This window comes from Xiphophorus maculatus, chromosome 5 (assembly GCF_002775205.1).
Source record: "Xiphophorus maculatus strain JP 163 A chromosome 5, X_maculatus-5.0-male, whole genome shotgun sequence".
NCBI lineage: Eukaryota > Metazoa > Chordata > Actinopteri > Cyprinodontiformes > Poeciliidae > Xiphophorus > Xiphophorus maculatus.
Window position 1 is genome coordinate 2,353,639 of NC_036447.1, and position 69,699 is coordinate 2,423,337.

The following is a 69,699-nucleotide window of genomic DNA, read 5'->3' on the forward strand; positions in this document are numbered from 1 at the left end:
GGTTTTAGTTAAAGAGACAGTATTATGTATTTTCCAGGCACATTGTGCCATTTTATAGCACAATCAAGTAACTATGGTAACTGCAGTTGTTATAAAAAAGGCCATACATATTAAATATGACTTAAAATAAATTTGGCTTTGTAATTGAACACCTTGAAATTAGGCCTCTGTCTCTTTAAGAAACTCCTCCTCTTTCTGAAGCTCCACATTTTATAATAATTTTACAAAATGATTTAAAGATGAAAAAAGTACATTTTGCACATTACTGCCCCTTTAAGGTTATGGGTAAGAATATGCTAGTTTGGGTTAAAAGCAGGTAATAAAATGAATGGAAATCAATACAAAATCCTAATATGGGTAGAAATATAAACGTGTGTGTGTGTGTGTGTGTGTGTGTGTGTGTGTGTGTGTGTGTGTGTGTGTGTGTGTGTGTGTGTGTGGTGTGTGTGTGTGTGTGTGTGTGTGTGTGTGTGTGTGTGTGTGTGTGTGTGTGTGTGTGTGTGTGTGTGTGTGTGTGTGTGTGTGTGTGTGTGTGGGTGTGTGTGTGTGTGTGTGGCCTGGGCAGCCTGAGGCTCCACCTGGACGTAGAACAAGTAGGAAACCATCAGGGGACACGGACGCCGCTCAGCCCACTACAAAGGGCTGGCGAGGTGAGGCGCACGGACGCCATAACACAGCCAAAGTCCTATTGTTCTGCCCCCGTTTCATCTCTCCTCCTTCTCTCCAAATATTTGGAGGAACGCTCTGAATAACATGCTGGTACTGAGAATATTGTGCTGTGTATATTGTTGAAAGGAACTCAGCCAGTCTGAGTTTTTCGCTCTTCAAAGACTCTTGCTTTGTTTTGTTTGGGTTTTGTTTGCTCCCGCATTTGAATTGTGCGCCGTGATTTCGTGGATATCTCATTGTTCCAGGATTTGAGATTGTTGGACGGAGAAGCGCCCACTGGCTCATTTATTTTCGTTGCGTCACGTGACTCATTGTAACTGGAACGCAGTGGGAGAAGCAGACTGCTAAAAGGTGCAAAAACACAGAAAACCAACAAGTAGCTCCTGTTTCCCACTGCTGCAGCTGCTGTTTGTGAGAGAAAGTTTGATTCTCCCTCATCATTAGACGCCCGTATGGGTTCCAGCGGCTCATTTCCATACCGAGCCAATGGGAAGTTGCTGATTAAAAATACAAGACCGCAGCTTTTGCTTCAGAGTTCAAAAACACAAAGCTGGAAGTGAGGAACTGAAGCATTAATCATGTGATCAGTGGGGGATGAGCGTGAATCTCAACGATGCGGGGTTACAGCGTTGCCGTTTGATGGCCCTTTCTGGGGACCCCGGAGCTGATTGGGCCCTCAGGGCGCCCTGCAGCGCTGCCCCGTCGCAGGGGCCTGACTGACAGTGCTAATGAAGTCTGCCATCGCCGGGCAAGGGACCACTCAGGAGCAGGCGCCGAACTTCAATCGTCCGCAGAGTTTGTATCTCTCAGCGGCGAGGGGGTGAAGAGAGGGGCCCCCTGGGGAGCCGGCGGCCCCCAGCCTCCCTTTGAATGTTCCTCCGATTACCGCGTGTCTGCGTTTGTTTTGGGTGGCACAGTAAGGCTACGTTTACTCTGCAGCCTTTCTGCCAACTGAAACCGATCATGATAGTCTGAGCAACAAAGATTGTTTTTTTTTTTGTTTTTTTTTTACAAATGGGACCCAAACAGGCTTTAAGGATACATTTTTTCCTTTTTGTTTTTTTTTTTTGCGTGGCTGTTTACATTTCCAAATATATGCAACAAACAATATAAACTCACCAACGAGAAACCAGAAACAAACAAATCAGAATTGAGCTTTAAGGCCTGCAGTGTGAACGTAGCTTACAATCGTAATTCCATCTAAATGCTTTGCTTAGATCACAATGAGCAGCAAATCAAAACCTGAATAACAGATTAATTTACTTACCAAAACTGAACATACAGATCTGTTTATCTAGTAAAAATACTCACAGGATCATTTTTATACTCTTACAATTAGGCTGCACCAAATTAAACAGAGTAACTGTACACAACCCTATTTTTAGATTGATTGATCGATTGATTGATTCCACTGATTGATTCCAAATAAAGTCAACTTTATTTATATAGCACCTTTTACAAGTCAGAAACCACAAAGTGCTTTACAAAATACAAAACTCAGAAACCGAGATGAACAGCATGCTTCTGACATAAAACAAAATGACTTAAAAGCTGATCTGGATAAATGTGTCTTCGGTTGGTTTCATTCAGTTTTAGGGAATCCAGGAAAACCAAGCGCTTAATTAAACACTCAGCCGTTTTCTGGCAATAATTCAATGTTTTTTGGTGTCTGGAAAATGAGTCGTTTCAAAAACTTTATGATTGTTATGTCACAAATCAGCAGGCACTGTGCTGTTACCTAGCAACCCGAGTTGAGTTCCGTCTGTTACCTAGCAACCCGAGTTGAGCTCCAGCACTTTTGGTCGGCTGGTTTTACAGTGTTATGCACTGTACAATGGCTGCTGGAAAATCCAAGTGTTCTACAGTCCTTCCACTGGCTCCCTGAGCTCAGAGAATAAACTTTAAAATACTGATGTTAGTTTATAAATCACTGAACTGCTTAGCACCAACATTTATTAAGGATCTGCTGCTGTTGTATCAACCTTCCAGACCTCTCAGGTCTTCTGGTTCTGGTTTTCTTCTGCATCCCAAGACCCAAACACGGAGAAGCAGCATTCAGCTTCTATGCACCACAAATCTGTAACAAATGTCCAGAAAACTGCAGAGCAGCAGAAACACTGAGTTCCTTTAAACAAGGTTAAAATCCACCTGTTTAGTTGCTTTTGAACCAAAAGAACTGGAACGCTGATCAACCTTTTGATGATCAAAATGTAACGTTTGTTCGGCTGTGTGGTGTTTTGTTTATAACTTTGTATTTTTGTGTTTTTATTACATAAAGCATTTTGATTGATGGATTAAACGAGGCCTGAAACCTGCCGGATGTGGCGGTTTTATTATCGAAGTGAAGGAGGCTCAGAGTCCTGAGAGGATCTTTCCGGAAGCTGTCCTCTGATCGCTCTCCTTGACGTCACAGTTACAGCTGTTTTCTGAACAAAGCCCCTCTGATGTGTTCCCAACAAACCCAAAGAAAGACACCAACTCAGGTAACTTCAGCTTCGTCTTTGTAGTTTGCAGGAAAAAGTTGCAGCTCTCCGGCTTCTCTTCTTCCCCACGCAAACAAATCCCGTCTCTGCACGACGGAGGGCTGGTGAAGAGCAGCGCGGCCTCGGCGGACCCTTCCCCACTTTGTTCTATTATTCACCATCTCTGGCTTCAGAGCTCCCCGGGATCTCCATGGGGTTACGCGCTCCGTCCTGACGGAAACACTCCTGCGCCACTGAGAGCCTGTTTACTCTCTGGCCCGGCGCGTACCAGCAGACGCTGTGCTTTCAAACGCAAATCAAAAACAGAAACCATTTGTAAATCTCATGTTCGCATGGCGCCTTTTGAATCATCTCCAAAAAGTAAAAAAATGCCAGCTCGTTTTTAATTATGACATTTGGACAAATGTCAACCAGCTTACTGTATTGTTGTCTATTTTCAACCATCTCTCTTCTCACAATGCTCATTTGTTCCCACATAAACAGTTATTTGAAAGATAAAAGCAAACATGTTTACTTTTTATTTGTCTACTTACTTCTCCGTTAGGTCCCCAAAGGCTTTTATGAGCTCTTTGGTAATAAGCAGCAGAGAAGGATTTTGCTTGTGCTTTGATGTACTCTTAGATTAAGTGAAGTCTGGAGCGATGTCTACAAAAATACACGACGCTCTTCCTCTCCGCTGGCCCTTCCTCTGCGCTCCCAAACCACCATGAAAAGACACTCTGGATGTTTTGTAGTTGCAGGAGACTCGTACGGACTCCGACGAGAACCTCAGATGAAGCGTTCCCCAAAGAAACACAAACTGGGGAGATTTTTTTTGTGTGTTTTTAGCCTTTCATAAACTTATGTTTCTCCCAGCACCCCTCCTCTCCTTGGAAAATGTCTGTTTTCAGAGCTGCTTTGATACTTTTGGATGTTGCTCGGCTTAGAAGAGACTCAGCAACAAGTCAAAACTCAAAGGAAAGAAGTTTGAGTCACAAAAGTCATAAAAGACAGAAAACTTTCTCATTTAGGAATATTAAAATCAAATGTGCTGTGATAACGAGAGGCAACAAATGAAAATCAGATGTTTTAAAAGGGATTTATGACCAAACCCTTTTAAAATTCTGCTGGTTTTACAAATCAGGACGCAGTTCAGTTCAGTTTGGGTTTTAGGTGGCATGAATAATTCAGCATGAATTCAGATTAACTGCAGCTTTGAAAGAACCTGAACTGCTGCTGATTTGAGGAGTGATATGATGCTGACCTCTGCTGGCCGCATCAGGATTATTAAGCTGCAACATCATGAACTATTACAGAGAAACTGAAGGCTGACAAAATATCTGGCTGCATTTCTGTAAACATCTAGAAACTAAGACAGTGGTGTCTGAAGTCTGCATGTTTTAGGCTGTCAGCTGTGTATTTGGGACCAAAACTGCAACATTTGTTTCATTTTCAGCTGCTGAATCACAGAGTCGCTGCGCCAAGAACCACTGAAAGCAAAAAGACCTCCGGAGAAAAAACTAATGCAACTTCCCTCTTCACAAATTGTAAAGAAAAATTGAGTTCTGTCAAATTTTAGTGGTTGTTGGATTCCTCTTTTGTCTTTGAATAAAGACCACGAGCCATTTCTCCTGCTAGCGCTAGGCTAGCTCGTTTGTTTTGGTTACATTTACCCAGAATGCCCTGTGCTGTAGTCCACTTGGTGTGCACATTTGCATTAAAACAGCAGAGCTCACTTCAACCGAACCCAGACTGAGGTTTGTAGGTTCTCCAGAGTTTCATTGCTCCTTCACAAATGAACTGGATGTTCTAGACAAATGAACTATGACTGGAGTTTGATTGAGTTCAATCTCCAGTCGTCTTAAATCAAACTCCAGTCCGGTTGCCTAGAAAGTCCAGTTTGTTTGGGGAGGTGTGAACGCCTGCTCGAACTCTGGTCCACTTACAAACCAAGGTTCGGTTTAAGTTCGAATGCATATGTGAACACAAAGCAGAACGGCGACCGCTGCAGGAAGTAGAATGTGGCGCAGGGCATTCTGGGTAAATACAACCAAAACAAACGAGCTAGCCTAGCCTAGCGGGAGAAATGGCTCTTGGTCTTTTGCCAAAAACAAAAGAGAAATCCTCCAAGACCTAAAATCTGACACCACTACATTTTTCTTCACATTTTGTTAATAAATGTTTCTAAGAATTTTGACTTTTTTCTCAAAATTCTTTTTTTCTCAGAATTCTTACTTCAATCTCAAAATTCTGACTCATTTTCCCAGATTAACGTCAAAATTGTTTGTTTTTTCCAATGGCCCTAATCCTCTTCCATACAACAACAATAGAGTGTGACATTCTGGTCAAAGACTGACAAATCCCAAACACACACACACACACACACACACACACACACACACACACACACACACACACACACACACACACCGATACAGACACACACACACACACACACACACCGATACAGACACAAATCCACCACCACTGCCTCCCCGTCCAGCTCAATTAACACAGCGCAGTTCCAGGGGTGTGAATTATTTATCTCTGAATGATTAATAAATAATAACAACGGGGCCCAGGAGACGCAGTCTGGTCAATTAGGGGAGAAGTGAGAAGTGAAGGCGGGCGGCGGGGGGTTGGAAGTGGCGATGTGCTGCTGATCTGATCTGTGTCTCATCCGGCCGTCGCACCGGGTCAACCTCAGCTCCGCGGCCTGCGGCCCGGACACACCGCCTCCATCAGCACCACCGCTCAAACAGCAGACAGCAGGTTTAACTTGAAAGTGTTCATTTCCTGCGAAAATGCCAACGTGAATGGTGAATGCTTTTGGTTAAAATGGAGAAGCGTTTGAAGCCAACTGCTGAAGACTTGGAGAAAGGTCAGAAATAGTCCACGCAGTGTGAAAAACACATGTAAAACCCAAAATTAGCTAAAACTAGCTAAAATACTAATGGTAGCATCTAGGCTACCACTAGCATGTTGAATTACAGCAGTGTTTCTCAATTCCGGTCCTCAGGCCTCCCTGCTCTGCATGTTTTAGGTGTTTCCCTTCTGCTACACACCTGGATTGAATCTATGGGTGATCAACAGGTTTCTGCAGCACTTGATGGTCATGCAATCATTAGAATCAGCTGCTCTGGAATAGAGTCACATCTAAAACATGCAGAGCAGGGAGCCTGAGGACTGGAAATGAGAAGCACTGAATTACAGTAACATAATCTGTGAAGAGGGGAGAAAAACCCATGTAAAAGCTAAAGTTAGCTAAAAAGCTAACGCTAGCTAAAAAAAGTAATGTTAGCACCTACAGCTGATCCTGTTGTGCATATGGTAGATTAACTCCCACTGTTCCCTTAAAATGCAGAATAGTGGCACTTTTGTATGGAGAGCCATTTCAGCCAAAATTAAATAAATAAATATTTAGGGAAAATGGTTCTCCATCTTTTGCTCGCACCTGCGGAACAATGCCTGCAAACAAACGTTGATATCTCAGGAACCATAAAAGGTATGGATTTCATTCAACCACAGGTTTTAATCAGAAGGAATAGGGGAATGTTCCTGTCTTTTTTTCCCTCAAAATATAATATTAAAGGCACAAAATTGTGTTAAACATGGTGGTAAATTTGTGGTGGTAAATCACTGACATTCATAAAGAATCATTCATGTTTATGACAGATGTTATATCATGTTTATGACAGATGTTATATCATGTTTATGACAGATGTTATAGCATGTTTATGACAGATGTTATAGCATGTTTATGACAGTGTCATGTCAGTCTTATGCACACCCTGTCAAATGAAGTGTTACCAAAGACGGTAAGACCTGTTGCAATGATAGTCATAGTCCTATAAGGGAAACATTCGTGGCTTTGATGCAAAAATTATTTCTGTACAGTTAAATATATATGAACGGCATCATTTTGTGTGTCAAGAAGAATGAAAAGTTAAAAAAATGTCAGTTACTAGAGTCAGACTGTAACAACTGACAACAGTTAGAGGATTCCTCCATAGGATTACATTGTAAAGCCGAAAACCATCAAAAATCTGCATAAAGCTTAAATCGCAATCGTGGATAAACCATAAGAGATATCAAATAGCCAAGACATATGAAGGAAGTTTAAAGTCTTGTGACTTGTTTAAAAGTTGAATGGAGTTTCTACGTTAAAGTAGGCAGAAGGTGTAAGCTGTGAAAAAGCAGAAGATTTTAGCAGAATCTTGTGGAATTTTGAAGAATTTCAATGTATTTCAATGTGGATGAAATTTGCACAAAATCGTAAATTTTTCAAAAAGTACAATAGTAAAATTTAGCAAAAGATATAGCGGAAATCTACAGAAGAAGCAGAACATTTTGATATTGAATTAGTAAAATTGGTTAAAGTTAGCAGAAGTGGGTAAAGACCGAAAAATGTAAACAGGATCTTAATCGGTGAGAATGCATGACTGCATTCTCAGCAGTACAGCAGTAATGCTCAGTGCAGAAATGCAGAAATGCACCTGATGCAGGTGAGCCATCTCCTGCATCTCCAACCCTCACCTGCGTTCAGGAGATTTTGATTCATTACATCTGGAGGATGTTCAGGTTTGCTGGAAATGAATATGTCTTACTGCATGGACAGCCATTCAATTTGATTTGAATACCAAAAATTAGTAAAAGTAAAAATACTTCAACATAAATTTACTCAAGAAGAAGTAAAAAGTAACCATCCAAGAAATTACTCAAGAGTAAAAAAAGTATTTACTATAAAAAGTCTACTCAAACTGATCAAATGATCAATCATTTAATATTAAAAAAAATACATAAGCACCTGGACCAAAATATAGTTAAGTGGAAATTTATGTATTTAAGGACCAAAATGACAATAATTCATATAATTAACAAAACATATCAAAATTAGACAAAATATTTTTTTCCAAACCAGCTTCTTTCAATAAAAACTTATGAAGTGTTAATAGAAACTTCAGGTGTGTTTGGTGAATCTTTGGTTAAAACGTGTTTGTTTTTCATTCAGTGGGTTGAAAATCCAGAAGTTTTACTCAGGAAAGAGTAACAATACGGGGAGAAGTTTTTATCATTTTGAGAAATTAAATTGATTAAAAAAATAACATTTGAACGCACTACTAGTTGTTCACCACTAGATGGGGCTAGTCAGCTTTTATTGATTGTTTCTTTCATTCGGAGAAAATACTTTTTCTAAAAACCTCAGCAATGTTTAGATGTGACCAACCTGAAAGACATTATTACTTTATATAAATGATTAAAACCCTCCTGTGATTTAGTGAACATAATGTTTTAACTTTTTCTATTTATTTGGCTTTTTTTTGTTGTTTAAATGTTTTTCTAATCTGGGTAAAATTTCTCAGCTCTTTTGACTACATCAGCTAAAATGTGTCTTGTCTTTTTCTTAAATGAGTTTGCTTTTATTCTGCAGCGAAATAAAAACCACACAGATGTCAGAAAAATCCAGCAACAATGGGAAACGAGCTGCTGCATCCATGTGCATCAACTGAAATAGCTGCGCTTATTAATGGCTAGCATCAGTTTTAATTGATATACTTGACCTGGAATCTGTCTGTATATGTGGTTTGATCTTGACTGTTTTGTAAAGTCCTTTGACATGACATGTAGGGTACGATCTAATCTCCAAAACACAAAAACACGCACACAAAAAACAAATGAAACAGAAAAACTCTGGAAAATGGAAGCAAAAACCTTCAATCAACAAAGCAAATGATAAATAAAATCCCACAACCTTAGGAAATATAAGAAAAATGGAACATGTTGCAAAAACTGTATAAAACTCTGGTCCACAAAACCGAAGCCCTCCAGGCCACTAGGGGGAGTCTGGAGTAGCTAATATTACCTCCATAAATATGGTGCTGTTTTATAATGTTGTAAAAAAAACTGCCTGTTTGAAAAAAACATAAAATATGACACTGCTTTTCTTTCTTCTGGACTTTAATGATGTGCGGATCAATACTGAAATATTGATACTTCCAGATGGCTGCCATGTGGCTCTTCCATTTTGCCAAAAGTTTGCAGAGTTTTATTCATCTTGTTATTTTTGCTATTTTCCATTTTCTTCTATCTTCTGCGATTGCAGTATTTTTTATTTGCAGCATTTTTCTGCAGAAATTGATTTTTATTGTGTTTGTTTGCGGAGCACTTTGACATTTTCTGCATGTTTCCACCTGTACATATGTTGTTAATTAGCCCAACTTAAATGGAAACCATAAAAGTTTTTTTTTTTAAATTAAAAAACTGTAACATGTCGATTAATCTCAACTGATCTGCTTGATTATTATGCCTCTTGTGATGTCATCAACCGAAACACTGAGAACAGGATTAGGTTATTTTAGGTCATTTTTGGGTAAAAACTCTGCATCATAGTGAAAAATCCACATTTCCTTAACCAGTTATGTTTTTATTATGGGTGTAATTTGTGTGAAAATCTTGGTTTCATCTTACAGTCTTTCCTTTAGATATTTGTGCTTCAGTTTGATGCCGATGCAAGCAGACTTGTTTTATACTAAAGTGCTACTTTCCTAATTAGCTAAAGCACATCTGCCAAGTCATTGCTGAAAAATACTTCCTATAAATCACCTCAATCAGCAGGACTTTAATCTTTCTCCTTCAGCAAGAAAACTAGAAGATAAATCACCTGGAAAGGAGCAAGAAAACGGAGGAAGAAAATGATTTATTAACAGTAAATTTTCTCTTCCTGCCACCAGACGACTTCAGTGCATCCACTGAATTTTCCCACCATTGATTCTCGGGGAAAAGTTGAACAAATGTAATTTTAAACCAGCCATGTTGGTCAGTCTGAGGAGACGGAATCGTTTTGCTACAGGCGGAGTATTGATCACATCCCACTGCAGCTCTGGGGACTGCTGCTAAAAACGAACAGCAAATAATTAAATCCACAATGTAACAGAAAGTAAAACCTGGATGATCAAATTAATCCAGAGTATTTCTGACTCTTTGTGCAGAAGAATGTGTCTATTAAATTGATTCAGGCTTGTTGCACAGTGCAGATCTGATTAACCAGGCTTCATTTCTCATTAAATGATTAAATATTGATGTATGGATTAGATTAGATTTCTCCAGGTTTACATTTTGTTCAGAGTTGGGAGTTATTCCTGATTGTTCATTTAAAAGTGGGTTTACACTGGTGTGTTTTAAACAAACAATACAGCAAGTTCATCCTAAATACTTCAGAATATCTTTCAGAAATTAATCTGTTTACCTCATACAACCCAAACAAAATATGAAACTGTTTCAATCCAGTTACAGTTGGTGGCTTTACATCATGTTATAATGTTTTCCCTCATCACAAACATTCCTGCTTTGATTCTTTCATGCATGTTTCATAAATCCTTAATCTCCATGGCAACCATTCAAGCTGTTCAAAACGCCTGGGTGGACCTAGCCCCGCCTTTGAGAAGGGCTAGGTCCATCAGCTCCTTCAGACTAGCCAGCAGCAATTAGCAAACACCTGGTGGAGCTGAGCTCATGATAGGAGCTTCTTCTCAGAGCAACGCTGGTAAAAAGGTTATGGAAGGGTTAATAGAGGAGCCGTGTAGTGATGACTTCCTGAAGGCGGAGTTTCAGAAAGAGCAGGAGTTTTTAAAGAGACAGTGACCCAATTTCAAAGCGTTAAATAGGAAGTCAAATTTCTATATATAATCCATATATATAGTATTTTTATAATTCAAGGTAACATAGTTACTTGACTATGGGCCTGGAAAATACATAAAACTACACCTTTAATATTTTTCAGTACACAAAAAATGACTGAACAATCCCAAAATATACATGTGATCATATTAATGTTTTTTATTGATCTTAATTTATCAGACTCAATGGGGGGTCTTTACGCGTTTCTGCCCTGGGTCGCGTTATTTTCTTATCCCCCCCTGCTGTAGTGCTGCTTCGTCAAACAATGCTGAGTTTTCAACCCACGGGACGGGACGTGACGTGAATGCGCTCGGATCGCCCCGGGCTGGGCTGGGCCTGGCTACTCCACCCGGACACACTCCGAACCCCGCAGAAAGGAAGCGGAGTTCGGCTGCGGAGCCGCGGATGTTGACGGGAGGAAATGCTGCGGAGCTCCGACCTCACCAGGGATCCACACCAGCAGCTGGCGGCTTAAAGTGAACCGGTGGCGGGCTTGTTGTTGACCATCCGTCGGAATGTTCCGGAGCTGAGGCGGCTGATGAAGATGGCTTCGGTTCGGATGGCCGCTGAAGTTGGGACGGGACTTTGGAGAAGTCTTCAGCGTTTTCGGGGCGGTTTCGCAGCTTTGCGTCCGGTTTCAGTTCTTCACGAGGTAAAAACAAAACATGGATGTTCGTTTCCAGCGCAGGTTTCATGTGTTCTGAAGTAACGTGGAGCGGGTTTGTTGTTCGGATGTTTCCTGGTTTCCTGCTCTAAACTCGGATGTTATGAGATAAACTATTCATACTCCTTTAATGTTTTTATTTTATTTTAGATTTTGTCCCGTTACAACAAACATCGATGTGTTTTAATTACCTTGGATGCAATCAACACAAACGGGATAAGTCAGAAGTAGTAGGGAAAACACAGGGTTTAAAAACAAACAAAGACGATCTGAAAAGTGTGGTGTGCACCTTTTCCAACCCCAAGAGCATTCTTAGAAAATAGTAGCTGCTTATAAATTACAAACATGTTCAAAACTTTGTTAATGTTTCACAAATGTCAAAGAAACACAATTTTGCGTTTGTGGCGTTTCATTAAATAAGAAACAATAAAATCACAAGTGAATAAGTTTGTTCAACGGATAAGAACTAGTTCCTGGGATGACTTCCTGTCTTCTTCTTCTTCTTTGTAGTTTCTGTCAGTAGTAACATCCGGTTGTTGATCATGAGACTCTTGTGATGCAAAAGAAAACAAACCAAAAGAAGCTGCAGTGTGGCAGACCTTTCACTACCTGTTTTCTCGTAAGATTTTCCGATATTTTGCTCAAAGTATTTTTGCTACATTAAACAGTTAAAGAAAAGCATCCACACAGCATGATGCTGCCTCCACCATGTTCCACTATCAGAATGGTGTGGTCAGGGTGACGTGGAGAATCGATTTACCTAAACTCAGCCAACTATATATAAGCTAAAAAGTTCACTTTTGGTGAACTTTTACTTACACAAAGAAGGTCTTTGTTAGATATTGACTCCTGAAGACAAAAAGTTTCTGCCTTTTTCACTTTACTTGTTTTTATCCATCCATTTTCTTACACCCTTGTCCCTAGTGGCGTCGGGAGGTGCTGGTTACTTGTTTTTAATTTGACAATATTATATATATTTTTTGTTCCACTTCACATTTACGCTCTAATTTGTGTTTTGGTATATTTAATCAAATCTCAATAAGAGACGTTGAAGTTTGTGGTTGTAACGTGACAACGTATGGAAAATACAAACTTAGCCCTGTTGCGTTAAACAATTAATCACTCAATAAATTAAAACAAGCTCAATAATTTCCATTTGCATGATTTATTGTTTCTCTCTTTCTTCCACCAGCTGGATGATAAAACCTTCAGTGCTTTGATCTCAGCTGGCGTCTTATTTTGAAGGACCGTTTTGTTTACAGAGACTGTATAATTCATTTTATTTGTTGTTTCTGTTGTTTTGTTTATTTATTTTGGATATTTAAAATGTCTTCCAGTTCCAGTGTTAAATGTTCATTAGAGTTTAAAGTTTATCGATCTTTGAGAAAGTGTTTTTGCATTATTATGCCATGAAAATGGACTCAAATTAACAACATTATATTTTACCGCAGTTACTTCTGGGATAATTTATCATCCAGCTAAATTTGTTATAACAACATTTCTCTCTGTACTTCAGGTTTAGGTGTCACTGAATCTTTATTTTTATCATATTTTCTGTCTGTGTCGCATCATTAAGTAAACGGTATCATTCATCACGTCCATCTCCAGCTCTCGCTGAAGTGTAGCGAATGACTTTCTGCAGCGAACCCTTCAGAGCCGGAGAGTAATGCTGCTGCAGATATTACCGTCTCAGCACCAAACCGTATGTAGATTATTTCACCGCTGTTCAGTTTTAATATGTTTTTCTGGGAACTGCAGCAGTCAGCTGAGCTGCAGGATCCTGAAAGCTGCACCACTGAGATAAATGCAATATAGTTTGTCTATTGAGGGATATTTATATCAGGTCTGCAGGACTGACAGTCATTATGACTCACTGCCTTGTGCAACAATGACTAAGATGAGCTCTGCGCTCAGATTGGTTCTTACACAAAACTAGAAATGCTCTGAACCTGGGAGGCTGGATATGAATTTATCTGCTGAAGCCTGCAGATCTTCCTGATCCAAATGGACTGAATTATTATTCTAATGAGAAGGGAAGCTACATTAAACAGCAGGTTGCTGGAAAAACCTTTTACTAGACCAGGAGTCGTGCTGAGCGATCAGATTTCAGAGTCCACAGAACACAAAACCAAGTTTTACGACATGATTAAAGGCGAGCTGCGCAGATCTGACATCAGCCGACCTGGGAGCTGATCACTGAGAGATAGAGGAAAGGTCAGGGGTCACTGGAGGGATGGAGACTTTATGAATCCCTGCTTCAAGCTAGAAGAGACTATTATTTATTATTTCAAAGCAGAGATGCAACGATCTCTCCTGAAGTTTGGTCGATTCAGATTATTTTTCTGGAGACGATGAAGCAAAAAGAAGAGACAAAATGTGAAGGCATAACGTAATTCTGCCAATAAATGCACCAACGTTCACATTCTGAAACATTTGTCAGATCTTATTAAACTACAAAGAAGTATTAAAAACTAGATTTTTCAGTATTTGATGTGCCAAATTATAATATCATCCCAGTTCTGATCTCTGACTGCTAGATTGGTGCATTTCTAGTTTAAAGGTGTGCGAACTTGCAACCAGGTCCTGCTCCCTTTGTAATTGGCATAGTTTTCCACAAACAGACTAGTTTGTTTTGTTGTTAAATTATAAATGTCACATTAAAGATTTATCACAGTTAAAACATTTTCTTCATGCTTTAAAAGTTAAGCTTTTAAAGCTTAACTTTAAAAGCTTAACTTTTAACTGTTAAGCTTAAAAGCATAAAGAAAATTTTTCACTGTTTGTAATTTTACACCTTTGCCCTTTCATGTTTCTGAACTCCTGATTGCACATCATAAAAAATCAACTGGCATAAAAAATCTTCACATGTTTTAGCACAATGACGTTAAATTTGTGACTTTTGAGCATTCTTATTATTTGTCTCCATATTTCAACAAATTTATGCATAATATTAAGAAAACATAAAAAGCATTTCAGCGTTTCCGTTACAATTGTGTGCAAAACGTTGTTGATATTCCGCTAATCTTTCTAATGTTTCACAGTTGCACCGTTTCCATTAAGTAAAAATGCAAATAAATTCACACATGAATAAGTTTGTTTATGCCAAAAGTAATTTAAAAAAATGCTGTGACGTTTTCCTCCTACCACTTCCTGTCGTCTTCTTCTTTGTGGTTTTCGCCAGTAGTAACATCCTGTTCTTGATCATGTGACTCGTATGATGTGAAAAAGTGTTTCCACTGTAGTTTTATGAAATATACTAATTTTGATGCAAATTGTCATGTTTGCATTAAGCAAATTTATTTTCGTAATTCCTGTTTGCGTAGTTTTATGGTGAATCGAAGCACAAATTTCTGCATCCATGGTGCAAAATGTAGCGTTGTAGCAGATCCTTCCCCCAGCACCTGTTAGATAACCTTCACTACTCCCAACAAACTCAATAATTATTTACATCCCTGCTGATATTTTTAGTCTTTTCACTTCCAGTCTGTTGTTTTTTATGCACATGTTCACACGCACATCTTGTTTTATATTTTTCCTTTTAAATTGCCTTACTTGCACATTTCTTTTAATCTGAGTTGTAACAGTTGTAAATTTCCTCTTACTATATCATCTCTTGTTCTTATTTTTCAGTTTTTATGTTTTGTCTTTTTGCTGGAAAGCCCGAATTTCCCTTGCTTAAGGACATTTCTGTTTATTTAAGAGCAGAAAATGGAAGAGATGGAACGGAGGGAGAAATTTGTGAGGAGGCTTTTACTGGCTGCTGACAAAAAATGTCACAGTTGGCGATTTTAAAAAATACATTTTTTTGCCAGTTGACCTTCAGCCATAGGAGACGCTCTGTGTCAGCGGATTTCTGTTCGTTCACCAGAGAAATGTTCAGCTCTGAATCGCTGAGGCTGCTGGTGAGGAGAAAGAAGTTATTTGGTAATTTGTTGAAATGATGATGTTAACTTTTGACTTCCATCTCTGCAGCCAGACTTTGTTCTCCAGGCTTTCTGAGGAAGTCCTAATGCTGTTTAACCGATGGATTATAGATTGGTGAATATAAAGTTTTAAAGTTTGACTCGAGCTGTTGATGTTTGTGTCACACCCAGAGTTTCCTGTTTGAGTGGCTGTGTGATAATAACTGCCAGTTAAAGCCTGCTTGGATGAAGTCAGAACCAGGATTATGATGGGATGTTTCACTGACACTGACTGCTTTCATAATTTCATAAATATAATTTTCAGCCGTTGTTTAGATCTGGATTTACGGCGTCTGGCTTCTTGTGGTGCAGAATTATGATGCGTGCCTGACATAAAAGTCAGATAAAATGCAACATAATCATTCGGACTGCAGACGCTTTGAAAATGATCAGATATGATTTAGTTCCACATGTAGAAGAGACACAAACCTCAACATGTGTGGGGTGAGAAGATCGGATTTGGATTCCTGTGAACACAGCTTTACGATGTTTACACACCTCATACTCTGGCAGCTCGGCTTGATTTTGGTCCAAAGTTGCAGCATTTGTTACATTTTCAGCTGCTATGATTCTCTTTCACAATTTGAGAGTCCTGTTCCCCTCCTCACCTGTGGGGGCGCTGCACAAAGAACCACTGAAGAAAATAACATAAAAACCTCTGAAGAAGACACTGAGCTCAACTTCCTTCTTTACAAAATGTAAACAAAAATGAAGTGGCATCAAATTTTAGCGATTGTGAGATTTCTTTCTTGTGTTGGTAAAATATTTCTCCGGCTAGCGCCTTTGTTTATGTTGTATTTACCCAGAATGCCCTGAGCTACAATCCACTACCTGCTTTTGGCGCAGTCTGTCTGACGTTCACATATGCATTCAAACCGAACCAGAGTTCACTTCAACTGAACTGAAATATACTGTAGGTCCGTAGGCGAACCAGAGTTCAATTAGCATTTACACCTCCACAACAAACCGGATTTTCTAGTCAAACAGACTGGAGTTGGAATAACGTGAACTGGAGTTGGACTGAAGCAGATTGGAGTTGGATTGAAGTGGACTGGAGTTGGATTGAAGCGGACTGGAGTTGGATCAAAGCGGACTGAACGGGGCTGGTGTGATTGATGCAGCTTTAGTTCTTGGTTCTCCTGCCTTGTGACTGTATCGCTCTCCATCCTGCAGCCACATTCTGCACGCTGCATCCTGCTCTGATCGTTTTTATAACTGAATTGGGTCATTAAATTGGAAAGAGAAGAAGAAAAAAATGACCAAGAGCAAATAACTTTCATTATGGGGCTATAATGGCTGTTCTCAATCACATCGCTGACAGGAGCTAAGTTGGTTTCTCCTGATGACAGATTTATGCTTCGCTCCAGTCTTCAGTCTGTCTCTGCTTGTGTGAGTTAGCAGGCTGTTATTAGGCTCCAGTCGAGCTGCTCTGCCCTCGCTGTGACGGTACGAAGCCTGTGGCTCCAAGTGGGAGCAGATTCCTTCAGGACGTCTCCAAGCAGCCGACCACAACTCAGCTGTGACACTGCAAAAAAAGTATTTATGTTCTAGTTTCTAATGCAAATATCTTGGTTCACTTGAAATACAAGAAGATTAACTCAATGTAATTGATTAGTTTTTTGTTTTAAATATCTGAAATACAGCTAAACTGGTGTTGTGACCTTTCCTGTTCTATTTACAGTTTCCTCTCCACACCATTGTTTTTTATTTGTAAGCAGTTATGAGGCACAGCGGTGAAACGTTAAACTGCTGCTGCGCCATAATAATCTCAAAACAACAATATTATTGTTTATTGCAATAATTTCTGGGACAATTTATCGTCGAGCTAAATTTGTTTTCCTGACAGTAGGTCTCTGCCTACAACCCCCAGAATGCTGTGCAGTTCTGGATCAGAGTTCAGTGAAATTATTCAATATTCTATCAGACGTATTGTCTGCATATATTGTTATTGATTTTGTTGAATCAATCAGGAATTATTGACTTAAAACAAGCCCTTATTTCTTTCTGAAATAGGATTAAGTTAGTTTAGTCTTATTTAAGTGTATTAAGATATTTTCACTAGAAACTATCAAAGATTCTTGGTGAGATTTTGTGTTTTTGCAGTGCACTGTGGTAGGAAGTCGTGTCCTGCCTGTGGAGGGAGATTATCTCTGTGCTCCCCCTCTCTCCTCTTTTCCTGGTGGTGTTGCATACAGATGACTGGCTGTTGGGGTAAACATGCCATCAGCGGAGTGCTGCGTTAAGCAGCAGCTGGGAGAAATCATTTTATAATGAGGGGCAGATGTTGCTCCGCCATGTTTGTGGAAGTCCGTCACCTCACGTTCGGCTGTTTGCATGTTTCTGATGACTGGGCTCTGCAGTCAGGAAGCCGGAGTGTGTTTGAATTTGGAGTGTCATGCAGTGCAGGGGTGTGTGTCTCTGTTGTGTGTGGAAAGAAACACAGAAAGTGGCTCCGCCCACCGAGCGCCTCGCAGGTGGAGGAATGTAAAGCAGCAGCTGAGCAATTAATATTTAAAAATAAAGAGCATCTCACCAAACAGGCTTAATATGACGTATCTGTAACAGTTTTTAGTTAAGATGAACAATATAGAGGCATCATTTTTAACACATTGGAAAATTTGGACTGACATCAATATCTGATATGAATATTGTAGGACTGCAGCTACTCAATTATGCTATCATTTAATCAGTTAATCGGATAAAAGATAGCAAGGTAGATAGATAGGTAAATAAATAAGCAATTAGCTAGTTAGTTATCTGACTAGTTATGTATCTAACTAGATAGGTAGCTATATAACTAGCTTGCTATCTACCAAGCTAGCAAGATAACTAGCACATCTAATTAACTAGTCAAATAACTAACTAGCTTTCTAGCCAGTTTAAAAGCTTGTTAGAAAGCTATGTAGCTTATCTAGCTTCATAGATAAGCTACATCCTTATCTAGATAGACAAGCAAATATATTTGCTTGTCTATATTGAAAAATGCAAGTAAAAAACTCTGTGCATTACTCTCTATGTGTTTCACTGGCTGTCTAGTACATGGTCTGCTACCTAAATCAATGTTATCTGTCATTCTGGTACCCATTATTAGAGACAAAGCGGGTAAGATTAGCTCCTTGGAGAATTATCGACCCATAGCTTTAGCTAGTAGTTTGTCGAAAGTTTTTGAAAGAGTCCTTCTAAATAAGCTGGAAGAGTTTCTTTTGACCTCTGATAATCAATTCGGTTTTAAACCCAAACATGGTACAGACATGTGTATTTTTGTGCTACAGGAGATTTTAGATTTGTAGAATTTGCGCAACACCACAGTATTTATGTGTTTTATTGATGCTTCTAAAGCATTTGATCGCGTGAATCATCAAAAATTGTTCTGCAAGTTAGAAAGCAGAGGTGTACCCAAATATCTAATTAGAATAATGGTCTATTGGTATGGTCATCAACTACTGTATGTCAAATGGGGTAACTCATTGTCTGACTCGTTTAATGTTGGTAACGGAGTAAGGCAGGGAAGTATATTGTCCCCTTACCTTTTTAACATCTATATGGATGAACTATCAAAGCGCCTGAATTGTTGTAAAACAGGCTGTGTAGTTGGTGACCGCACAATCAGTCACATAATGTATGTGGATGATTTGGTAATCTTATGCCCATATAGTGCTGGCCTTCAACAATTACTAAGGGTCTGCTCCCAATATGGATGTGATTTTGATGTCAAATATAACGCTAAGAAAAGCAATGTCATGATTGTTAGAAGTAGAGCAGATAAGCATCTGATAACCCCTGACTTCTCTTTATCTGGCATTGTCCTCAATATATGCAATGAAATTAAATATCTGGGACATTACATAACTGATGACCTATCTGATGATCGTGACATTTGTAGGCAGTATTGCATGATGTATGCACAGGCTAATATTTTGATTAGAAAGTTTGGTATGTGTTCATCCTCTGTGAAGGTAGCTCTTTTTAAAGTTTTTTGTACTTCATTTTACACAGCCCATCTATGGCAAAGATATAAAAAAAGTAGCCTGCACAAACTTTATGTGGCATACAATGATGGCCTGAGGCTCCTACTCAAAGTGCCTAGATGGAGCAGTGCCAGCCACATGTTTGCACATAACGCTGTTCCCACATGTGCAGCTGCGCTCAGGAATCTCATGTATAAATGTATGTGTAGATTACCCGTGTCATACAATAATATAATAGCAATTTTAGTAAACCCTGTTTTTAGTACAGCGAGATTTTTCTCAAGATTGTGGAAACATTGGCGTCATCATTTATTTGTGGCTCAGTGACTGTCATGTTTCTTTTTGTTTTTTTTTCTTTTCTTTTTGTTTTACTATGGACCTCTTTTGTGTCTGAAATAAAGATTAATTGATTGATTGATATAGTTAGATATCATGCTAGTTATCTAGATAGCTAGCTAAGTAAATAGATAACTGTCTAGCTAGTTATCTAACAATGTGGATATACTGTATATATATATATATATATATATATATATATATATATATATATATATATATATATATATATATTTCCATTTACTTCAAGTGCAGCAGAGCCATCTTGTTTCCAAACTTAATGACAAATGTTTCAGATAATTTGGGATTCCTCCATAGAACAAGACATTTTCTTCTTTCATAAATCAGCCCACACACAGACCAATCTTTAGCTGTTCACACTTTTGCCTCAGCAGATTTATTAACCTGAAGAAATGGATTTCCCCAGCTTGTGTTTTCATTTCCATATCTGACCCTAGCTGGCCTCCGTAGTTATTGGCCCAGCAAATGGGACCAAACAAATCACCAGGGCTGGAACACCAGTAAGCTTTAGCATTCGGAAATCCAATTCCTCTTAAAGGAGCGATACCACTAACATTTTTAAACGTCCTGCTCCATAAGGTCTTCTGTTGTTGCTACATTTCGGTGGCAACCCAGAAGAACCTGTGATTAGAGCGCAGTGCGTCGGAACCGCCGGTAATGGTAGAAAACCAGAAGCATAGTCGTGGAAGTGTGCTGCTATTCATCACCCGGCTCTCAGGATTATCCGTCACAACAGCCACCGTCTGTAGATTTACAATGGGCACACAGCATATGCACAGAGCCTGGAGGCAGAATTGACTGAATTGACTCTGAATTGTGATAAATCACAAACACAAAGTGCTTCACATTAAAGAAGTCAAAGAGCCTCACAGACCTTTGATGATTAGTTTCAGATCTGCCGTTTTCTTGTTAACAGGAAACCAGGAATCTCAGACAGAAATGTTTCCTAGTGTTTCTACAACCTTTGATTGCATGAAATCTGCACACTGGGGTGGGAGGATAAGGGTTTGTTATTCTGGGAGACAAATTGTAATGTCTAATATCTCTTGTCTGCATTAATGGACAGCAGGGTCATTTATTTCTACAGCACTCTCTTTCTCTGTCCTTTCTCACTGCACTGACTCAAACAATCCAAAGCCTTTCAGCAACCTGTTCCCCTCCTCGTCTGTGGGGGCGCTGCACCAAGAGCCACTGAAGGAAACAACAAAAAAAACAATGAATAAGAAACAGAGCACAACTTCCTTCTTCACCAAATGTAAACAAAGATGGAGTAGCATCAAATTTGACCAGTTGTAGGATTTAACTTTTATCTTTGGTAAAAGATTATGAGCCATTTCTCTCGCTAGTACTAAGCTAGCATGTTTGCTTTGGTTGTATTTACCCAGAATGCCTTGCGCTATACTCTACTTCCTGCTTTTACAGCGGTCTGCGGTCTGCTCGGTGTTCACATATGCATTCAAATCACACCAGAGTTCATTTCAACCGAACCCAGACCGAAGTTTGTAGGCGGACCAGTTTGCTTCTTTGGTCCGCATTTAGGAAATCGACATATGAAATTAACAACAACCATATTTATCATTTTTAATCTGTTATTCAAGTTATTCAGCTATCAGATTGGAGCAAAGTGCTTTTATTGTTTCAGGTAACCCTGACTGTGGATGCTAGCATTAGCACTGTGGGCACCTGTGCTATTGTGATTTCAGGCTAGAGTAGCTTTGCTAACAGGCTAACTCCTTTAGCATAACTTGAACACATCTGACTTTTCCAGCGTCACGGATCACTTTTTGAAGCAGAAATTAACGTCCTGTGGGCCAAGAGCAGCAGCTTCGTCATCCAAAGCGGTTAGCACACCTGTGCATCATATTTACAGTCGCACTAGAAACGCAGAAATAGAAAGGTTCCTGTTCAAGATCTTTGTGTGTAAAAAAAGAAAAAAGATTGATTAATTGTGTTTCAAATTTACATAATTAATTAATCAAAATTTTAAAAACATAAATTTTAACTCCTGACTGCTGTTTTCTGGTTCCAGCAACAGATGTTCTTAAACCAAAGCTTCTCTCTCTCTCTCACACACACACACACACACACACACACACACACACACGCACACACACACACACACACACACACACTCGTCCGTCTCCTCACCAGCAGAGTGGAAAGGGCAGCATACCCTGCCTCTGCTCAGTCCCTTTGCTTCACAGACGGCTCCGTTGGTCGACTTTAACGATGTATCGATTGAGCAGAGAGAGAGCCAGGCTATCAGGTGAAGAACAAGATGCAGAGGAACTATATTAGTGTTGAATTCATGTAGATTTTAAAATAATTTAAGGCGCAATATCATGATTATTATCAAAAAATGATGGCAGTTTAACAGTGTTTAAGTATTGTGCTAGTTTGCTGACATAAATTCATGCGTTTTGGGTAGATCCAGATGTTTGAGTCGGGTCAAACGGAGAGCAGAAGTGGATGGATCTGAACTGACAGGGCAACGCTGAGTGAATACCAAGCGCAGGATGAAGAGGCTACAATCTCTGTCTGCCTGCTCCTTATCGATGCTCTGATCATTATCAGCGGCGTAGGAAACTCCTGAGGGTCCGCTCTCACTGAGCCACAGCCTGGCATCCATCAGAACCCACAGAGGACCTGAAATTAATTAACAGGAAGGCGATGAGTCAGTCAGATAGACTGCACCAACACCTGGTCCGATTCCTGCAGCAGGAGAACCAGAATCCGGAGCTGAATATCAGAGTTTCCAGGACGGAAAAGCTGAGGGAAAACTGGCAGAAGCAGCTTGTTGGCGCTGACCTTCTGTTTACTCTTCATCGGTTTAGCAAAGGACGACTGTTTGGTTACACCGAGAACAAACTCCTGCCTTCATTCAAGGGGCAGCGTCACTAATCTACTTTAATGAGCTTTACATCATGCTATAGAAAACACTCCTGGAGAGTTGCCTTGTTCTCCTTTAATCTCCATGGCAACCACTCAGCCGAGCAAAACTCCCGGGTGGACTTGGCCCCGCCTTCGACTCGCAGCTCCTCCCCACTCAGCTCCTTCAGACTAGCCAGCAGCGATTAGCCAACACCTGGTGGAACTGCACATCTCAGAGCAACGCTGGTAAAAATGTGTTAAAGGGTTAATAGAGGAGCCATGTTGGGATGACTTCCTGAAGGCGGAGTTTCAGAAAGAGCAGGAGCTTTAAAGAGACAGAGACCCAATTTAATTGTGTTAAATTAGGAAGTAAAGTTTCTTTTAAGATGATACATATAATATTTTTATAACAACTGAAGGTAACATAGTTACTTGATTGTGCTATAAAATTAAACCATGTGCCTGGAAAACATCCAATACTGTCCCTTTAACATTCCCATTTCTTTCTGTTTAGGCTCATCCCAGACATCCGTCACTGAGAAACTGTCCGGCTTTCTTCTCCAGTACTCCCTCTAGTGGTAAATATCTCTCACTGCATTCACATGATTACTATTACAGTGGCTTGCTAGCTGCCATGATGCAACCACAAACTGCAGAGTGTTTTATTGGGATCTGCATGAAGCAGCTAAAGACATCGTTATACCGACAGGCTTTAACTAGGCTGCTACTTTTCATCTCAGTTTTTATATTCATGGATGAAGAGCAGAGAGAGAAGAAGGAAGTTCAAACATCTCTTCCATCCATCATGATGGGCAAGGATCATGCAGTTTCACACCGCTTTGTCTTAATATTTAACATAAATTAACAGAAAAATACACTGAAGGCGAAACATGAGACGGTTCGCTGCAGTTTGTGGATTTCTATTTTTTCCTTTTCTAGCTCCTGATGTGAATTTAAGCATAATTTCCTCTCTCTCTGCTGCAGACGTGTCTCTGAAGCACAAACATGGCCGCCTGGTTCTGGAGGTGCCGTTGCCGTCCAGGAAGGAGAAGTGTCTGTTCTTCCTGCGGCCCATGCTGATGACAGTGGGAGACCTGATCGGCGATCTGCAGAGAGAGGACTCCGGAGCCGCGGCCTCCCTTCTCTCTGCAGGTGAGACGAGGTCCGAGGCCCGCCCGGCGTCGGCCCGGACCGTCACACCAGGTTTAGAGCAGTAGCAGCACAGACCAGTTGGACAGGAAGAGTTTTGGATTTAAGGAGAAATTCCTCGGATGTCAGAAGAACAGGAAGTTTAACGTTCTGGATGTTTCAGCGCTTCACCCTACAAAACAACACAAAATCTTACCAAGTATTTTTAGTCTAGTTTTTGGCAGGGCAATAAATCAACATTTATTGACGTATTATCCTTCACAAAAAATAATTTCACTGAACTGTGATCCAGAATCGCACAGCATTCTGGGAGATGTAGGCAGAGGAAAAGCTGTTGCCGCTCAACCTCTCACTGCTAGCTAAGCTACGTTGGTGGAATCAACTAACTCACTCACTCTTTGGTTACCTAGCAACTCACTCACTCTTCGGTTGCCTAGCAACAACCTGCTGGGTAACAGGAGCACCAGCAGTTTTACGTTTCATTAATGTTAAACTGCTTAAAAATACAAACCAATGTTGATAAAACTGTGGATAAAACAGGAAATATCAGCATCAATTTGGCTGTATTTCAGACATTATCAACAAAAACTAATCAATAATTATTGATATTCATTGATATGAAGTGTTTATGTCCTGATATGTTCTTCAGCCATAATGTCCAAACCCTGGTGCAAATATCTTAGTTCACTTGAAAGACAAACCTAATTTAACTCTTAAGCAACATATTGACTAGTTCAATGTCAATAAATCCTTTAATATTTATCAAAACTACAAGTTTATTTCATTTATAGCAAGATATTTTCCCATGCTACTAACGAACCTACCAGTGGAATAAAACCTTTTTATTAATATTAAGGAATTATTAAGTTAAAACAAGCTCATGTGTTTTGCTGAAAAGCTTCGTTTCAGTTCTTCACTTAGATAAAACTAACTTACTAGTAACTTTCAGCTCAATGTAGAAGTTTGTTAGTAATTATTTTAGTTTTGATTAAAGTTATTAGATCCACTGGCAGATAAATTCACTTAAAGCAGTCGACCAGTGGAACTAGTACTTTTTGATCATTATTAAGGAATTATTTATTTAAAACTTCATTTTTCTGAAAAGTTACTTTTAAGTAAGTTATCTAAAGATAAACAAAACTAGACTAAAAATACTTGGTAAGATTTTGTGTTTTTTCAGTGTTTAATCTGCTGTTACTGATTGAAGTAACAATATGTTGTCGCTCAGCAGCCAGTTAACAAAGTTAATCTTTTTTTCTTGCGTTTAATTTAATTTCAGCGGCTCGGTTTTTGTGTTTTAAACGTTTAAATCTGAGTCGTTGCTCTTCCAGACGGGCAACGCGTTGCCAACACGACGCTGTTGGACGCCCTGCTGGAGACGGACTTCCAGCTCGTCATCAACAATCACGTTTACAACGTCAGCGCACCTGAGAAAGGTAACAACACTTCCTCTATGGCAGGCAGACTTAACATATAATCTGCTTAATCTGACAAAAAGATCATTTTGACTCGACACAACTACATTTTGACCACCGTGAATGGTAAATTAAGATATCCGCACCTACATTCTAATAATTGAAGATATTTTACATTTTATGGTTCAAGATTCCTGTCAAGAAATCTCAATAGAAGTCACTGGATTCATCATTTAGAGTAATAATTACAATTACATAATTACAATTTAAGATATCTTCAGCGCAATTATGTCTCATCGACATTACAATTTTATATATCTGAATTAAAACTGAGCTGTCCAAATATTTGCCTGCAAAATTTTGGAGAACAAGAGCAAAAGAACAATAAAGACAAGTGTACAAAGCTGAAAATGGAGCATTGTGAAAATATTTTAAAATTTTCTTTTAATTTTTAATTTTTTTATTTGAAAGTTACATAAATCTGTGACATTTTGACAAGACAGAATACTAATTCAGGATTTTATTAATGTCTTTCTGATTAGTCATAATGTTAATACAAGAACTCTTAAATAGAAAAACTTTCTAATTAAGGATATCTCTAATAATTGTGGAGATATCTGGAACTAACTTCCAGATAAGTTCAAAACTAGATATTTAGTTTTGCCCAGTAATTATTTGCTTTCAAGGCAAACAAAGTCTCTAAATAAAAAATATATTTAATTAGAATTATGACAACAGTTGGAACAAAAAATTAGATATCTAAAATTTACTTTAGGACTAGTCATAATTTAATTGTTGATATTTTAAATATTTGTTTCAGACAAAGTGAATTTAAACCTTTGTGCAACTTAATGGTAAATAGACATAATTTATCCAAGTCAGATTAGAGATTTATTAACTAATACGTCTAGTCATGAGCCAATATCAGATATCTGGTCAAACTGATTTTATGTTAAAACAGCCTGCCATACGTGTGTGACTCCATGTTGTAAATCGTTCCTTGTGGTTGCAGTGATCACCTCCAGTGAGCATGCCAGAGACATGGAGGACTTGAAGCACGTGGTGCATCTCCTGCACGCAGCGCTGCACCTGCCTGAACACCACCTGCTGCAGGAGCGCCATCTGCTGGAGAGGATGGACAACATCAAGCAGGAGCTGTCGCCTCTGGAGCAGGTGACACCTGAGCGCTGGGTGGGCTGGTCAGACGGGGCTCCAGGTGTCTACGAAAAGCATCAGCCTCACTCTGAAAACAGTCACTAAAACTCTGCTGGGCATAAAAAGAAGAAATACACTTTCATCTCTTCTGATATCTGAGTTTTAGTATCGGCAGACATCGATCCGATGCAGAGAAACATCGCTAACTTGACTTAAAATGTTTCTGTTTTTAAAACGCAGACATAGATATACTGAATTACAAATGTATTTAATAACTCTGCACAAATACAGCACACTTAATACACAAATAGCTTCACAAACTTGGTCAAACGTATAAAAACAACTTTAATTTGTTCCGTCAGTCAGCATAATTATAACTGCCTATTTAGAATAAATAATAAAGAAACTGAAACTGACAATAACAACAGGTTGACCAACATGTAAAAATAAACCTTCTTAATGATTGATTAGTTTGTAAATATCTGAAATTTTGCCAGACTGGTGTTGAAACCTTTCCTGTTTTATCCAGTTTTCTCTCCGCGGCAGAAAAACCTTAAACTGCTGCTGCGCCCAGCAGGTTGTTGCTAGGTAACCGAGGTTTGGGGGGAACTTGAAACTGCTTCTTTCCCAGCAGGTTGTTGCTAGGTAACCAAAGACTGAGAAAACAGGTAATCTCATAACTAGTAACATTTTAATTATGGATTGGGAGCATTATCACGATACCCGATTTAGAATTTTTTTCAATATTGGAACTGATGCAGATATTATCGGATCGGTTCATTTCTCATAAAAACAGATTAAAATATTCCTAATTTAACTTCCATAACAGCACAGGCCGGGTTTGTGAGCAGCCTGGAGATAATTCATTTTAATTTTCCGTGTCTTGTTGCGTTGTTTCTTCCAGACGAAGACCGAACTGAGCCGGACGGCGGAGTTTCGCACCTCCAGGACTCTCTGGACCGGCATGGCGCTGCTGTCTGTGCAGGGCGGCGCCCTGGGCTGGCTCACCTGGTGGGTGTATTCATGGGACGTCATGGAGCCCGTCACGTACTTCATCACCTACGCCACCAGCATGGGCGCCTTCGCCTACTACATCCTCACCAAGCAGGCAAGACTCACAGATTTGACACTTCAGGAGTTTAATGTTTGTGTCTGGAAATAAAATGGATTTCCTTCAAGCTTAGCTTGTGAAGCTCAGCAGGAAAACTAATAATAATTTCTGTTATGTTGCCCAACAATTAGTTTTAATCAGAGGTGGGTAAACCTCTGCTAACTTTTCATTTAGCGCTTTAGTTGCTAACTTGCTCATGTTTAGCGTACTTTGCTTCCCCCTAAATTAATTTGTCCAGATATGTTATAAACTGCTAATTTATTTGGTTGTTTATAAAGCTAGCTAGTAGTAGCTAGCTGTACATAGTCATGGTCTTATTTTTAAGGGGGGATTCTTTACCCAGAATGCATCACTGTAGATCGTAGTCCTGCAATAAACAGTTGAGTAAAAGCTGCACATGTTGTCTAATCATGAATTTCACCCTGAGATCAAATTCTTGTTCTCTTGTCTTTGCTATTTTGAAGAGTTTCTAAGAAGGACAAATTCAGTTTTTCCAAACATTTTGTGTAATTTTATGCTACAACAATAAAATATGTATGTAGAATTGCTATATAAACTTACTAAAAACTGATTTTTCTTAGTGGTTTTATTGAATTATCAGTCATTATGTTTGTGATTTAGTAAAAGACGTAATTTCTGTGGAGGATTTCTCCAGAATTGAGCCGGTCTGAACTGAATCATCTGTTTTTTATCTCTCCGTCAGGATTATGTGTATCCAGACGCAAAGGACAGACAGTTTCTACGTTACTTTTATAAAGGCGCCAAGAAGAAGCAGTTCAACGTGGAAAAATACAACAAACTGAAGGATGAACTCGAACAGGTGACTTAGTTATTAAACTTAAGACTAACTATTTCTGAATTTAAGAGCCACAGTCACAGTTAAATGTTGTGATATGCTTTCAGGTGGAAGAGGACTTGAGACGTCTGAAATATCCCAACCAGCTTCAGCTTCCGCTGGAACAGATCCAGGCGAAGCCGTGAGAGACGCCGGGCTGGACAGACTGTCAGAGACAAATGTTTGTTTTGATGATGATGATGCCATATTTTTACCTTAAAATCTATAAACCTGCATTATTAATGTTGATGCCATATTGTACCCCCAACAAATTCACAAACATTGATAATTAAAGTTTGCATTTCAAACATTTTCAGGTTGTGTATTTTTATGTCCTTGTTAGCAGCATTTTTAATAAATGCTCAACATTCCTCTTTTTTATCAATTATTTTTCATTGTAGAGTTTTCATAAAATTAATTCTTCATTCTTCTAATATTCCAACTTTATTTTGGTAATATTAACTTTATTCTCTGATTATTACAACTTTATTCTCATTTTATTGAGACATTATGCTGGTGATATAATTTTATTATTATTATTATTATGACTTCATTCTGGTGATCTTTTTCTGGCAATATAACTTTATTCTTGAGATGATTTTCTTTTTCTTAGCCTGGCTCTTTATCAGTCCTGGAGAGGGAGGAGATTTTGAACCTTGGTTGCTTAAAGTAGATTTAGGGTCATGGATGACCTTTGACATTGTGAATCCCAGGACTGACGACTGCAGAGTCGACGAGTCGGTAGAACGGGAAGCGTTGTGTCTCGGTCGGCGCCGCTGGTTTACCAACTTCTGTGGTTTGTTCCAGAGATTCTGCCGGCACGGATCTGTCCAAGCGGTCTTAAGCTGAAACGCACCGTCAGGTTGATAGAAACATTTTATACAAGACATAAACAAAAGGTTCAGACATTTCAGGAACAAAACTTCAAGTCATAAGACTTCCATTACACAAAAATCAGTTTTACATCAGTTTCTGACCCGGTTTTACTAAAACGCAGCAGAACTTTGGCTCAGTACGGAAAGACAAAGTTCGTCCTGATTAGAAAGATTAAATAAAAAATCCTGTTTTCAGTCTTTTTGTGTACGTGGCTGTGAGCCCAGAAACAAACTGGGTCAGGGACGCAGGGGGGAATAAAAGCAATGAGAGCCGAACTCGGGACCAGAGAGAAGACCGACGGAGCGCAGAAACCTCTGGGTCCTTTGTCACTGTAAGTCACTTCTAAAAATATTTTTAAAATTCAGCTGCTGTGAAAATAACAATTGTTCAGCCTGTGAAATATATATTGAGGAAATGGCATTAATCCAGGCATGAACTGTTTTAATCTGGACCTTACAGAATGACTGACGGAGGAAAATAACTCAAAGCAGAAAATACGTGAAAACGTTAAAAAGTTGCCTTTGAATAGTTGCAGTGCTGGAGCTTCCTGTGTGTTTCAGTGGGAGATGTGGAGCTTCTTGTGTGTTTCAGTGGGAGATGTGGAGCTTCTTGTGTGTTTCAGTGGGAGATGTGGAGCTTCCTGTGTGTTTCAGTGGGAGATGTGGAGCTTCTTGCTGGTTTTTGGGCTCCTCTGCTGGGGATCCCACGGATCAGTGACCTGCAAGGACGACAGCGATGCTGAAGTGGACTGGTGAGAAAATACCGAACATCAAATTGCAATAATTTGTTACAAGCTGGACTGGAAACCGGCTAACAGCTCAGAATGAATCGCCATGGTAACAACATGATCATGAATTGACAATAAAACCAAATCTAAGTTGGATAAAGTCAACTTCATTGTTTATAAAATTGTTTTTTTTTATTCTTCATCAGGTACATTTTATACAAGATGCCCTACAACGTTCCGACTCCCAATGAGCCCACCACTGGTACCGAGTATTTCTACATGGACTCGAAGGGAAGGAACCTGGAGTTGAACAACATCAACAGCGCCAACAGCGCTCTGGGAAATACGCTGAGGCCTCTTTTCAGATCCATTAGAAACATGGTGCCGTCTGCTCTTCCATTTCCTACAATCCATTTACATACATGTTCCAGGGCTGAAACGATTAATCGTGATTAATTGATTGTTGAAATAATCTTCATTTAATGTAGTAATCGATTAATCGTTAGCTGGAGACTCAAGAAAAGGGTCATTACTGTCAAAACAAGACATTCAGAGCAGAAATTAAGACAAAACTGTACAAAGAATTTTCATGTTTTGCATTTAAGATTTAAAAATCTTCTTTGTACGTTTGTTTTACTCAGAACTCCGTACTGTGATACTGTGGTATTGTACATAAACAAATATTTTTTTTCTTATATAAAAAAGAAATTTACTTGTTTTTAAGCTTTTAATCTATTTTCAATACTGTATAAAATAACTTTAAGCAGTTAAATTAAAAATCTTCACAATTTTCCATTTTTTTTATTTGATTAATCTTCAGAATAATCGTTACTTGCTAGCTGCAGCCCTAACATGCTCTACAGTTCATAGTAATATTCTGTAGATCAGTGGATCAACGCCTCATAATTTTACTGCGGCCCGTTGGGCCTTTATCTGTCGAACCGCCAGATAAAGCTTTGCATGCTGCTGTGCCAGCTAAAGTTCACATGCCACCATTTTTTGGCCCGATTTTCCCTTTTCAGAACGTTCCGAGTTCTAAGACAGACATTTGATGATCGTAAGCGATCATCCCGCGGCGCGTGGTGTGCCAAGACTGATTGAGTTGGATTTTATATTGTTTTTAAACATGTTCTACTCAGAACTCAAGCTACGTAGCTTTAGCTTCACCTGGTTAGCATATGTGAAAGAATGTCATTTTATTGCATTATAGGCAATAAAATGTATTTTTCTTATTCAAAAAAGGAATTAAACTGTTTATTTTAATCTATTAATGCATTTCTAATATTAAATAAAAGATCTGCAGCATTTTTATTTGATTAATCATCAGAAGAGTCATGACGGAGCGGCCACGTCTCCCAACCAGCCTGGACTCCTGCCCTCTGAGTTCATGTTCGGTGCCTCAGTTAGTTATTAACAGTGTCTGAGCAGAAATGCTGCAGTCTGTAAACTCTGAACGATGAAGGTTGTGTTTGCAGGACGAGACCTTCGGGTTCATCAGCTACAGTGACCAGCCGCCAGGATGTGACGCCAAGCCAAATAGGTTTGGCCACAGCAAAGGTAGAGGAAGCATTTAATCGCTTTAATATTGATGGGCTATTGCCAATGTCTTTCCACACCTTTCAGCTCTGGAGAAGCTAACTGCTAACACAGAACTGCTAATTTTGATGAAGAGCAGTTAGTTAATGCATCTGTTCAGGATGGCGGCTTCCTTTCCAAGTTTATTAGTATGTCACATTTCAGCAGCAACGCAGTTCAAAGTGCTTTACAGCATTTATCGTATTGTTTATCATGTATTGTGGTAAATTTCTTTTGACTAAGAATTTTGATTTATTGTTGTCACAATAAATTCCAGTTGATATTTAATCAGAATCAGCCTTTGTTGCCAGTGAACAGTGATGTTTGTTTCAGTACAGCCCGTTCAAAGAACAACAAAAACACAAACAATATAAAACATGAGCAGAGGGCGCCTGAGGCTGCAGCCATCATGGGAGGCGCTGTGCTTTCATTGGATGAGAATAACAACCTCAGGTTATCTATATTGTCAGGATTGTTATTTTTACTATTTTTTCTCCACTGTTTGCTCGATGAAAGGATCAATAAATATCAATAATTTGGAAGTTTGTTCCAGATTGCAGGAGCATAGAAGCTGAATGATGCTTCTCCATCTTTGCATCTGGTTCTGGGGATGCAGAGCAGACAGAACCAGAACCAGAAAAGTCTATTTTCTCAGTGGAAGGACTTTAAAACTGGGTGATGTTTTCTATCTTCCTGGTTTTAGTCAGAACGCCAGCAGCAGCGTTCTGGATCAGCTGCAGCTGGAGGATTGATTTTCTTAGGCTGTGAAGACTCTCCTGCAGATAAATGCCTGGATGAGTTTTTCTAGATCTGGCTGAGACATTAGTCCTTTAATCCTGTAAATGTCCTTCAGGTGATAAAAGGCCGACTTTGTAACTGTCTTTATGTGGCTTTGAAGGTTTGAGTCAGAGTTCATCACTACTCCCAGATTTCAGGTCATTCATACCAACTCCAAGGCCGAGTCTTCAGTCCTTCAAGAAATTAAATCCGTTTTTGCTTCATCTGTTTTTCTGAAACTGTTTATTTTCATATTTAAGTATTCCTGACCTTTGACCCATGTGATGTCAAACGTCACAGGACGGGTTTCATTTCCCATTCTCTATGATAATGAAAGTCTTGTTTGTTTTTTCCTGCAGGACTCGTGATGGTGGACAGTACCAGTACAGGAGTCTGGATCTTGCACAGCACCCCTCAGTTCCCCTTCAGAAGGGAGCAGAACAACTTCTGGCCAACCAGCGGGAATAGAAACGCTCAAACATTTATCTGTGTGACGTTCAACTACAACCAGTTCACTACGATAGGTTTGAGTTCAGACAGTATACTGTAGGATTTACTACTGATGAATTATTTCTAATTACACGTTGTTTGATGTTTGCAGGAACACATCTGAAGTACATCAATGCGTTTCCATTTGAACATTATATCCCAGACGATTTTCACGAGGAACTAAAAAATGTCGTGAAATGGACAGAAGGCTCTCCGTACAGACCTGATAAGGTTGAGGTCTCAATGCTGACATCCAAAGGGAACCAAGGCTTTCAAATCTTTGCTAAACAAGCCCATAACAATGAAGAGGGTAAGAGTCGTCCTCTCCTGATTGTTCTTTAATATTCTCCATTTAAAACTCCAACAGAACCAGAACCTGTCGCTAAACCAGGAGAGGATGTTCAGTCTGTTTATTGACTAAATAATCTGAGAACTTTTATCAAATAGGTTATGAGAAGATGTCCTGAACGCATCACAGATTTTCATTGGTTTATTTATTCTATTCGTATAGATTTAAGTAAGTCAGTGTTTCAGCTGTTTTGCAGTCTCGTGGAAGTTTGTTCCAGATTTGAGAACAAACATGTCCATATGTGGGATATGTATGCTGTGTATGTGTATGTGTTGCATACACATACACAGCAAAGTATGTGTATGTGTATGCAACACATACTTTCCTACAGAAGTGTTTGAACGCATAGGATCAAGGTTGCAGATCTCTGTATGGTTGTTTTTGTCTGATTTCTGTTCACATCTACACAACAAACTCATCAAAGAGGGAAACCGACTTAAATGGACCCCAACAAGCTGCCTCTTCTTCTTCCAGTTGGAGATCTCTACCGAAGCATTGCCAACAACATCAAGAGCGACATCTACGCCCAGACATGGCGCTGCCCGGACGACCAGTCCAAATCCTACTGTCCCAGTCCTTGGTCAGTCATCAATGTCGAAGGCCTAAGAGTGGGTAACCAGAAGACGTGGAACCCTAACGTGGACCATTCCAAGTGGTGCGTAGCTAAGGATCAGAACAAACACTGGACCTGCATCGCCGACATGAACAGGGCCGTATCTCAGTTCAAGCGGTTCGGCGGGGCGCTCTGCATCCACCTCGAGTGGGTCCAACGTCACTTTCTGAGATTTGTTAACCATCCTCAGCCCTGTCTGAAACGTCGCCTAGTTTGTGATCCAAACTCTGATGGAGACAATCTTCAGATTATCGGTTAGATCGGCAGAGTCCACATCGATCGCATCAGATCAATGCTTTGTAGACTTAAGCCTTTCGATCAGAAAAGTGGAGATAATTCCAGAATAAATTACTGTTACAATAAAATGCATGTTTCTTCCTGGTTGTTTGAAAAATTACATTTCAATGAAGAAATCATTAAACCTGATTTTTAAGAAGCTGTTGCTCTGATGTAAACTTCTGAGTAATAAATCACTCAAAGCTCCATGTTTATCTCTGCCTTTATTCCTGTCCTGATCTTCTTGATCTTTAACTCCAGAGGTCAAGAAAAGTTAGAAACACTTTTTGTATCAATGTTAATTTTTGCAAAAATAAGAAACACATTTTTTCCATAAAACTGGATTTAGCACCTTTTCCTACATTACAAATTCAGAATAAATTACAAAACATTTTTATAGTGATAAAAATGTTTTTATTTTTTCACAGCTCATAAACACAGAAATACATGATAAGAAAGTTCAAAGTGATTTAATTCCCTTGTACAGCTTTAAGAAACAGAAACATTTTCAGGTTTTCATATTAGCGTTTGTTGGCAGTTTGAGTGCAAATCTGCATTGAGAGATGAACCAAGAACTGGATAAGACAACAACATGGATTCCCTTTATTGTCTTTACGCAGTGAGCTTTAAAGATGACCTATTATGCTTCCTTGAACACGTTAGGGTAGACTTATGGCCTATACAAAACATGTTTTGCACAAAATCATTCTTAGATAAGGACATTGTATTTTAGTTTGGGCTGTTTTAGGGGGACATTACTTTAAATCCAAACAAGCTGCTGTTGGCCACGCCCCCCAACTCAACGTTTACACTCACATGAGAAAATGGCTGCAAACGGATGCAAAATTATATAACTGCACACCTTTGAAAAGCAGAAGTAGAGCCTGATGCACATCCAACAAGAATGCACCAAGTGGTTTCTGGATGGTAAGTCAACAACGAAACTCTTACCTTTTCCAGCAGCCATTGTACAGCGCATACAGCGGTAAAACCAGCTGCTCAAATGTACTGGAGCTCGGCTCGGGTTGCTAGGTAACGGGCGGAATTCTGCTGGGGTTGCTAGGTGACGGGTGGAATTCTGCTGGGGTTGCTAGGTGACGGGCGGAATTCTGCTGGGGTTGCTAGGTGACGGGTGGAATTCTGCTGGGGTTGCTAGGTAACGGGTGGAATTCTGCTGGCGTTGCTAGGTGACGGGCGGAATTCTGCTGGGGTTGCTAGGTGACGGGTGGAATTCTGCTGGGGTTGCTAGGTAACGGGCGGAATTCTGCTGGGGTTGCTAGGTGACGGGCAGTGCCTGCTAATTTGAGATGTCACATTCACAAAAAACATCAATTTATTGCCAAAACTGACTGAGTGTTTTTAGGCTTTGGCTGTTTTTAGAAGCAGTAGAAACCCAAATGGTCGTATAAAAATGTGCAAAAAGTGAATTTTGCACGATGGGTCCAGTAGGATCAATGGTGCCTCTGAGGAAATACCTGAGACTAGAAAACCCCTGAAACATTTCTGAATGTTATGCTGCTACTCACCAAACAAGATCAATTACAAAAAAATTTAAAGACTAAGATTAAAAACTTCCTGATAGGTTCAACTTTATCAGATACAGTGATTTATGAGCAGAAGGCTTCTCTGTGCAAATTATCTGCCAGGAATGTTTTCAACATATAAAAAGAAACAAAACAACTAGATCTTTTTCTCATCTTTGTGGAGTGGATCAGCCGTACCAGCTGAGATTTAAACCAACCAATCGAACCGTTGATCACTTCTTCGGCCGGAAGTAGAGCTTCTTGGTGAGCATCGAAGCGAAGCACGGTACCTGTTTTTTGCCAATTGCGCTGCGGTCATTGCAGTTCCCGACTCGGCGCATCGAGACCATTCTGTTGACCAGCGTGAGCAGCTGCGTGAACTCCAGCGAGCTGCCGTACATCTTGAGTAACTCACACAGATCCTGGATGTACCACGAGCCGTTGATGGTCTCCCTGTGGGAGTAGTAACCTGAAAACCAAAGCGGGAGCAAAATTTCCTAATGTAAACAATAACATTCAACTGTAAGAAAGCAACAGTGCTACTTTTGACCTGACCACGCCCCTCAGTGCTTTTTGGCTCCGCCCACTTTGTTGGATTTTTCTACATTTGTTTAGGGGGCGGGGCTTATGCTTTCACAGGGGGGTTAGTTACACTTTGACTCATCATTGTCCATTTTAGGCAACATTTCTTTTAGTTTATTTTACATTACTTAGCTTCTTTTAAGATCCACTGGCTCATTACTTAATAAGGATTTAACTGAAGTGCCAAAAAAATATTTTTATTTTAAATATTTATCTGCATTTGCCTTTTTAAAGACAAAGTGTTGTCAATAATTTCTTCCAATAAAACACAACTACCTTGTCATATTTAAAACTCTCTTGTCAACTTTGAACATTTCTGAACATGGCGGGCTGCAGTTGGACTGAGCTTGCGCCGCCGTCACCGGCGCCGGAAATGGAAAGTTTTCTGAACATAACGCGGACGGCTCACCTTCAGCAACAGAGTAACACATGATGAAATCGGCGCCGGCAGGGAGGGTGTGGATGGCGCAGGCGTCCACCACCGTCTCATTTGTCTTCACGTCGTTGTCCACGGCGTCGCAGGGCGTCACGGGAACGTCATGCTGTTCCCCACGGCAAGCCTTCACACATGGAAACATTCAGACCTTCTGCTGTTTCCTAAACCCAAAGGTTTCACTGCCATGTTTCTACCTGCACAACAAAGATCTTGGGTTTTCCGACGAGGCTCTGGCACTTGTCTCCTTTGAACATGGCGGTGATGTCCTGGATGCTGATCTTGCCGTCGTATGCGTAGACGTGATCGTTCTCGCCGTGGCTAAGGAAGGCGAGCAGGAAGCAGTCGGCGTCTGAGTGATCGTCTTCGGCAGCTGGAGGAACAAAATGAAGGTTTGATCAGCAGCTAAAGATCATTTCACATCAAGAGAATACTCCTTCCTTCGTCCAACAATTAGGGTGCATTCACACCAGCCCAGTTTAGTCCACTTTAATCAAACTCCGGTCCATTTGTCTAGAAAGGCAGATCAAACGATTAGAAATAATCGTTTGATCTGCCTACAAACCCCTGGCTCACATATAGTTCTGTATGTGAGCACCAAGTGGACCGGACTCGGTCCAAAAGCAGGAAGTGGACTACAGCGCAGGGCATGTGGTTATTGCTGCAGCGCCCCAACAGGCGAGGAGGGGAACAGGTTTTTTATTTAGTTTGGATCGTTTCACTTGGTGAAATCAAACTGTACCAGCTGAAAACGTAACAAATGTTGCAACTTTGGTGTCCAATCGAATCAGGTCTAACGGACCATCAGGGGTGAAAACATCCTTAAAGCTGCAGTAACTTTTATAAAAGAATTCGTTAAAAGCGTCACCATGTCATGAAAGTTCATCAGAACAGGTCGCTCTCCTCTGCCTGCTCTCTGACCTGAAGAAACGCCGGACCACTTCCGACCAAAAACAACCAATCACAGCCTCCTGGTTCTGATTGGTTGTTTCCAGTTAGAACTGGGAGAACTGGAGAAGGTAGAGGAGTTTGATTTTTTTCACAGATTATGTGTCTCATCAACAAAAACATAAAAAATAAACATTTTTAATAAAGGTTACTGCAGCTTTAAATACTTTTATATTTAAAACAAGGAAATAAACTATATATTCTGATAGACAGAAGGTTCCAGTACCTTCATGGATTTTTTCCAGGACGTCCACCAGTTTGTAGTCGTCATAACTCCTGACATCAAAGTTCAGCTCCAGCAGTCTGGAGAGACAGAATGAGCTCAGATAAAGCTGCTGCGCCTGAGCGGCCGGTTCTTCCTGCTTCAGGAAAACAAACCTCCTCTCTAAGTTGTGGCGGTCGGCGTTGGTCCCGTTTCTGGTGTTCAGGCCCAGGCGCCAGAAGAAACGCTCCTGGTTGAAGATGAGAGCGACGCCTCGCCGCTTTCTGGTCATCCTGTATTCCTCCGCAGGATCCAAAACGACGGGGCTGCTGCACAACGAAACATCAGCACATGAACGATTAATCAGACTGAAAATGATGACTATTGAAATAATCGTCAACTAATATAGTAATCAATTAATCATTAACTGGATATGCTGACTAAAAATAAGGCCATTTTCTAAAATAATAACACACTCAGGGCAGTAAATAAGCCAAAACAATATGTAGCTTTTGCATTATTAAAAAAAGTCAAGAAATAAAAGTCAAGATCACGAGAATAAAGTCGTACAAGAATAAAGTCATATGATGAAGTGGCAACATCATCACATTCTCATAATACTACAAATTTATTCTCATAATTAAATATTCTTATCATTATTTTATTTATTATTTTCTCTAATACTCCATGGAACTACACAGAACTCCTCTAGAGGCAGTTTTAGCTTTACCCGCTTTAAATTATGTAAAAAAAAATAAAATAAAAACCTCTTAAACTCCTTCAGCTCCTTAATCATTAATTGCTTCATCAGAATAACAGATCAGCCTTTCACTGTATTCATGCTGAGGTCAGCAGAAAGGCCTGAGCTTTCCACATCTTGAATTATTTGTTTGTATTTTTATGCATTTCTAGTGTTGTATAAAATAAGCTGAAGTGGTTAAATAAAAAATCAGCCAATTCCTTTAAAACTTACTGTCAGAATAATCAATAGAATAAATTGATCACTAAAATAATCGTTAATTGAATGTTGTTAATCTGCAGGTGACAGAAACACAGAATAAAAAGTGATTACCTTCTGAAGAAACCATCCGTCTCCGTTAAACTCTCTGCAGACGCTGCAGAACGAAAAGACATTTCTAAATCAATAACACTCAAAAGGCAAAAGAAAAAAGAAAAGAAAGAAAAGTCGACTCGACTCCAGTCACACCCTGCTGACTGGCCTCCCAGTCTGTGCTGGGAAAACGCTGCAGATCCACAGCGAGTCTTTAATCTGTCGCTGGGATTATTCAGCTCATTATACATGAAAGAAACTAAATAATGAAATGATGCAGGAGTCATTTTGGCCAAAACTACCCAAAATTATTCTTCTTCTTTCCTCCAGTCGTTCCCGTTTCTACGAGGTCGGCTGCTTGGCTCAATCACAAACATCCGACTTTATAATCTCAGAGGTAAGAAAACAGACAACATCCAACTTTTAAACAGGACAAATTGTTCTAGAAATTTGTGAGTTTTTGGTGAAAATTTGCTTTTCTTTTTATCTACAGTGGCCTAAATACTGCCAACAATTTTATTATTATTATTATTATTATAAAGTTTCCAGTGAATCTTCTAATCAAAGCTTAAGCATCTTCAGTCAGAGGCTTCTTCAGATCTGCTGTAATACAGACTGCTACAGGAGATCTTTCCTGCCTACAGCCATCAGTATCTACAACTCTGAAGAAACTTGGATGATATTAATTACAGTATTTAGTTTCCCTTTCGATAAATAAAGTATTTTTGAATTCAATCAATCAATTATTAAAAAAAACAAAACAAATACATTTATTGATTAATGTTTTTGCACTATGATGTGGTTTTTCAGCCTTATAAAAATGTATTCATTTGTTATTTAATCAACACAAAATCGACAAAGATTTGCACACATCTGTAGTGGAAAGGCAGCTTGATAAAAAAAAAACAGAAAGCAGCTGTGTTTTCACACTCATGCATGTTTTTGCACGTCTCCTGCTGCAGGCTGGTGACTTCAGCAGCATTTATTACAGCTAAACATTCAGGTGCTTGGTTTTTCCTATGTTGCAATAAACAGAGATACTTAAACCACAGAGTACACAGAATCAGGATTTACTGGGCTAGCATTTCATTTTTAGTGAGTTAAAGATGAAAGTGATCTGCATGGCTGCACAGATTTAGCTCAACGTGAGAAAAAGTAAAAACAGAAAACTGCTTTAATAAATATGTGCAGTTTTCTGCAGTATATGTTGTTGGTATGTTAAAATATCCATTTAGTTTGGTCATAAATGATTTCGGCACCATAAAAACTCTTCTGAAAGTCTGATAAAATACTTCATACTCTGTGAAATGCACTAATATGTCATCATTTTTATAATAATAAAAAGTTTTTATTATAGTAATAAAAAATCAGCCAAGTTTAATAAAAGTGAATTGATGTGATGTTTTAGTTTTGCTTTTATTTTTAAAGAAGATCATTCATGTAGAGGTTACTCACCCACACTGTCAGTGGCTGTGGACGCGCTTCCTGGACAGGAAGGAGAAACAAATCTCAGAAAAATGATTTACATTCCTAAACCTGTTTAACAAGCTGCAACACGACACCCACTGAGAAGGAAAAAAAGCATTTCAAAAAAATAAAACTATAAAATAATAATAATAATAATAATAATAATAATAATAATAATAATAATAATAATAATAATAATAATAATAATAATGCAAAAAAAAGAAGCTATTTCTATGACTGGAGTTTTATAACATGCTGAGATGAACTGAAACGTGAAACACAGTAAACATCTGGGAACAGATTAGAAACGAAAATGTATCGCAGTTCAGTTCAGTTGTTCTTGTGACTTTAACTGTTGAGGTTTTTTTTAGATAGTTTCAGATTTAAAACATAAACATGTAATAAAGTTGTTCTTTTTACCTGCAACGTCACCTGACATGTTGACTCTTCGTCTTGGCTCGGAGTGGAAAATTGGAAGCTGCTTCCTTAAAACAACCAGCAAAACTAGCTGACACTTAGTCCCGCCCCCGCGATGTGATTGGCTGGAAATTGAAACCGGAGAGAACGATTGGTTGTCTTGAATTAAAAAGGAAGAAGTTTACGGAAACGACTGGCGAAATCGAACAAGGCGTTTTACGGATGTTATGAATCTATCAGCTCGCAGGAGCTTAAAGATTGTAATCAGTTCACTTTACACGTCACTCCATATGTCCACTCAGTTAAAGCAGGGGTGTCCAAAGCGTGGTTCAGGGGCCAAATTGTGGCAATTTAACTGACTTTGTGAGACCAAGAATGCAAGATATTTGGCCAGCAATACAGCAAGTTTTTTTTTAATTTGGAAACTTAATATATAAAATATTTGGTGGAATGCAAAAGTTTTTATATTTTAATAGTCATGCCCTTTTTATTGTATTTACCCAACAGTGGGACAGGGTCACTGATTTTTTGATTTCCACGGAAGCACAAAGCAAAAAAGAATGAAACACAAAAACAGGACAATATTTAATTATTTAATATGTTAAATGAGCCTTTGGCTGATTTCTATATGTTTTTCCTGATTGATCTTTGATTTTCTGTTCATTTGCTATTATTTTGTTCAAAATAAAGGGAAAAAAAATCTGAAAAAAGTATTTCTTTTGCCTTAAATGTCTTATTCTGTCCCCCACCTATCATTAGTGGGGGACAGAATAAGAATAAATTTATTTAGTATCATAATTAGTGTTTCTAATTAATTTGACCATTGACCCTAGGATAAGTTCACAGGGATTACAAGAACGTTGAGATTAGCATCATGTGAGAATAATCCAGAATAAAAAGCGACACTGTTTGTTATAAGATATTGCAGAACATTGTTGTGTGCTTTATTGCTGACCTTTGAACTCTGTAAAACCCTTTTTACTGTTTGTTAAAATGTTGTGTCCAGTCAAAACATGAATGAAACCAGTTTCCATTTCATCACAGAAACCTGTGGATTTACAACAATACATATATAAATAGTGGATCGCAAAGGGACAAATATTAGCTACCACCTACAAGAAAAATTGTTTATGTTACATTCACTTTGCATTGCAGTGTTTAATTTTAGCCAAAGAGGCTACATCCCTGAGAAAAATCTACATGTTTTCAGAAAAGTTTATTTATCCGGCGTCCGAATTTCAGAGTCTGTTTGTCTGCAGCGCCGTCAGAGCTCCTTCTTCACCTCGTACTGGCACACGCAGGCCTCCCGCTGGCTGTCCAGGTACGGCTTGCAGCCCAGGTGCATGACGGCGTCAAAGAGGAGCTTGACTGCAGACTCGCATGCTGCGAAGGGTTGAAGAGCAGAAAAACAAGCAGGAAGATCAGCAAAACATTCAGGATAAGTGTATTAAATATATAAATACTTCTTTGAATAGTTTGAAATATGTTTTAACAACAAAAGAACATCTGGCTGCTCAGGAGTAAAACCTTAAATAATGACGGTTAGATTTGAATTTCAGCTCATAAGAGCCTGATGACATTTAAAATAAAGCTTTGGCTCCATCTAGTGGACAATATGTGTCAAAACTTTAACCTGCAGCTTTCAGTTTTACCTCCTATGGCAACAAGAAATAAATAAGTTTGAACATTTATTATAAAGTTTCTACAAATGTTATTATAGCTGCACGATGGAATAAAATACAATAAATAAATAAATAGTTTTGTTTGAGTCACTCCTGCTATTAAGTTAAAGTGACTTGATTTATGTTAAAACATTCACAGCAGAAATCTAAAAAAAAATCCAGTTTTTCTTTTCACATGATCACAAAAAAACTGGATTATCTGAAGTTTTCAAGAAAAAAAATTATTAGAATAAAAAAAAGATGTGATTTAAAAAAAACATGCCCCTTAATTGTGTGATATTAACTAAACTTTTTACCTCAAAATGATTAAAAATTATATTATATATAGTTATATATTATAAAATGGTCTTTGTAAATAAGAAAAAAAACAACATGACAGAGATGTAAATCTCCACCAGAAAACTGGAAAAGTCATAAGTTTGCAAGAAAAAAATGTTCACATTTAAAGCTGCAGTATGTAACTTTTATTTAAAAATAAATCTTTTTTTTTTTAACATATTTGTTGAAACTATCACCATGTCATAAAACAAGTAATGAAACAAATAATCTGTGCCTTCTCTCAGTGCTAACCAGAAACAACAAATCAGAGCCAGGAGGCGGGTCTTAGCGCTGACAATCACCCACAGCAGATCCTGTTATGAATGCTAAGGCTAGTTAGCAAGGACAGCTCATAAATAATTTTCTCAACTAAGTTGTTTCTTCACCATTAGGACATTTTGTAGTAAGTACATGAGGGTAATTGGCAGCAATAAGACCCGCCTCCTGGCTCTGCTTCGCTTGGAGTGAGCGGTGCATGTCTTCAAGGAGCAGGTGGAAGAAATCAATGTTTTCACAGATTATCTGTTTCATCACCTGTCACAAGATGGCAACTGTTTTAACACATATGTAAAAACAAAAACAAACACTTTTATAAACGTTACAAACGGGAGCTTTAGGTTTTCTGATGGCGGCAGAAGGCGACCTCCAGGTCGACCTCTTACCCTGGACCGTCTGGGCCAATCCCAGAGTCCTTTGCACGTTCCTGCAGATGGTCTCCAGGCAGTCCTGGAACTGATCGTCGCAGTCGTGCTTCAGGCGGCCGCAGGAGTCGTAGCAGCGGTCGTGCTGGTTGCAGCATTTGGTCATGGACGGGATTCCCAGGTCGAACTGGAAACGACAGGACGGTGACTGGGTTTACTGGACTCACAGGAAAACAAAGCGTATTTACCAAAACTGAAGCAGATTACATGAAATCCAAAAAGCGGGGAGCCGCATCCGTTGGGTGGAGGGTGCCTGTAGCCGGGACGAGGCATCGGCTTGAATCCTGACAGACAGAAGGAGGAAAGCTGCTGCGCTGAGATGAGACACTGGAATAAATTCACTTTTCAATATTTCTCTTACTTACTGATAGAATTTCTTCAAATCCTAATCACTGTCTTTACGATGCCATGGTAAAGAATAATGTGGATTTTTTTTGTTCCCTTGTCCTGACTGACACCTTTGATCTACAAAATTCTTTTACTGTTTTCTGTCTTTAACCCCGAGGTGTCCAGATCTTTTTGGTAATTTGAAAATATTCAAGAGATGGGCATAATCTTCCCCCAATTAAAACTGCTAAATAATTTTATTATTAATTATTCTTATTTACTTTTTCAAAAATAAATCAGACATTGCAATATTTTAAGGGAAAGTAAAGTAAAACTTATTTTAGATCCAAAAAACACTGCATTGTAAAACGGTCATTATGGAGAAAAAAAGGAAAACATTTCTGACAAAAAAATTCTGAAATTTTGAGATTAAGCTCAGAAATTTTCTAGAAAAAAAAAAATAATATCTGAGTTTCAGAAGTTGAAGATTTCCATTTTTTCTCAGATTAATCTCAACATTTCTGAGGGTTTTTTTTTCTCTAAATTTTTACTTTTGAAGCTTAGAAATGTCCTTGTTTTATCTAGAACATTTCTGGGATTAATCTAAAAAATTAAAGTTTTTTTCTCGCCAATTTTTGTTTTTTGTAGCTCAGAAATTTCCACGTTTCTTCTACAAAATGTCTCGGATTAATATAAAAGATTCTGAGTTTCCTGGCAGAAATTTACTCTTTTTTTTTTTTTTACAATGACTTTAAATCATAATTATAGAAAAAAAAACACCTCAGATGTTTACATTAATAAAAATAATGTCCAGATTCACACAAAATGATTCCAAGAGCCGCAAAGACTGAAAGGTGTTGGACTCATTTTGTTTTCTAGCAACGCACAAAGCGTTGAGTTGGGTTTTCAAACATGAGCTTAATTATGGATCGGCACAACATCCGAGGGAAGGAGAAACTTGACGGACAGGAAAATACTGGGAGAGTTTGGGAGATTAGATTTTCTATCTTACTGTATCGGGGGAAACAAAAGTATTGCTTTCTGCAAACAGTCTCAAGTTGTTTTTTGGTTTGCAGAAATTGTTGCTTTGGAACAAACCAAACTTTGTTGATGTCACCCGACATCCAGGTTTCAGCTCCCTCATTATTTTATGTGTTTTGAACTCTTTTAAACAAAACAGTCGTAACTGGTTTAACACCAAAGAAAAATGGCGGTGAAGTCCTCAGACTCACCATCGCTGCATGAGTACCGACAGAGTCCGTCATCCCCGCCGAACAGGTCCAGCGCTACGTTCAGGTACGTGTCGATCTTGTGAATCCCGTTCCGGATGGTTCTCAGAGTCATCCTCCAGTCCGGGGTCTCCGGTTCTTCCTCACAGGCAGAAACATCTGGGAAAAGCCCGCAGCAGCAGAGCAGACCGAGCAGCAGAACCGGGACGGACAGCAGCGCACCTGGACCCATCATGCCAGCTGAAGTTCTGCCTGACCTCCCGCTGTCATGACATGTCATGTCTGACATGTTTTAGCTAAAAACATACCAGCGATCAGACAATTATCAGTTGTAACATTACTTCCGGGTTTCCAATGTCACGTGATCCTGGACAAACAATGTCGTCACTTTTGGGAATCGTCACAGAGGATCCGTCTTGAATCAGAGTAACGTTTTTAACAGTAAAGGTTGTTACTAGTTATTAATGAACTACATTACCCACAGTTCACAGCGGCGCAAAAATCCTGACGTTTAACCATCAAAGTACAGAAGATGATTATTAGGGGTTTAGAGTTTATATCGCAGAAATCCGAGGAAAACAAGAATAAAGACACAAATTAAAAATAAAAAAATATGAATTTAGTCAGAATTAAAATGATTAAAAAGTCAAAATTCTGAGATTAAAGCCAGACGTCTAAAGAAACTGAGTTCTGAAATTAGTCAGAACTCCAATTAAAGGCAAATTTGAGAAAAAAAGTCAGAATTCTGAGAAAAAATAGGTTAGGAATCTGAAATTAGAATTCATTATAAAAATTCTAAATTTTCAGATTAACGCTAGAAATCTGAGGGAAAAAAATAATTCTGAGAAAAGGAGAAAATTCAGACTTCCCATCCATCCCAGAACTCTAATCCAAATAACTTAATGCTAAAGATGAGGAAAAGAAGCGTTAGCTTTAAAATGCAGGTTTATGACTTTAATATATTTAATCAAAACATCTCCTATCAGCTTCCTCCACCTGCAAAATTTAAAATATTCCAGGTAAAATTTTGTTTCTGTGTAAAAACTGTGCTACAGCACCCCCTGCTGGATGGATGTCACATTGAAAATTCACACTCATTGGTTTTAGCTTTTGAGAAATTTGACTTTAGTCCCAATGATAAACATAGCTTTATAAAAATGCTTCTTAGTATCCTTATTAACCTCGAGGAATCCAATCATTTGCAGAAAAAAACTATCCCTGCTAATCAAACTCCAGGAAAATCCACACAGATATAGAAGCAGAGAACACTGTAAATCCAGACTACAGTACCAGTTTGACTTTATTTAAATGATCAGGCCAGCACTGCAGAGAAAATCAGTTTCTTCTACAGTTACTTAAATATGTGCCAAAACTTTTAAACATTCAAAAATGAAAGTGTACAACCATTAATGGATGAAGATGTTGATGTGCACCGATTTCCACTTTTAACCTGAATTCAATTTTGCAGAAGAAAATCCAAATAATTAATTTTCTCCACAAAAAAACAAAACAAAAAAAACCATCCAGACTCTGTTGCTCCTTCATGATATGGATGTCAGTGAATAACTTCTCAGAAACGATGCCGAAATCTCACCGTTAAATCTACAGCCAGGCGTCCGGGTCCCTCTGGCTCAATAAAAATAAGTCTGGTCTAAGTATTGGTCGGTGTGCAGACCAGTTCGTTACGATGCAACAAGGCGATTCCTGGGATCAGGCTGGAATGAGGAGGAGGAAGAGCCGTTCGCAAACAATAAGACGCTTTTTAACCTTAAATAATTTAATAATCTTTTGCTCCTATCGTAAAGCCTCTCTGTTTAAAAAAAAACAAACTTATACATCTATTCATATATTCACATTTTCTACAATCTCATCCGCCTCGGAAAAGGTTGTTTAGTCTGTCCAGCTCCTTGCAGTTCTCCATCGTCATAAGCTCCGCCTTCTTCCGCATGCGGTCGTCTCTGTAGACCTTCGCCGCGTAAAGCAGGTCCGTTTCTGCAGGAGAAAAACAGCGTTAAGACGGCGAGAACGAAGGAGACGTTAAAGGACAAAGCGTCGGTTACTGACTCGTCTGTCTCTCCTTCCAGCAGGTGTTCCTGACGTTCGTCACGTAGTCTTCTTCTACGTTTTTCTCTATTTGCTGCAGAGCCGAGCCTTTAAACTCCGATTTGAAATCCCGAGTGACGTAATAATCGACACGCAGGTTGTCTGTCTGCCTCTTCACGGTCTGACCCGTCGACCTGGAACAAGACAGAGGACAACACAAAAATATTTAGTCTAACTTATTGAATGACATGAATTAAAACACTAAGATATGTTTAGATGTTTGTACAAAACCTTTTTATTTAAACCAGACAATAGAGACGCAAATCTGTCAAGAGTCCAGCGAGTCGATTCTGACTTTTAGGGTCATGATTGAGATCAGAAACCAATTTTTCTATTGAAACGGTTTGGAAATTTTGTTTAAAATGTCCTTACAAAGCAGCAAACAGTTATTTGAAGCTGCTGGAGCCTCTGGAACCTCAAGGTGGAGGATCCTCCAGAGGCTTGTGGTGCACGAACCTACTATTGGCCCCCTAACCAGAGCTCAAAAGCAGAACTGGTCCCAGTGGGCCCAGCCGGACATGAAGATTAATTTTCACACAGACTTGTTCACTGATGACTGCTGTACAACCCTGGATGGTCCAGATGGACGCAGTAGTGGATTGGTCACAACCCAACACGACTGTGACGTCAGCAAGGAGGAGGTGGCGTCATGCTGTGGGCTGAAATCACGGGGAGAGAGAGAGAGAGCTGATCGGCCCCTTCAGAATCCCTGAAGGTCTGAAAATGACCTCAGCAAAGTATCTGGACTTTCTGACTGATCACTTTCTGTCATGGTTCAAAAAGAAGAGCCGTACTTCCGTAGCAAAATCATCTTCATGCATGACAATGAATGCTGCAAGGAATACCACTGTGTCATTGACCTTACCAAGCTCCGCCCACAACCGACCCACGTGACCACAAGTCTCATAAGCAAAGCCTCGCGGCTCGTTGTTTTTATGTAAACATGACTGATTAGTGCATCATTTCTACCGGATTTTCACAATATATCAGCTACTAAATGGACAGAGGAACTAACAAGTTCATGTCATCATCTGGGAGGAAGTTACTGGTTTCTCAGTCACAAGCTGGTTGCAAACCTGAGGCCAGCAGGTGCCAGTCAGTTATGGTAGATCTGAACTTTGACCTCAATATGAGAAGCTACAGACTGATAGGAGGAACCAAAGAGCTCTGTAAAGGTAAAGGAAAATCTTCTGAAGTTGGGATATAATTCATTTAATTTCACATAATTACCGCGGCAGAAGCCATTTGTTTGTTAAAATTTTATGAAATATATTTGTTCTGTTTGATGTTTGTTGTGAATGACGTAAACTCACAAACAACGAGGTAATTAGTCCAACGTTTAGAAACTACAGCGGCTGTAATGAGCCACAGCAAAGGGAAACAAAGGTAAAATAACCTGAACAGGTGATCAACTCAAAACCACTCCTACCTTTTTACTCTCTCTCTCTGTGTAGTTTAAGCACACCTGTTACCGTGGCAACCGCCTGCTCCCCGCAAGACGAGCAAAGATTAGTTAAAAACATAACATTCAGTCCGTTACGATATCAAGTTTCCAGGCTTGATATTTATTTATCGATTATTAATCAGCGCTTCCCTGAACACAGCGACGGTTGACTGACTAGCTGTACTTGGTGCTAACGTGGCTAACAGAGTAACAGTTTAGTCCAAAGCCTTTTCTGCTAAAATAAAATCTTTAGTGTATGTCAGATACAGACACGTTGGATATTGATCTGTTTAGCTAACGTCAGACTGTATAGCAGACAGGCTTCAAGGTGTAGAAGTTGTATCAGTTCTGCCTTTATGCTGTTCTTAGCTAACGGGAAGCTAAGTGTGTTTGTGAGACGGACACGTAGAATGGGCATCAGCCAATGAAAAGCGGCCCCTGTGGTAAGGTCCATCGGCTGCTATGGGCATAAAAGGAGAGAAACTCATGGTGTGGTCACCATCCTCCTCTGACCTCTGACCTCAACCCTATTGAGAACCTTTGGAGTTTCCTCAAACAGAAGATCTGTGGAATCCAGTTCATATCAACCAGCAGCTCTGGGAAGGTTTTCTGACATCCAGCAAAGAAATTCAAGCAGAAACTTTCCACAAACTCACAAGTTCAATGGATCAAGAATTGTGCTGTGATACTAAAGAAGGTCCAATGTTAACATGTAACTGGGTCTGTTAAGATGTTTTTAACTGAAATAGCTTTTGATTTTAGTACATGTGACCACTTAATGCTGCACATTCAAAGAATGACCGTTTGCAGTTCTTTATAATCCATAAAATGTTTAGAAAATCTGCTGTGCATAATAATTTGGAACATTTTGCATTTTGAGTTTTTTATTTTTGAAAAAAATACTGTTCAGTAAAATTTAATTTAATTTTGATTTGAAAATTATACTGACCATCATTTGCATTGACCATTTAAGAAAATCTGAGAAAATATCACTTGCATAATAATTTGGAACGCAGTGTATATAAAAAAAATAGATATAAGCATAAAATTCTGTAAATTAAATTATCAGTATTATGCCAACTTATCTGTGTGCTTTTTCTAAAAAAAAAAACAATAATAATAACAATGATACTACTACTAATAATAATAATATAATTTCTATATATAAATATATTATTTATAAGATATAATTTCTCAAAATTCTATTTTACTGGAACGTACAAAATAAATAATTTTATAAATACATATACAAAATATTTTAAATGAAAAATATACAAAATGATTATTTCAGCTCAACTTTGTCGAATTGAAATAAACAACAACAATATTATTGTTTATTGCAAAAAGTCTGGAACAATTTATCATCCAGTTAAATTTGTTTTCATGACGGGAGCATTTGTGTTTCACTTCTTATCACTTTTATCATTATCTCAATAGTGGCACAAAATATTGTAATGAAACTAAGTCCATATGACCCGCTCCCCGCCTCTGTACTAGTTTAGTTCCTGTTTATTACAGCCATGCGTAGCATCTGATGAAATTACACTTTTCAGCCTAATTGGTTCGCTCCCAATAGACAGAAACATTCCATGTTCTTTTCTGTGACATTTTAAAAGTTGATTAGAAACCCAGCTGTGTGCAGACGTACGGTCTGGAGTAGAGGCTGTACGGCGGAGGGGAAACCATCATCTGGCTCAGAATCGAGACTAAAATCAGAACCACGATGGGCATCAGCTGGATGAACATCGAGAAGCCGCCCTGCAGAGAAACAGAGATGACATCTGTAAGATGGAGGCAATTCCGAGACAGAAACCAATCTGAAAGGAATCGGCGTACGTCTCCTCGCTCCTCGGTCCGCTCCTGGCGGTCGTTGTGATGGCTGTAACTCGTCCTGCCGTTGGTGAACGTGTGAGCGCTGGCTGCAGACAGAACATCACAGCTGGGGTCAGAAACCTGCCGCCATGTTGTCCAGACAACAGCGGCGCTCTACGTTAGCATAAAATATCTAACAACCATCCTGACAAAAATCATGAGGGAAACAAAAGATTTGTTTCTACATTGGTAATTATCAGGGATGCATCGATATGGAAATCTGGGCTGATGCAATATCTGGACTGGGAGCTCATCAGACTGTGCAGCAAGAGATATTTGTGGTATTTATCTGTATTAGTATGAATAATTAATTAAAAACAAACACAGGTTGCTTAAATTTGAAACTCAGTTTCAAAGTCTTGTTTGAACAAAAGCATCATTGATTAAAATAATCAACACACTAAGATTGAAAAAACCGTTTCATTCCTTAAATGCCCAGTGGATCTAATTAGCATCAAACCTAAATTAAAATTAATGGTGGGTGCAATGTTCAAATTAATGTTCAATAAAAAAATGCTTTTTGGAAAACTGGATATAAATTCAGGCATTAAGAGGTTAATGTTGGTGAATTGTGTTTCTGTAGCAACAATGTGACTAATGGTGCGTTCATGGACTGTTGTCTTACAGGAGGGGAAGCCGCCGCCGAAGAACATGTTGAAGAGGTCTTCAGGCGTGACGTCGGCCTCGAAGCCCCGGTGGAAGTCGAAGCCGCCGCCATGGGATTGGCTCGGGCTGCTGGGCTCCTCCCCGCCCGTCACGTCGTACTGCCGCCGCTTCGCCGGATTGCTCAGAACCGCATACGCATTCCCAATCTCTGAAGGGAAGAAAGCAACAAATACCCAGCAGGTTAGAGGTAATGACACTAACTGGTCACCAAGGAGAAAAAATAACAGATTCATTCTTCTATCAGTTGTGAAATGAAGGTCAGGTGTTCAGTTCATCCTTCCACTTAACTTTCCACTTGGCTAAATCTCAACAATTGTCCCTATGATAACATTTTCATGTTAAAAATAATATTTTAATTGGCCTGATGTAACATTATAGTTTTCTCAGAATCAAAATTTGGGGTTTTTATTGCCTCCAAGTCCTAATGACAAAAACATAACAGAAATAAACACATAAAATGTGTTTATAAAATTATTTTTACATTTCACTTTACAATTTTATTATTAATCCATTTATCAGTAAAATGTTCAATTAAAAATGCATCATTTTGCTCTAATTTTCCGACTAAACATTATAATAATGTGTATTAAAGTAGACAAAAGCTGATCTGCATGTAGAAAACAAACAGTTTCTTCAGCGCGCAGTGAGTTACTTTTAAAGGCCTCCGTTGCTCCCGGTGCGTGGTTTTTGTCTGGGTGGAACTTGAGAGCGAGTTTCCTGTACGCCTTCTTCAGGTCGTCGTCTTCGGCTTCTTTGTTCACACCCAGAACTTCGTAATAATCCTTACAACTCTTTATTCTGCAGGACAGAAACATGGAGAGAAAGACCCAAACGTCAGGTTTAAACCTCTGATCATCTGTAGAACTCAGATGTTTCTCTGCCTTGATCGGTTATTTTCTGAAAACAGGCTCATGTGCTACAGCAGAGAACCGCTGGTGGTCCTCACAAACACAGAAAAGAAACAGAAAAACAACAAACTACACCAACACTATCTTTACTCTTGCTTTATTACGACTTTATTCAGATAATGACTTTATTTTTGTATTATTTTGACTTTGCCATATGACTTTATTCTCAAGTTATTATGACTTTATTGTAATGGCTGGTTTCATATTATTTTGGCTTCATTTTCATATTATTTTTACTTTATTTTCATATTATTTTTACTTTATTTTCGTAATATTTTGATTTTGTTGTATTTTTTGCACTCTATTTTTGTATTATTTTAACTTTATTGTCATATTAAGTTTTCGTCTAAATAATCTCGACTCATCTTGTTGATGTTGAAGACTCAGGAGAAAGTTGAGTTCAGGATCGGCCGTTCTGTGTTTCCACCAGAGGTCTGTGGATAATCTGATTTATTTTTAGATGCTTTTTCCCAGATAAAGAGTTTTGAGTTTTATAAAATCAGGATCCAGGTGACTGATGGTTCCTGAAACTGAATCAGGAGATGCTTCAGGAGCTTAAGCGCCGTTTTGTTTTGTTTTATCTTCTTAAAACAGATTTATTAAATCTTCCAGCAGAACTTTACAGAATAAACTTCAGATTATATAATGAAACATGTATAAACCATCTATCACTGTTTTTTTTATGTTCGTTTCAGTCGCCTGGTTTCCACCGTTAGCGTCTCTCAGCGCCGCCTCACGGGAAGAGCCAAAGATAACTGGTTCCCATGGCAACGGCTACACACCACACACAGGCGGGGTTCAAGGTTCATATTGAAAGTGTTTCTGCGCTGATCCTCCACTCTCACCTGCGGACTCCCTCCACCTGCTCGTCTGTGAAGCTTTTGGAGTCGCCTCCCGCTGGTTCCTGACTCTGTCCTCCCGCCTGCGACGTTTCCGAGCAATCTTTGGGCCGCCGGCGAAACGCGCCGTTACCCGCCGAGCTCCCATTCCTCGTTAACGAGTCCAACAGAGCTGGAGAAAACCAGAAACAGGAGAAATACGGGTGAAATAAAATGGAACGAAGCATTCAGCGAGGCGCAGAGCTTCAAAATGATGAAATATTGATACAGATTTAATGGAAAAGTTAAAACTGGAAATCACTTTTTCACACAGGGTTTTTTCTCCTTTAATAACAAACTTTCATTTAAACAGATATGCAAAAATAAGATAAAACAGGAGAACAGGAAGGGTGTAAATACTTTTTATCCCACTGATAAAAAGTTGTAGAAACAGCAAAATGTTTTTCTCAAGCTTTCAATCATTAATCAGATCAGTTTCTGTTTTACTGGAATGTTTTATTAAAATAAAGAGGAACTGGTAAATAAAATAAAATGAAACAAATCGTTACGTTTGGGGCAAAGCAACAAAATGAATGGATGGATGCATTATAACAGTTTATTTTTTCTTTAATTCCTCCTGGAAATGGAAACATTCAAACTTTCTTTTTGTTCTTCTCTCATCTAAACCTATAAAATCTTCCAGTCTGTCTATACAGCCTAAACCACAGCATAGCAACATGTTACAGTAGCAGATTATTAGTGTAACATGCTGTCATGCAGACGTTTGACCCACCTGGACGTGTTAGCCTGTGTTAGCCTAAGTTAGCCTGTGTTAGCCTGCCTGTTTTCCTGCCATGTGTCCAGGATTACCAAAGCTCAGTGGGCCAATCATTCGATTAAAGGATTTGCCTCCTTCCTGGCTAAAGCTAACCACTAGTCCGCTACCAAACTTGCTGGTTCTGAACTATGACCCCAATGTATCCGAAAGTGAAATTAGATCTAAACCCAACTTAATAAATCAACAGACATTAGCCTCTGACCTGATGGATTGATTGGTAAATAAAAAATAAGAATAAGGTTATTGCTGTGAAACTAAGCAGAGCTGAAGAGGATTAGAGCCACCGGAAAAACAAAACATTTTCTCTGAATTCTGAGAATATAAATCTGAATTAATAAGGAAAAAAAGTCAGAATTATTAGAGGGGGGGGGGGTCACAATTTAGGAGAGAAAAAACAGATTTAACAGGAAAGAAAAATCAGGATTAATAGAAAAAAAGACAAAACTAATAAGAAAAAAAGGTCAGTTTTTCTAAAGTTAAAATTGAAAAAAGTCTGAATTAAGTGGAAAAAAGTCAATTTATGCAAATTCAAATCGATTTAAAAAAAAAACATTTTATTGATCCCAAAGGGAAATTAAATATGCAGGGACAAAGTAAAAATTAATAGAAAAGAAAAGTCGAAATTAATCAGGAAAAAGTCAGGGTTATTAGCAAAAAATATTCATAATTAATGGGGGTCAAAAGTCAAAAATTATGGGGAAAAAGTTCCCAATAAAGAATAAAGACAGGTAAAAATATTTCCCCCCCAACAAGAACAAAAGTCAATTTTGAGATTTATATCCGAGATTAAAGTCAGAATCTCCGTTTTCTATGACCCAAATCTTCTTCCGCATGACATAAATTAAATTCACTAATAAGTGAATTAAACCTAGAGTTTAAAACGCCTGTTTCCCTTTAAATTGAGCACAAGCTAAGCTAGGTTAGGCCAAAAGCTCAGCTGGCTAACTGGGACCTTTGTTACTAAATTTACCAGAATCACAAAAGTTACTTTCTATCAGTAAAGGAGCCCAAACGGATGTTTGTGATCATTTTAGTCCATCCAGAGTTTCTCACCCTGAATGGCGGTAGAGAACATTAGCTACATGCTAACAGCAGGTTGATTCATACAGACAGGAGCTAAGCTAGCCTCCTCCCCGGCTAACCTAGCCTAGCCTCACCTCTGGCTCTGTCGGTCGGGAACAGTTTCTCCGCTTTGTTGAGGAACTTGAAGGCTTTATCTTTGTCTCCTGCTTCCAGGGCTTTTGTGGCGATGTTGATACATTTCTCGGCTTCGTCTCTGTTCCCTTCCATCTTCTTTTTCCTCTTCCTCCTCCCCCTGCAGTCAGCTGATTAGCTCAAACCACGTGATCACTGACAGGTAAACCGAGGCGGTGTTCTGACTATCTGTGCTACCTCGTCAGATTTTCCTACCGTAGCACGGATAGATGGCTGTCCATCTGTCGGTGCTACCCGTCTAAAACGTCTACCGTAATTATTGGATAACATTATTTGAGGGACGAGACCGAAGCTTAGGAGTTAATCTTAGCATGTGATCGGAATAATTTATATACACGACAAAACCACAAAAATATCACTTCCTTCATCAGAATATCCTATCCGCTTAAAATGAAAAGTTAACGCAGTTTTTATACACTAATCCTTTTAGAAAATATTTTAAACACAGAGGTGTTTGTAAGAATAAAACAGTATCAGACAGGGAAAACAAGTTTTTAAAATTAAATAAAACACAAAGACAGATAACCGCAAACCTTTTAGCGCATTAACACGTTGTGTCTGTTATCAAATGCAGCGCAGCCACCGAACTGCGCAGGTCACTGTGCGCCTGAAATGATATACGGTAATACTACCCCCTATTACACAGCTTCAATATCTCACATAATGCTAAACAGAGCCAACATGCTCCATTTAGCACAGTAAGTAATGAATCTGTGTTTTCTTTGAGGACGAGACAAGATATGAGAACAATGAGCATCTCCATTAATTACACTGAATTATCTTTGACCTGCTTCAAAATAAATATTTACAACCTGACACAAAAATTATTCCACTTTAGCTCACTTCTAGCACACAAACAGTTAGAGCAGCACTATGCTGTAAGTGCTGCTAGCTTACTCAAACTAACAAATATTTGATTCATTTCAAACAGGTCTTTAAAAACAAGCAATGTGTAGGACAGAAAAAAATCATGTGTACATAACCAACAACAAAATAATAAGCTTACCAGTAGGAAGAACATTTATTTAATCCTATACCTTATCTCAATTTAATGACTTATTTACAATGCCTTAATTACCAAAAATTTGTAATTAAAGCCATGTTATAATATTCATGTTTCTGTTCAATATACCATGCTAAAGAGCTAACAAATAAATTAGACAAGCAAATCTAAGGATACATAATAATAGTAATAATGACATTTAAATAAGAATCAGACATACAGCAACAGAGTAATTACCAAGTCCTTGCCAACGTACAACTATAATGTTTTACTTTATCGCCAATGTTTAACGCAAAGGGAAACTTTTCTGGAGATGAAGTTTGACATCTGATAAACATCGGCAATAATGTTTAACATCAAGGATAACGTTGAGCATTATTCTTGATTTAAAAAAAAAATCTGGGACAATGTTAATTATCCTGGATATTAAATGCTGAACATCGGCGATAAAGTTAAACATCCTGGATGGCATTAAGCAGCAACAATAACACTGACTGCTAAACATCAGATAATGATGACCACAGTATAATGGCTAAACACAGAGGTCAAATAAAAAATTAGGGACAACGCTAAACATCCTGGACAATCGTAAACATTGGGGATAAAACTGTCCTGGATTTTTAATATTGTCTCTTTTTCTGTCATCTCACAAGAATCTTCATGTCAAACCTCCACATTCAAAGAAACTAAAAGGATTTTCTGGTTTTATTCATTTTTATTTTAACAGATTGTGAGAACATCCCTGTAAAGAAATCAAAATGGTCACATAATTCCCAGGAATGGAAGGGAACCAGGTTGGATGGATGGATGGATGGATGGATGGATGGATGGATGAAGGGAGCCAGGTTGGATGGATGGATGAAGGGAGCCAGGATGGATGGATGGATGAAGGGAACCAGGTTGGATGGATGGATGAAGGGAACCAGGTTGGATGGATGGATGAAGGGAGCCAGGATGGATGGATGGATGAAGGGAACCAGGTTGGATGGATGGATGAAGGGAACCAGGTTGGATGGATGGATGAAGGGAACCAGGTTGGATGGATGGATGAAGGGAACCAGGTTGGATGGATGGATGAAGGGAACCAGGTTGGATGGATGGATGAAGGGAACCAGGTTGGATGGATGTAGTTTGTCTGGGTCTGAAAGCAGCTTCTCATCAGGACGGTCTAGTTAAATCCTCATCGTCTTCTCTCAGATCTGCCCAGCAGGAGAAGCTCGCTGCGTCTCCTCTGTTCCATCGGCTCAGTGTGACGTAGCGACTCAGACTGAACAGATGAGGCCGTTTTCAGGCTTCTTGAGCTCAAATCTCCCCCAGCAACGGCGCCTCAGATGAGCGAGTCGTAGCGACACACCGGCGACCCGATCGGCTCGTTACCGACTGTACTGGAGTCCAATTCCATCAAGCTGCTGATGAACTCTCCCACTGCTAAAAAGGAGAAACAGGAACTCAGATGAATTATTTTCATCAACATTTATTATGTTGTTGTGATGGAAAATAAAAATCCAACTGAGAAGAAAGAAGCTGCTGAGTGGAGGCCTGAAGGGAAGAAGAGCTACATTTAAAATGTCTTCCGGTTCTAGTATTAAATGTTCTCATTAGAATTTAAAGTTCATTGAGCTTTGAGAATGTGTTTTTGCATCATTATGCTATGGCCACTATATTAGTTCACAATGGTTTGAAAACAATATTATCGTTTATGGACAATTTATTGTCCCAGAAATTTATGTTGACGACTGTCACCATAACTTTTGCTGGATGTTAAATTGTCCCAGAAGTTATTGCCATAAACGGTAAAGAGACCGTTTTCAGCTAATACGATGGCTATAGCATAGTAATGAAAGAACAGTTTCTCAAAGATCAAACTTTAAAAACCCAACTGGGATTAAAGAAGCTGCTGACTGGAGGACCAGAGGGAAGAATCCCTTTAAATTCTAATGAACATTTAACACTGGAACTGGAAAACATCTAAAATATCATAAACAAAAGGAATTATGAAGCCTCTGGTCTCAACTAAACCCGTTTGTTTAAAGAATAATTTTGTTTACAAAGCACCAGACTATTCATTATGTTTTTGGTAGAAACAGGAACAAATCATGCAAATGGAAATTGAGGATGGCAAGGAGACAACAGGATGGGTGCAGGTTCCGGGTCAAACCCTTAAACAACTCAGAATGAAACCACTTTTCAAAAACTCACTTTTAAATATTACTTAAGCAGCAAAATACCTGCAACATTCCTTAAAGAACACAGAAAGAAATAATCTTCCTTTCAGGACAGAATATTCAGTTATTGTTTTTATTTATGAAAACTTCAGATTCTGCAGTAACAAATGAGACTTTTTGACTGAATTAATAAACTTAGTGAAATAGTTTACATTCATTCTGCTTTTCATGCCAGTGATTAAAGTTTTCACCAACATTTCAGAAACCACTGTATTTAAATGTCACTTTATCAATCTGCTCTTATGAGAAGAAACAGCAGAATCTGTAATTTCTCTGTTAAACACTAAATTTACAATTCATCTCTAAATGAACTTCCTGATGTCGTCAGCAGCTCAGGTCGTTTTCCCTGATCCTGTCACAGAGACAAGATTTCTGTTACATGAAATAAAAATCTTTGCTTCAGTGTCTAAAGTTGAACTTGACTTGATGTGAACATTTACCAGAACAAACTTCAGTAAACCTGAACCTGCAGAGACGATTCTCTACAAAACTGACTGAAACTGAACAGGTTTTATTTCTTATAAACTCAGAGTTTGCAGTAAATCACTTTTTATCTCAAATGTTTTCCTTTAATGAGTGTTTATGTTAATAATTGAGTAAAAGTTTGATTGTTAGTGTTATTAACAGTAAACTGGCTCCATCTTGTGATCTACTGAAGTATTAAATTGTATATTTATGTAATTTACAGTTTTGACCTGTGCAGACAGAAATCTTAAGTTCAGACTTAAACCTGAAGCTGATTTAAAACGTTCTGGGTCCAGATGAGGTCCAGATGAGGTCCGTTTGCAGGTCAGATTCTGGTTGATCTGGACAGACGATGTCTCTGCTGTGGGTCAGAGATGATCAGCAGAACAGTTCTGATCTTTGAGTCTCTTCATGAACCAACTGGACCTGAGATCCTGGTACTGAAGAACCATTTCCACCACCCATCCCATAATAACACAGGTAACTAACGGTCGGTGTCGACTCGTCTTCAGTCAGACGCCTGATGAAGAACGAGGAAGATGATAGCTGCGGTCTCAGACAGACAGGGCCGGCTCTAACCGTTCGGCGGCCCGTCTGGATCCTAACGAGGCTTCAATCCAGAACCAGAACTCACCCTGGTTCTGTTAGAACAGGAATTATTTTTGTATATTTCTGTTTTTATATGTTGTACTTGCTTGAATCAAATGTAGTTAAACTAAATATTTAGCTTTCTATTAAAAACGCTGTTTAGTGTGGAGTGAAAATATGAGTTTTAATAATTATCCCCCATCGTTTTCTCCTGACAGGCTAAAAAAAAAACAATAACAGGAAACAACAGAGCCTCTCATCAGATTCATATTTATCTCAAGCAGATGTTATTTTGTTTTGCTTAAATTTATTAAGATGCTTTTCACATTTTTATGGTGATTATTTGGTTATTATAATTATAGCAATGTTAACTTTCACCAGCCTGATTTTTCAACCTGAGCAGCTTTAAGAAATAAAAATCATTTCTGATTCTGACATCTGGTGGCCAAACAGCAGAATTACACAATTGAATAAAATATCCTACAAATTATCCCCATTGTTATCAATGAATATGTATGTTTATATTTCTATATGTACGTTAATTTTAATTACTATTAATCATTAAGGGGCGACCTGTCCAGGTGACCCCGCCTCTCGCTGGAGAGACTCCTGACCCCACGAGGGACAAGGCTGTAAGAAAATGGACGGATGGATATTAATCATTATTACTTTGACAGTTCAGAGATACAACACATAGAAACTAAAAGGAAAATATAATCATGGGTAGAGTCGTTGCTGTTGTCAGTTGCTGTGTTTGTTGACGGTGCTGTAAAGTGCGGCTGGATCCTCTCTGGTGTCATCATGTCTGGATCTGGGAGAGATGGAGAGAAAACAGGAGACTCTGAACAGGCAGCAGGAGAAATCAAATCAAATGTTTTATAACTCAGGTCAGTTTGGAGTCGTCTGACTGTTTCTGAATAAAACCTGGATCAGTTTGTCTTTAGAATAATAAACTGCAGCTTTTTATCACTAGACTCGTCTGACTAAACTGTTTATTTCTAACCTGGATCAGTTTGTCTTTATTTCTGCTTAAATGAACTGGGTGGATGTGAAGTTAGAGCGGTCCAGTTAAAGTCTCTTAGCGAAGTGACTCCAGCAGCAGCTCAGTCTGGGTGGTGCAGACGTCTCGGTGTGAGCAGCGGCTCACCTTGGGGTGAACGTGACTCTCTGCAGCCCAGCAGCAGCAGCAGCGTCTCGGTAACTCTGGGTTCCTCTGGGACTCTGAGCTGCTCCGTCTGGCTGCGTCCTGACGAAGCGGACGCTGGCGTACTGAAGCTCATCCTGCTGCTCTGGATCCTCCTGAACAGAATGATGGACATGTTAGCAGAGAAAAGGTTTTTACCCGAGAACAAAGAGTCCAAACCAGAGGCTGTTTGGTCCCTCAGGAAGCCGAGCGTCCTCACCTGCTGCAGGTCGTCTGCTCCGAGCTCAGCTGGTTCTTTGGAGCCCCTCTTCTTCCTGCTGTGGAGGATTGATGAAGAGTAGAGGACTGAACATGCTTAGTTTGACATGACTGAATGAGTTTATTGATCATTAATGGATCAGAACCGCTCACCAGATCCACAGACACACAGAGAGGAAAACGACAGGAAGTAGAACAGCTGCACTTCCTGCAGCAGCTGCAGATCTGGATCCTGAACAAGAAAACTCTCAGTTACCTAAAACATGATGGAGGTTTTCACATTACATTTAGACCATTTGGATCAGAGTTCTGCTCTGGTTCTGGAGAAACCACAGGAAGCTGAAGATGACCTTTGACCTCCAGGTGAACGGTGGAGCTCTGACTTCCTCTGATGTTTTCAGCTTTACAGGAATAATTTCCACTGTGTGCAGGTCTGACGTCAGTGATGGTGAAGCTCTGTCCTGAAGCTTTGGGAGACTCTTCGTCCTCCTTGTACCAGGAGTAGCTAGCTGCTGGGTTAGCATCGCTGCTGCAGGTCAGAGTCACTGAACTTCCCTCCTCGACCTCAGCAGAGGGACTGACTGAGACGGACGGAGGAAGAGGAGGATCTGCAGGAAGAGAAGAAAAAAGATTTTAAAAACATACATTTCTTAGATTAGATCTGAGCAGCAGATCTAATCCTTGCAGCAGAAAGCGAGTAGCAGACATGAGAATAATTAGACATCTTGAAGCCAACAGGCATTCAGTCCTTTGGATTTCACAACATCCACCATCAACATACTGGTGAAAAGAAAACCTGACAAGCACTTTATGATCAGAGGCACTGAAGTCTGCAGGAATACTTTCCAGTCAGGTTATTAGGGTTAGGTTTATTTGTTTTACTCCAATTAGCACTAAAACATCTAAATGAAAAATATTCAAGGCTTGCAGTGTAATATGATAGATTTGACTGACCTGTTTTGGCAGAAATCAGACGGGTTTTAATGAGCAGTGATGTGCGTCACACTGACTAACTGCATCTAACAGCTGCAACACCTAAAATGTCTCAGCATCCAAATGACCAGATCTTCATGTTCTATATCTCTGTTTGAAATCAGAAAATTCAGAATCTGATCCCAAACTGGTTCCTTGTTTATCCTGATCAGTCTCATTTAGATTATGAATGTTACTGAGACATACTGTATGTGCAACATTATACATTTACTGTAAAACATGGACACTGACAGGAACAAACAGTCTGTATTCCTAAATGTTCCTATTTATTAAACAAAGGAATCAACTGATGATCATTTATAGTTTTCAAAAAGTTTAGAAAATGTTGATGAGCTGCCAAAGCAGAAAATATGAGTTTGTCTGTAAGGCACAATCTATGCGATGCAGCTCTATGCTCTCGCTCAGAAGCAAAGGTTTCATTTTCCTTTGCTTCCCAAATAACAGAATAATGTTTTTATAAATTATATTTAAAATAGTTTTCCAATCAACCAAACACATCATGTCTGAGTCTATGATTAAAGTCTCATTGAACAAGCCTAACATCACTGCATCAACCTGAAAGGCCGACTGGCCTGAAGCGACTCAGCCTCGCTTGGTGACCTCTGACCCCAGTGCTCCTGTAAAAATCACCAGGGATGAACAAATCAGATCAGCTTTACTCACATTTAACATCAATCAGTTTGAATTCAGACCATTTCCAGCCCAGCTGGTTTTCAGCTTTACAGATAAACCGTCCGGAGTCAGAGGACTGGATGGAGCTGAAGACCAGTTGGGAGTCTTTACTGGGAGAACTGGTGATGCTGTCCTTGTACCAGGAGTAGCTAGCTGCTGGGTTAGCATCGCTGCTGCAGGTCAGAGTCACTGAACTTCCCTCCTCGACCTCAGCAGAGGGACTGACTGAGACGGAGGGAGGAAGAGGAGGATCTGCAGGGGGAAACATGAAGCCACTGAATGTGTTTGTTATTAACAGCAGAGAACGATAAAGAATCATATCAGATTAGCTGATGATGGAGACAGCTGAGTGAACTCACAGACTGATGGAGACGGAAACTCCTGGTTTCCTTTCAGAGAGCAGGAGTATGTGTCTGCAGGATGAACAGAGACTGAAACAGAAGGAGACGTTTCCTTCAGGATTTCCCGCCTGTTTCTGATCCAGATGTAGGACTGATGATCAGGCCGGCAGCTGCTGAGACATTGCAGATCTGCTCTGGTGAAACTTTCTCTCTGCTCTGACTTCAGAACCTTCACCTGCAGAGCTGAACACAGAAACCATGAGGATCCAGAAATCCTCTTAAAGACACGCGTCAGTGAAAAGTCACCTGTAACAGTCAAAGAGACTCCAGGAGAACCAGAATAACTTCCACAGTTTGTTCTGAACCAGAACCGGTACCGACCCGAGTCACTCTCTCTCAGGTCTGTGAGTGTCAGAGCGCAGGCAGTCGGACCACAGAGAGTCTGAACCCGACCTCTAGAGTCTAGGTCTGACCTCAGATCCACAGGACGGTCGTTAAGGAACCACAGAGTTTCTAGAAGAGCATCTTGGTTTCCTCTGGTTGGAGAAGAGAATCTGCAGCTGATGGTCACAGATGATCCTTCCACTGCACAGATCTGAGTGTGAGAGTAGATCACTGCCCAGGTCCTCTGGCTCTGGACCGCTGAAACACAGAACATCAGAACCCGATCATCAGAACCAGCTTTAGGTAATATTTAGTCAACCAGAACAAGAGGATCTCCCTGCAGACAGAAAGAGGACATCCTCCCCAGTCCTCAGCTTGCCATCAGTCCCGGTTACTGGATCAGATGTTCAGCATTGATCAGCGGAACCACAGCTGGATGGTCTCGGTGTGTTTGGAGCAGATGTTTTATGCTCTACTGAAACTTTGCTGCACTCCTTTTGGATCCAGAAGGAAACTCAGCTGAATGGAGACTGTCCTGAGAACTGCGGGTTTGAATCTGCATGGATCATTGTTGCCATTGGTTGGACCTTTAGGGAACTGCTTTACTTCTATGTTATTTGGTCGGTACGTTTGTTTTGCTAGCTGCAGAGCAGATGAACAGACGTGTCTAGTGTTTGATGGTCTCGGTCGTTGAGGACTCGGGATTTTATTTCAAGACCATCAAGACCGCAACTGTGGGAAATATCACTAAATTTACAGCATACTGTCCAGTTTAGCGTTTTGTTTTCACTGGATGCAAAACATACCGATTCAAATCCAAGCAGTAACGTGACTTACCACGTGTTTCTGTTTCCGCCGTCACGCGGCGCTCCCAGACATGCGCAGTGGTTTTCTGTTTACTTTGGTTCTGGAAAAATCTGCGGGCGATTTGGTTGTTTGCAATGCTATAAGCTAACTAGCAGGCCGCTAAGCTTTCTTAGGCTGGTAAGTAGCATTGCAGCTCAGTATTGAAGTTGTGAGGCAGGATTGTTGTTGTACTAATAATGTCTGTAACTGAATGTAAAACACTAATGTTAGCTGCTCTGAGCTCAACCTGAGTTGTTTGTGTTTTGGCAGTTTCACTCTATTTTACATGGAAATAAAGGAAGATTTAATTAATCCTGACTCGTGTGAAAGAAGTTTGGCTGATGGTTAGTTTTGGTACAAGACTCCATAGAGACAGAGATCCAAACACAGAGTGCGCTCAGTTCATGCTGAATGGAGATGATCATCTTCAGCTGATCTCAAGTCAGTTTTATGCAATTAGCACATTTCAGCAACAAGGCAATACAAAGCGCTACATGAAAACATTAAACACAATAAAACTCAGAGAGTTTTGGGTGAGTTGTAACGACAGCAGCAGCAGGAGAAGATTATTATTATTGTTATGTTGAAGAAGAAAACCCAAATGCAGAGAGGCTGAAGTGGTGAGTAATAGATAAATAAGAACAAAACAGGAGAGCACAGGGAGCCAGAGGAGAACAAAAACATGAAAACACAAGGAGCCTGACCAGGGGAGCGGGATCTAACAGGAGGAACCAGCAAGGACTGAGAGCAGCAGACGTGTTTAAATACTGGGAGAATGAATGTGTAACAAAGACCTCGGCTGATTGGATAACTGACTGCAGGTGAGAGGAGAGAGAGAGAGAAATGGCACATGGGCGAGAGAGAGCACAGGAAATAAAAATAAATCTAATACTAAAGAATGAGTAGACATAAGGAACATAATAGAGTAAATCAGAATAACTAGACACAAGAAATAAACTTAATAAACTAGAATCACTATGAAATGACTGAACTAAAGTAAAAACAGAAACAAGATCCAATAAAAATAAGAAACTAAGGAACAGAAATAATAAACAAACCCCAAAACAACTCAAACAATCTAAGGTCCTGACATGTGTCATTTTCCCCTCATTGGTTTTGGTTGGAAGCATCACTGGTTCTGGATTTAATGTTAATGTGAAAATCAATCTTCTGATTTTTAAAAAATTCTCTGTAAATAAGTTTCCAGTTCACTGCAGGTCGTGGTTCAGTTGCTGCAGTTGATCTGCAGACATGAACCTGTCAGTCAAACAAGCAGCAGTCATGGCTGATGTTCATGTTAATGAGTTATGATAGCTGTAAGTTACACCTGCTCCATCTCTGCGTAAATCTCACCATGAACATAAAGCCTTTTTCCATTTCTTTTCTTTTTTCACTTCTCACCAATTGTCCAAGAAAAAACAATTATTTTTGGTTAGTTTGAGTATTTGTTGCAGATCTTTGTGTCTCTTCATGCTGAGGCTAAGCTGCTGAGAAGAAGCAGCTGTAGATCTGTGTGAAATAGATAAGAACTGCTGCAGACAGGAAACATCATGCAGAACTTCAGGTTTCACTGAAGCTGAACCTCCTCACCTTGTTTTTCTCAGATAAAACCAGGAACCTGACCAGAGGAGCAGAGACTTCCTTCTGTCATCATCATGTAATCCTCAACAATAATTCCTCAGGATTTTGGGATTTTTAATGTTCAGATTTAACACCTACCTGCTTTCCTCCATAATTTCAGACAAAGTATAATTTCAAACGAAGGTTTTTGTTATCAGAAATCATCTCACATGTTCTGTGTTTTTCAGTTACTGATCATCTGGTGTAGCGTTTTTCTCCTGTTTTCATTTAAGTAAAACATTTTATTCTGAAAAGCCAAATTTCTATTTCCTCACACAAAAGAACCAATGCCAAACTAAAAGTCTGAAAGTACTTCAGAATAAAAAGAAATAAAGACGACCCAGGATTTTTCAACCATATTATAAAATGACTTTCTGTTAACAGTCCATGTTTCTCCGTCGCTCTGATTCAGTAAATAAAACCAAGCTGTACCTGACACAGAGAGAAGGACGGTAAGAAGTCCACAGAGAGCAGAAGGTGAAGTCATGTCTGGTCTGACTGAGACGTTTCAGTCAGAATGAAAGCGGTCTGCTCCCATCAGAGTTAAACACACACTCCTCATCAGCAGCGTCTGAACGATCTTCAGTCTGCAAGCAGCAGTAAATATTAGATCAAGTATAACACACAGACTTCCTTCCTCTACTCACTGCTGAGATGCTTCAAGGTCTTCATGCAAAGAACTTACACTAAATATTTGTTTTCATCAACTTTAGAAAAGTACATCTCATTAGTTTTTTTCCCTTCAGTTGTATTTTCGCTCTATTTTCTGAACTTCTTTGAAGTTAATTTTTTAACTCTTTCAGACCTGGAGGTGAAATGAATCCAGACATAATGTCAGCTTCCTACAAGCATGTAAGTAAATCCAGTGTTTTGGTTTAAACTGTTAAGAATCTGGAGTTTTTTTCTCCATCAGAAGGAAATTCACTTTTCCAAAATCTACCTCAAACAAAAACTCAGCGTTCCTGCTACTTAGAGCCAAATAACTGCAGAGCAGATTGGTCCTGCAGTAATGTTCCCACGTTCTGCTGCTGGTCACACCGCTCACCGGGTCAGACTTTTAAAGGTATTTTAATGTGATATTAGTAGGATGCACTGCTAATATTCCACAAAAGAAAAGAGACATTTCAGACTGATCAACGTTCTGAACAAAAACAAAACAAAAGGTTGCAAATAAATGTTAGAATCAACATTTAATAAATCAACAACATTTCAGCAACAAGGCGGTTCAAAGTGCCTTACATCATAAAAACAAAAAAAGTCATAAAAACATCATAAAGTCAACAGTTAAGAAACCAGAAAAAACATTAAATATCTTGATCAATGTTTCATTTATTATGGTTCAAACAAAATAACCAGCTTAGAGGTTTTTATTTAAAGGAAATCAGTGTTTGTTTTACAGTTTTCTAGGAGTTTGTTCCAGATCTGTGGTACATAGAAGCTGAATGCTTCTTCTGCAGGTTTGGTGCTGTTCTGGTGCTGGCTCTGGATGCTGAGCAGAACCAGAAGACCTGAGAGGTCTGGAAGGTTGATCCAACAACAGCAGATCTTTAATATATTGTGTTTATTTATAAACTAACTACAGTACTTTAGAATCTACTTTAGATAATTTATTTATTATCTTTATTACAGTTTACATTTTCAGGATGAATATTAGATTGTTCTGAGGAATAAACCTGACTGGAGGTCACAGCAGGTCGTTCCACTTCTCCGTTGCTCCTCTCTGATCTGCTGAACTGATCACCTTCAGGGTTGAGATGTTCTGATAATCAGGATCAATCTGACAGAAATCAATCAAAAATGACCCATAAAAAGGTTCAGCCAAATATTGAGTGAGTAGAAATAAAAATATTGTTCAGAAGCTGGTATTTCTGTCTAAAATGTCCTTTATTCATCTATGTTCTGTGATATTCAGTCATGAGATAATGAGGTTTGGGGTTTTCATTCTGTGTAAATGACCAAAGTCACAAGCCATGCAGTAATTCACTCTATGTGTTATGGATCTACATCGATTTAAATTTCTAAAATAAATGACACAGTTTTTTAATTTTCTGAGCTGTTCTGGTAATTTCTGATCTCCAGCCTTTAGATTTAAAACGTAGTAAATCAGTTCTGTAGCTTTAATCCTTTGTGCCACAAAATAAACTCCATGAATATAAACTCCCTCTGGGTCGATGCGTCTCTCATTCTTTTCTCCCAAATTGCTAAATGACTTTAACAGGTTCTGGTTCTACTGGAGGTTTCTTCCTGTTATAAGGCAGTTTTCCTTTCCACTGTCTCCACATGCAAGAATATAAACTAATATACAAAGAACAGAGCAGAAAACCGACAGATTAAAACCTGGTGGCTCGATGCAATGAACCAGGTTTCCTTATGCTGAGCACGATTAGATTGTAGCGCAAGATCAATAAAGGCTGAAATGCATTTAACTGAATATGAATCTGTGATCGGATTGATTGGATTGATCAGATTGTGCATTTATTTTTGGAAATTGTATCTGATTGACCTGTAAAGTGACTCATGATGACTTGAACTGAACTTGATCCACTCATATTGATGTAAACTGACCTGATGAGCTCATACTGACCTCACACACACACATCTACATGAACAGGTAATTCCGGTGGTGTGAAGCGCTTTGGGCCGATTCATTTACCCTCTAACTCCAGAAGAGTTTTTCTTACCTGCATCATCTCTGCAGCTTCATTTGCTCCAGTTTTCTTCATCCTGAATTCATTCAAACAACAAAGCTGGAATTCAGATTGACTGGAATCAACATGTAAATTTTTGAGGAAAATACATAAAAAGCATTGATTAAACTGGTTGTTACTGGTTCACCTCGTCCACAGACACAAGACCAGCAGAGGAACTGGAACCAGAACCACCAGAGTCAACCTCACAGCATCCATCATTTCTACTGATGACAGGAAAACATCTACAAAGACATATTCAATGCAAAACAGAAATCAGTAAGTATTTCATCTTCATTCTGTCTTCTTGAGTCTCATTACACTGTGACTGACTGGATGAGAATAACTGACCTTTGACCTCCAGGTGAACGGTGGAGCTCTGATTTCCTCTGATGTTTTCAGCTTTACAGGAATAATTTCCACTGTGTTCCAGTCTGACGTCAGCGATGGTGAAGCTCTGTCCTGAAACTTTGGGAGACTCTTCATCCTCCTTGTACCAGGAGTAGCTAGCTGCTGGGTTAGCATCGCTGCTGCAGGTCAGAGTCACTGAACTTCCCTCCTCGACCTCAGCAGAGGGACTGACTGAGACGGACGGAGGAAGAGGAGGATCTGCAGGAAGAGATTAAACATTGAATCAAGGCGGGGTAATGTGTACTGCATTAGTCGTACACTGGGAATTAAAAACACCCAACAGGAACAGTGATCATAAAAATTAAAAAAAAACAGAAAGCATCTCTGAAAGGAAAGAAATGGCTGCCGAATGTTTCTACCTGTAATAACTGCCTTATTGCTAAAAATGCTAAACAAAGTTAATTGAACTGAAGCTGTGTGCTGACTGTAGATCTATAAATCTAGATCTATAGGACTAGATCTATGACTATAGATCGTTCCTCTTGAGGTCCAAAGATAATAACTTCAGTTTTGTTTCTCTTCAGAAAGTTGTGACGCATCCACACATTTATCTGTTCTAAGCATTTCTTCAGTGACTGAATGGGGTCAAAGGTTACCTGGTGACATCATAATGTAGAGCTGTGTCATCAGTGTAGTTATGGTAGCTGATATTATTTCCTGATATAAACTGAGCCAGTGGGAACTTATAGATAAGATAGATATTGAATAAGAGGGATCCTAGGATTAAACCTTGGGGAACCCCACATGTGACCTCTGACCTCTTTGATGAGAAGTTTCCAATAGAAACAGAGAAATCCCAGTTTGTTATGTAAGATTCCAACCAGTTGAGTTCTGGACCGGAGAGTCCGACCCAACTCGCCAGGCGTTGAATTAAACAGTTTAAACAGATTTTTCAATAATGTTGCTGAAGAATGGGAGGTCAGAGGTCAGAGGTCGGCCTGTAATGCTGCAGTAGTGATGTGTCCACATTATTGATTTTATCAGTGGTTTTATATCTTATATCTCTGATGGTTTGAATCTCCTGACTGTAGATCAGGGAATCATCTAAGTTCCTCTAGCAGCTGATCAGTGAACGACAGCAGCAGGATGGGATGTTAGAGAAGAAGGAAACATGATGAGGAATCAGATCAGCTTTACTCACATTTAACATCAATCAGTTTGAATTCAGACCATTTCCAGCCCAGCTGGTTTTCAGCTTTACAGATAAACCGTCCGGAGTCAGAGGACTGGATGGAGCTGAAGACCAGTTGGGAGTCTTTACTGGGAGAACTGGTGATGCTGTCCTTGTACCAGGAGTAGCTAGCTGCTGGGTTAGCATCGCTGCTGCAGGTCAGAGTCACT

General features: G+C 39.3%; 5 protein-coding genes across 7 annotated transcripts; 2 read left to right on the forward strand and 3 right to left on the reverse strand.

The window, feature by feature from the left end:
* Positions 1-11,109: 11,109 nt before the first annotated feature.
* On the forward strand, positions 11,110-28,607 carry mcub (mitochondrial calcium uniporter dominant negative beta subunit). Its single transcript, XM_005797620.3, has 8 exons — positions 11,110-11,460; positions 23,145-23,208; positions 23,615-23,782; positions 25,111-25,215; positions 26,207-26,367; positions 27,254-27,457; positions 28,164-28,280; positions 28,364-28,607. Exons 1-8 carry the CDS (start codon positions 11,347-11,349, stop codon positions 28,439-28,441), a joined length of 1,011 nt encoding a protein of 336 aa, XP_005797677.1. The 5' UTR covers positions 11,110-11,346; the 3' UTR covers positions 28,442-28,607.
* A 794-nt stretch (positions 28,608-29,401) lies between these two features.
* Positions 29,402-34,186, forward strand: LOC102225782 (deoxyribonuclease-2-beta-like). 3 transcript variants are annotated; one of them, XM_023333062.1, is made up of 7 exons: positions 29,402-29,502; positions 29,794-29,922; positions 30,105-30,279; positions 31,374-31,455; positions 32,610-32,774; positions 32,852-33,049; positions 33,563-34,186. In XM_023333062.1, exons 1-7 carry the CDS (start codon positions 29,435-29,437, stop codon positions 33,958-33,960), a joined length of 1,215 nt encoding a protein of 404 aa, XP_023188830.1. In that variant the 5' UTR covers positions 29,402-29,434; the 3' UTR covers positions 33,961-34,186. The 3 variants fall into 3 exon arrangements, with proteins under 3 accessions (XP_023188830.1, XP_023188831.1, XP_014331658.1); XM_023333063.1 differs by having other exon boundaries at positions 29,419-29,502; positions 29,732-29,922; XM_014476172.2 differs by having other exon boundaries at positions 29,430-29,502; positions 29,825-29,922.
* A 1,010-nt stretch (positions 34,187-35,196) lies between these two features.
* Positions 35,197-40,692, reverse strand: casp6 (caspase 6). Its single transcript, XM_005797618.3, has 8 exons — positions 40,604-40,692; positions 40,172-40,201; positions 38,738-38,780; positions 37,842-37,994; positions 37,690-37,766; positions 36,713-36,888; positions 36,492-36,642; positions 35,197-35,969 (listed from the first exon to the last, which is right to left on the reverse strand). The coding sequence occupies exons 1-8, from the start codon at positions 40,620-40,622 to the stop codon at positions 35,734-35,736; spliced, it is 885 nt and encodes a 294-aa protein (XP_005797675.2). The 5' UTR covers positions 40,623-40,692; the 3' UTR covers positions 35,197-35,733.
* An 816-nt stretch (positions 40,693-41,508) lies between these two features.
* Positions 41,509-45,303, reverse strand: pla2g12a (phospholipase A2 group XIIA). The gene is made up of 4 exons (XM_005797652.3): positions 44,861-45,303; positions 43,509-43,585; positions 43,263-43,428; positions 41,509-41,983 (listed from the first exon to the last, which is right to left on the reverse strand). Exons 1-4 carry the CDS (start codon positions 45,144-45,146, stop codon positions 41,865-41,867), a joined length of 648 nt encoding a protein of 215 aa, XP_005797709.3. The 5' UTR covers positions 45,147-45,303; the 3' UTR covers positions 41,509-41,864.
* An 836-nt stretch (positions 45,304-46,139) lies between these two features.
* dnajb14 (DnaJ heat shock protein family (Hsp40) member B14) lies at positions 46,140-54,850 on the reverse strand. Its single transcript, XM_005797617.3, has 8 exons — positions 54,664-54,850; positions 52,696-52,861; positions 51,595-51,740; positions 50,902-51,090; positions 50,241-50,323; positions 50,053-50,162; positions 46,922-47,094; positions 46,140-46,849 (listed from the first exon to the last, which is right to left on the reverse strand). The coding sequence occupies exons 1-8, from the start codon at positions 54,794-54,796 to the stop codon at positions 46,725-46,727; spliced, it is 1,125 nt and encodes a 374-aa protein (XP_005797674.1). The 5' UTR covers positions 54,797-54,850; the 3' UTR covers positions 46,140-46,724.
* Positions 54,851-69,699: the final 14,849 nt, after the last annotated feature.

What these genes read in the sequence shown, in the direction of transcription:
- mcub (XM_005797620.3), top strand. Translation starts at nt 11,347, where the DNA reads ATGAAGATGGCTTCGGTTCGGATGGCCGCTGAAGTTGGGACGGGACTT. An exon ending in CGGTTTCAGTTCTTCACGAG is followed by an intron (nt 11,461 to 23,144) that starts GTAAAAACAAAA and finishes CTTTCTGTTTAG; the next exon opens with GCTCATCCCAGACATCCGTC. An exon ending in ACTACATCCTCACCAAGCAG is followed by an intron (nt 27,458 to 28,163) that starts GCAAGACTCACA and finishes TCTCTCCGTCAG; the next exon opens with GATTATGTGTATCCAGACGC.
- LOC102225782 (XM_023333062.1), top strand. Translation starts at nt 29,435, where the DNA reads ATGAGAGCCGAACTCGGGACCAGAGAGAAGACCGACGGAGCGCAGAAA. An exon ending in AGCGATGCTGAAGTGGACTG is followed by an intron (nt 29,923 to 30,104) that starts GTGAGAAAATAC and finishes ATTCTTCATCAG; the next exon opens with GTACATTTTATACAAGATGC. An exon ending in CAACCAGTTCACTACGATAG is followed by an intron (nt 32,775 to 32,851) that starts GTTTGAGTTCAG and finishes TGATGTTTGCAG; the next exon opens with GAACACATCTGAAGTACATC.
- casp6 (XM_005797618.3), bottom strand. An exon ending in ACGGATGGTTTCTTCAGAAG is followed by an intron (nt 37,995 to 38,737) that starts GTAATCACTTTT and finishes TTCGTTGTGCAG; the next exon opens with CAGCCCCGTCGTTTTGGATC. An exon ending in CGCCACAACTTAGAGAGGAG is followed by an intron (nt 37,767 to 37,841) that starts GTTTGTTTTCCT and finishes CTGTCTCTCCAG; the next exon opens with ACTGCTGGAGCTGAACTTTG.
- pla2g12a (XM_005797652.3), bottom strand. Translation starts at nt 45,146, where the DNA reads ATGTCAGACATGACATGTCATGACAGCGGGAGGTCAGGCAGAACTTCA. An exon ending in TCGGTACTCATGCAGCGATG is followed by an intron (nt 43,586 to 44,860) that starts GTGAGTCTGAGG and finishes TCTGTCTGTCAG; the next exon opens with GATTCAAGCCGATGCCTCGT. An exon ending in CCCCGCTTTTTGGATTTCAT is followed by an intron (nt 43,429 to 43,508) that starts GTAATCTGCTTC and finishes TGTCGTTTCCAG; the next exon opens with TTCGACCTGGGAATCCCGTC.
- dnajb14 (XM_005797617.3), bottom strand. Translation starts at nt 54,796, where the DNA reads ATGGAAGGGAACAGAGACGAAGCCGAGAAATGTATCAACATCGCCACA. An exon ending in CAGGTGGAGGGAGTCCGCAG is followed by an intron (nt 51,741 to 52,695) that starts GTGAGAGTGGAG and finishes TCTGTCCTGCAG; the next exon opens with AATAAAGAGTTGTAAGGATT. An exon ending in GGACCGAGGAGCGAGGAGAC is followed by an intron (nt 50,163 to 50,240) that starts GTACGCCGATTC and finishes GTTTCTCTGCAG; the next exon opens with GGCGGCTTCTCGATGTTCAT.